Below are 60,393 nucleotides of genomic sequence, written 5' to 3'. Positions count from 1 at the left end.
TGATGAGGTGTCGAGCCATCGAGGCCTGGCCTGTGCACAGTCGAACGCTGGGCGGCATGCAGTTACTGAATCCGTCAGTGACAACCTCAGCCGGCCACTCTTCTAGCTCGCTCCCACAACCACGCAGCATCTCGTGTAACCATCTTATCTTTGGATTCCGGGCTTTCCGGCTGAGCGTGGCCAGAGATGTATCGCTAGACTAAGGCTCCTTTTGGTTCAGCGTTGGTAGGTAATCTTTGCGTTGAAAACGCTGAAGCTGAACTAAAGGAGGCCCAGCCGACACCTGCTTTTTCAAAAGCAGCTGTGTTTCCGTGTGCAATTTCCACCGCAGGTCGAACCTGCTTTCACAGCAGTGGAGGCGATGGAAAGTCACCGAAATTACCCGCAAGTGCCATCCGTTAAGTGATACCGATTCGCTCATGTTCTTTTCTCCACCCCTCCCGACTCTCCCCATCAGAACGCACAGAACGCAGGACACCACCGCAGCAGCCGGAGCTTGCTCCTTGACTTGCAGGCCGTCGGATCTCGCCCATCCCCTTGATTCGTATTTGAGAATGGCTAATTGAGATTTGGGAATTAATATAATTGAGAGATGGAATAGTTAATTAAGATTTGAGAACTAATGTAATTGAGAGCTGGAATGGCTAATTGATATTTGGGAATTAATGGAATAGTTAGTTAACAGCTCTCAGCTTTTTCACAGCAGTTTCAACCAAACAGCGTTCAGCTTTTCCACAGCTGTCATCTTACAACAGCTTTTTCACAGCTCACAGTTGAACCAGACACACCTTAAAACATCACGAGCTGCCCTGCAGGTTGCAGCAAGCCGGCAATGGCCGGCCCTCATGATCGGAGGAAAAAGACCATATTCCATCAGAGAACACACCTGCACCTTCCTTTGCCCGCGTCGCTTATATTCGAATCATTTCGTTTTAAAAAAAATATACTCCTATACTCGAATCATCATTTGACCTATGGATAGATCATTCGTCTTTCGAGAAAAAAAACTATGGATAGATCATTCGACAGCGCCAGCGGAGCATACGCACTACGCACGCACTGCACAATCTCCATACAACACACATGTCAAGATCTGAAAAATGCACCTCTGAATAATGCTTCATCTTGGACCACAGCTCCACCATCGGCGAGGACGCGTGTTATGCAGTTGCAGCCCATTGCCAGGAAGCTGGTGTGTACGGATCGTGAAGATTCATACACATTTCCAAGAACATGCATGCACGCAGCAAGAGCATCGAATGTTTTAATAATAATTAGAAAGATTAAATATAAAAACTAACTGGTTTATTCACGAGATGAATCTATTAAACCTAATTAATCCATAATTAGCACATGTTACTGTAGCATCACGTGGGCTAATCACGGACTAATTAGGTCTAATAGATTCATCTTGCGAACAAGCCTAGGGTTATAAAATTTATTTTTATCATTAATCTATATTTAATATTTCTAATTAGCATCACACATCTGATGTGACGGGACTTAAAATAAGCTCAGGGAATCAAACACCCCCTAAATCCACGGCTACACTAGATTGCACATGCCGACATGTGGTTCTTTCCTCCTTTATTTCCGTTCGAAAATTTGACCATTTTCAAACACAACGTATAACTTTAATTTGCTTTGTTTGATTAGGCTCTGTTAAGACTTTAAAATAATATCCTATCTTTTTTCTTGGAAGGTGCGCACGCAACCAAAGATTAAAACTTTTGTATCTTTGAGCAACAATTGTTAACCTAAAAATTTGTAGATTATACCATACAACCTTAGTGAGATTGGATTCATATATGAATGTACTATAGCATATTATTCACGGTCTTGAATAACATGGTATGTGAGATTATGAGATTTTGACACTCAAAGGTGTATTCTTAGAGACCGCACTAGGTCAAAAGATGCCTATTTAATTTTGAAAAAAATCCCATAGGAGTGTCATCAGCTTGTAGACTATGTAAGTAGGACTCATCTTATTAAATCTAGCTACCTCTCATTCTCCGCTCTAGTTGGCCAACTATCTACATGTATGCGATGGTTAACCCCGGCAAATTACCACGAGGACATCGCAACTTAATAGTAAATATGGGTTTGCAGGTTAATTCAACTCTCAACTAATATGCCTGAATTTTTGTTAAATTGCAACTCATTGTGGGGCAGAAAACTAATGCTCTTGTTTACCACAGAAAAAAAAACGAACAATGTGTTTTAAAGAAAAATAGACAATGATGTATATGACATCCATCACTAATGATTACTTTTATCCTTTCTTTTTAAATATTTCTAATGAACACTCGTCTCCTTTTTCTTGGAAGGTGTGCACGCAACCAAAGATTAAAACTTTTGAATCTTTGAGCAACAATTGTTAACCTAAAATTTTGTAGATTATACCATACATCTTTAGCGAGATTGGATTCATGTCTGAATGTACTATCATATAACTGACGGCTTGAATTTTATATATATGGTATATATGTGAGATTATGAGATTTTAACACTCAACGTCTATTATTAGAGACCGCATCAGGTCAAATGACACCTTGCATTATGACAAGGGGGGCTACTCTCTCCAACCTAAAAAGAGTGTCATTACACCTTGTAGACTATCTAAGTAAGACCCATCTCGTTAGATCTAGCCATCTCCTTGTTCGTTCTAGTTGGCCAACTACCTGCATCTATGCGGTGGTTAATCCCGGGCAATTACCACAAGGACATGGCTCTTGGAAATAGAAATCGCAACTGATAATAATAAATAAGTGTTTGAAAGGTCAATTGAACTCTCAGCTAATATGTCTGATTTTTGTTAGATTGTAACTCATTGTGGGGCAGAAAACTATTGCTCTTGTTTACCACAGAAAAAAAAACAAATAGTGTTTTTTAAAGAAAAATAGACAATGTTGGATATGACATCCATCACTAATGCCTACTTTTATATTTTCTTTTAAAATATTGCTAATGAAAATTTCATTTGTAGGAAATGGTGACTACAAATGTAAGCATGAAAGTGACCACCAGTGCAATTAGTCAACAACTACAAGCATTACCAACTTCATAAAACTAAGTGCTGACACCTGCGCAGTTGCCGCGTTTTGGTATATCTTAAACTTCACATGATGTTAGCACGATGACACCCATTATTTTCCCTACGCGTTCCTGAAATATAACAATTTGATTATAAACTATACTGAAGCACCATCCTTTCAAAAAAAAAAGCAGCGTCCTGAATTTTCCTGGCATTAAGTTGGAGGAGCGACTGAAATGCTTCCAGAGACGGGTCAAGGACAAATTTGATGCTGACAAAACTGACGGACGACGTGTATAGACCTGTGGACTGGAGAGTTCCCAGCAAGAAAAGCTCTGCATGGACGGAGAAAATTAAACATGCACACTGTGAAAACGAAATAACGATGGATCAAATCACTGCCTTGACTCTGCCGTGACTCCAAAAGTGGAACGTTCAACCAAACGATGGAACCACGTTGTTGTTAACCAAGGTAAAAGGTTCATTGCATATTCTTTGCTTTCAACTGCCGTGACACATAGACAAGTCTCTTTCTTTTCTTTGTGACAATTGTATCTATATGTTCATTGCATCCGAAACGTCAAAACCTGGCTCGTTTCTGCTAGAGGTTGCTAGACAACGATAGATGCTAGCTATATTTTTAAGTCATTACACCGAGTTGATACAAGTCATACAACGTCTTGAAAAATGCTCTAAGCTTAGAGGCTCTAGTGACATACTGATATTTAATCCATAGACTAGCCACACATCCATCAATATACCACTATGCGTATATCCGCATACCCATTTATCACTTTGAGTATGTTCATATACTAATTCTAAGATACTTCAAAAGGATATATAGAAAAATCTCTATTTTTTAAATATATTATAATTATACCTTAGTACTGGTATATAAATATCCACATACTGTATATATGATCATATACCCAATGTATATATCATCATAGATGTTCTAGTATGATCATATACTTCACATACATGCTCTTCGTTGGGTCAGATACGTCCTACGTTATGAGATACACATGTGGGAGCAGTTACAAGTGCATGTAGAATGGATTCTCTCTCTCTATATCTATCTATCTATCTATCTATCTATATATATAGTTTTATCTACACTCGCGTGTAGCTACTTCCATCATCAGTATACCACCATGCGTATGTTCGCATACTTATTTATTATTTTGAGTATGTTCATATACTAATTCTAAGATACTTTAAAGGATATATATGAAAATTTTCAAAAGCATCCCTATTTTTAAAATATATTATGATTATATCTTAGTATTAGTATATAAAAATAAGTATGCCTATATACTCTATGTATGGTCACATACCCAATATACATATACATACTTTTCGTTCGGTCAGATATGTCCTACATCATAAGATACACATGTGGGAGTATCTACAAGCGAGTGTAGAAAGGATTTTGAGTTTTATCTACACTCGCGTATAGCTATTCACACCATCAGTATACCACCGTGCATATGTCCACATACTCATTTATCACTCTGAGTATGTTCATATACTAATTCTAAGATACTTCAAAAGGATATATATAAAAAAATTTCAAAAGCACCTCTATTTTTTAAATATATTATAATTATACCTTAGTACTAGTATATAAAAATTAGTATGTCCACATACTGTATGTATGGTCACATACCCAACGTATATACCATCATAGATGTTCTAGTATAATCATATACTTCACGTACATGCTCTTCGTTGGGTCACATACGTACTACGTCATGAGATACACACGTGGGAGTAGCTACAAGTGCATGTAGAATGGATTTTATATACGGTAAAAAACCCCTTATGCCAAATGTTGAAATGCCAGTGTGTAACAAAATAAATGTGAAGCTAATGCATCTTCTAACAAATTATATCACCGTGTCAAGCATATTTCTACCGGTGGAGTTGAATTATTTGATACGTATATGTGCAATCAAAGACCAGGGGCGGACCGTAGTGGAGGCAAAACTAAGCATCGGACCCTTGCTTCCTCCACTCACTACGCCACTGCGACTGCAAGTCTACGTCTTTGCTTATTCGGCTGATATCCACAAACAGAAATCCACACGAATTAGCTCAACTGGCCCTTTTTCGTTTGGCTCCACGTTCCGCCACTGTAAGACTAACTACGAGAAATATAAACATGAGTGGAACAAGTACTCCAATGCCGTTGAGGTAGCATCTATAAATATAATATAGCGAAAATAATATGTAAAAATCTGCTGATGCTAATCAAACAATAGTGCAATTGTTCAAGTTCTAATGTGTATGCATGAAAGAGTACTTATATGTGTGTGTGGACGCATGAGGGACCAAACCACTCTTTGTTAGCTGACCATGAATGCATGTCGACTTGTCGAGTGAGCTGCATGTGCAGACTATCACTAACCAGCTGTACGTAGTACTGAGTAGGGAGATGCTAATCTTCAGTTTCCTGACTTTAACCTCGCCGCCCTGCCGGCCGTCCACATCATCCTTCATCGGCCAACCTGCCTCCCAAGATCTTCGAAGAAGCTCGGCATCCATGGGCATATGGATGACTCCTAAAAACTCAAAACCCTAAATTGTAGCAGTAGTGCAGCATGCGTCTACCGTATTAAGAAGAGGAAAATTCAGACACATAACATAGGAGGTTATAACATAGGAGGTGTCTATAATTAATAATTATTATTTTTAACGCTTTGATTGTGGTTAGTGATTTTTTTTATTTTATTGAAAATAGCCTTTATGTATATATGTGCAATGCTACGTACATGCTCTCACATATCATTTTTCTGATGCCTATTCTTTGAATTGGCCAGTTGGGGATCTTAGATGTATCGGAGGACAGATTTTACTACTTCTTCCACAAATCGAGAAAAGATTTACTGAAAATGATAAAACGCAGAGATATATGGCACCTCACAAAAAGCACACATGCAAATCTGAAGGAAAATAATTTGTACAAGGACAAGGAGATTTATCAACCACTACTTCTAACGTTGACCCTGAGGAGGAACTGAAACATGCGACTTGACTTAATTACCTAGATATTCAGAAGGTCTTGCCTGAAAACAATAAGGAGAATTAGGAGTCAACTCAGTTGGCTTATTTGCAACTTATTTTAGAGATATTCTTGTTTTTAAGGTTAGGTCATGACTCATGACCTAGCAACAGATATAAGATTAGCAATTGTCGTTCCGTTGAATTTCCAGTGAACAAGGTGTTTCGAAAAAGAATTTTCAGTGTACAAGAGGGCAAAATTGACCTTCCTGCTCTCTAGAAAGAATAGACATGGAGCTAGTCGAGGACCAGCAGTACGGACTTGATAGACACATGCATATGTTTACCCTAGGTGCGTCGACTCATGCAGTAACTATATATGTTTACAATGGTTAATAAAGTAACTTCCATTTTAGATAGGAAGGGAAAGAACAGAGGTTTACATAATTTCTTCTAGGGGTCTAGAGGCTTTTCAACGTATCTCGTTTTGAACGGCTACGACTCAAGTGATTGGAAAACTTGGTAATGGTCAGGGTCTGAGGTCGGCATAGAAAATTCTTCGTGGAACTGCACGAGGAAATGTTTAGCAAAAGCATGCAAAATCAATCAAGCACATAATCATCAGGCCATGAGGGAATACCAGTGAAAATCCCAGTTCGAACACTTTCTGAAAATTCTCTGGAAAGTTGCACATGTGCATGTCCCTTCAGTTTCGTTAGTTCGGCCGTGCATGTAGCCATGTAGGCTATATATGCAGATACAGAAGTCACAAAACCATCTCCATATAGTCAGTTCTTCACCTGACCAGGCCATGTTGTGGTTCTGGAAATATTCCTGGTCAATTAGAAGATTTCAACCTGTAAATTCTCATCAAATTCACGGTTTGGTGACGATGGAACGCATGCATGGAATGCCGGTGGGCTGTCTGTACAGGTGGCATGCCGGTGAGCATTGCCGGTGTGGACATAGCTTGCCCAAGGGGACAAACTATGCGTAGCCAAGGACCGCCTAAACTGCTAGAGAATCATGGAAAACATTTTCAAGATGGACCATCCGCCTCCGGGCAGCAGTCTACTGAAAGGCGCAGGCTACTTTTCAACGCGAGCCTTTTCGAGCCAGCTTAGCTAGCTGCCTATAGCTGATAGTCAGGCTCTCTGAACTCTATAAATCCAGCATTGCTCACATACTGCTCTTGCCACCTTTGGTTGCGCTCCGACACTGCAAACACGTCCATCAGGAGCTCATCCTTTTGCATCCAACTGCTATTGGCCTAGCAACGACATCAAATTCTAGCTCCCAAGTTTCTGGCTAGTATAGGCCAACAAGCTAGCTCCAACCATGCCGGCAAATATGATATCCAAGTACTGCGCACAGCAATTCATTTAACCTTTTCAGCTTATTTGCTTGTAGTGTGTGGATGATACACGTAATTAGGGAATTAAATCATCTAATTGTCTCTTCCGTGTTCATCCTCCATGCAGGATCCTTGAGAAGGCTGTCCTTCCACTGGAGGTTATTGCACCCCATGTGAAAACTGAAGGTACTGCGTGCTTACACCAAGACCACACGGCATGGCTGTTTCTGTGTTCCTCGTTGTTGCATTCTTGATAGTTCTTCATGTCTAACAACTTCCTCCATGCTGCTACTACTACTCCTCTTCAGCTGCTCGGACCAGCGTTCTTCGCAATCCGAACATGGAAAAGCTTCAGAAGGGCTACTTGTTCCCGGAGGTACCAACTTGACCCTTTGACAAGCGTAGTAATCTACCATGTTATTTCACTAAAACTAACGTGTGAAGTTGATCCTCCCTCAGATTAGCATGAAGCATGAGGCTCACCTGAAGAAGTACCCTGACGCTAAGGTCATAAGCTTGGGTATCGGTGACACAACTGAACCCATTCCAAGGGTCATAACGTCAGCTATGGCTGAGGTATTCTTTGTTCTTTATTTGAAGCTTGAACTGTTCTTCTCTCTTTTTCTCTGAACATGCAAGGCATGGGAAAGTTTTAAACAATATAAAGCTACATGAGGTGTTTTAATATAATAAAAATATTGTCTGTCTAATTATGTTCTTGGGGTGCAAATACCCAATTATTGTAGTGACACTTCTGGTGTTTCATCAGATATATATAAGAAGAAAAGTGGTTAGCAATTTTTTTAGGAAAAAAGTAGTTAGCAACTTAGCATTCAAGACACGCACGTTCTTGAAAAAAAAAATCAGTACCATAAGATCATAATTCATATCATAACGTCAAAGAGATCTAATCTCAAAGGTGAATGCTAAAGGTATTGAGCAAGACTGGCGGCTGCAGGTCTAGCCATGATGATTCGTTTGCAACATTGGACAGAAGCTGGCAACGACCGCAACCAGTCCTACTATACCGATCAAACTGCCTGGATATAAATAACGAATATGTTGAGTCAGACTGAACTTGCTAAGTTTGCCAAGAAACATATTTTCAGAAAATTAAGTTGGGCACGTGAAGATAAACATGGCAGTTAATGTAGTCTTACCCGCCATTATCCTCTTGAACAGAAGAAGTGAACTATTACATTTTTTGGGCTACATACTTATCTTTCTGAACCTGTTCTCTAATCCTCAACCAAAATAGTGGAGATGACCATTTTCCTAGCACCGAATTATTCCTTCCATTCCAAAAATATAAGCATGTCAAATTTATAGGTCAAACCATCTTCAGTTTAACTAAGCTTATAGATAAAAGAACAACACTTAGGACATCAATTAGTATTATTTATCTATATAAACATAATGAAATTTAATATAGTTTAATTTGAGATTTTGATTTGGAACAAAACTAGAAATACTCATACTTTAGGACAGAGGGCATTTGCTTGTGCTGTTCGCACTGCATGAGTGCTCTCTGCAAACAATTCCAAATCAGTTCTGCAACATGTTAACGTCATGTACATGTTCGTGTATCAACAGATTCTCACACGTTTTGCGTTGGTCCTGTTTGGATCCGAGGACTAACTTTCGATCCTTAAATTTAGCACGAATTAATTAGGACTAAATATGAACTAATTGATAATCTAATTGCATTGACTATGACTAATTGGTAGTTAGAATTTATTAGCCTTGATTAATTTAGAATTAGTTCATGTTTAGCCTATTATCAAACATCGGACTAAATTTAGTCCTCTTATTTTAGTCCATCCAAACGGGGTCTTCCATAAAAGAATTTTCGCCTAAACGTACAAGAAGAGTAGTAAGTGCCGAGATCCTTCTGCTCGACCAGTTGGAAAATTAGCTGAATGTACTGTATCTTTGTTTCACATGCTGCAATTTTTCTACCGAGAAAACTTGGAAGGTCGGTCCTTTGTCAAGGTTTTCCTCTTGTTCGAGACCCTGATGGCCAGGCGTACGTCACTGCAGGCACGTCATGGCCTCCCCTGTTCTCGCTATTTTCCACACGTACTGCCGTAGCATCTGTAAACTGACGTACGGCCATAAAAAACCATTTCAAATTTCCAAACCCGAGAGAGCATTTCCAATTTCCAAATCATTTGGTCAATGGATGTCTTCGGCACCTTTTAGATCATGGTACAACTAAGTATTTTGATAGCAGGGGACCACAAGGAGCATGAGATTCGATGACTGCGACCCTTGAACAGATTTAAGATTGTTTGCTTGACTTTGGTGCGGGTTCATGCACGTCTGGAACCACGCACAGCCCAGTTATTTTGTTTAGTCAAGATTAAGTTAGAACAATTGTTGCGTGGATTTGTTTAAATAGCTTACCAATTTGCATCTTGGAATCAAAACTTCTTTCTCCTTTTTTTTTTGCAGTATGCACTGGCGTTATCCACCCCAGAAGGTTATCAGGGTTACGGACCGGAGCAAGGTCAAATGGTAATGCAGAGAACCCTCGACACTGAACTCTGAAGTGTAGTTAATCCTGCTAAAGTCACCTACAGCAAGTCCATGTTTCAGTTCACTGGACCAAGATCTGATTTGCTTCGCGAAAATGTGCAGAACCTGCGCAAGGTCATAGCTGAGAAAGTGTACCCAAACATGGGGATAAAGGAGTCTGAGGTGTTCATCTCGGACGGAGCGCAGTGTGACATTGCACGCCTGCAGGTATATTCTAGAGCGATTTTGTTTACTGATGAACTGTTTGCGATCTCCACTGCTGCTCAAGATCTCACCTTCTTCTTCTTCCTCCCGGCGCCACGCACGCAGATGCTGTTCGGGCCCAACGTGACCATCGCCGTCCAAGATCCCACCTTCCCGGTACGCAGTGACACGACCCATCTCACCGGCATCCAGTTGATGCTGGATTCACGCGCGCGGCGGCCGTGACCGTGATCTCCATCCTTGTGCAGGGCTACGTGGACAACGGCGTGATCGTGGGGCAGACCGGCGAGGCGGACGAGGCCGGCAAGTACGCCGGCATCTCCTACATGCGGTGCGCGCCGGAGAACCACTTCTTCCCGGACCTCTCCCGCGTGCCGCGCACCGACGTCATCTTCTTCTGCTCGCCCAACAACCCGACGGGCCACGCCGCGTCGGCCGCGCAGCTGCGGGAGCTCGTGGACTTCGCGCGGCGGAACGGGTCCATCATCGTGTTCGACGCGGCGTACGCGTGGTACGTGTCCGACGAGGAGGAGGCCGGCGGCGGCGACAACAAGAAGCCGCGGTCCATCTACGAGGTGCCCGGCGCCCGGGAGGTGGCCATCGAGATCTGCTCCTTCTCCAAGTTCGCCGGGTTCACGGGCGTCCGGCTCGGCTGGGCGGTGGTGCCCGGCGAGCTCCGGTACGCGGACGGCTCCCCCGTGGCGCGCGACTTCGACCGCATCGTGTGCACCTGCTTCAACGGCGCCTCCAGCGTCGCGCAGGCGGGGGGGCTCGCCTGCCTCGCCACGGAGGAAGGCCGGGCCGCCGTGCGCCGCGTGGTGGGCGTGTACAAGGAGAACGCGCGGGTGCTGGTGGACACGTTCGCGTCGCTCGGCAAGGAGGTGTACGGCGGCGCCGACTCGCCCTACGTGTGGGTGCGCTTCCCGGGGCGCCGGTCCTGGGACGTCTTCGCGGAGATCCTCGAGAAGACGCACGTCATCACCGTGCCGGGCAGCGGGTTCGGCCCCGGCGGCGAGGGGTTCGTCAGGGTCAGCGCCTTCAACAGTAGGGACAGGGTGCTGGAGGCCGCCGCCAGGCTCAGGAAATACCTCGCCTGAGTACCGACTTGCACGGGGCATATACACATCGCACTTAGTATATATATAAGTACGTGATCAATAACATTGTTAGGCGCTGATGATGCGCTGAAAACTATACTAGTTATATTGGTACTCATCAATCCACAAAAATGCACGAGCTACACATGTATCTTCATTTCTTTATTCGAAACTATAATAATAATTCCAATTTTCAAACGTACACCTGTCCCTTGTCTAAAGAACTCAACCTGTGCTTCAAAAGCTCCGAAAAAGGAGGAAAATAGCATACTGCCCTGCAAGTCGGGTGCCAATGATCTTAATTTACAGGGCACAAAATTTTGCACGCTACAATTCTTAGTTATGAACTGCCCTTCTGTTTCCATAGCTTGTTTTACACAGGAATGCACCACAGCTGTTCCATAGCTTCTGTTTCCAACCATGAATGAATCCATGATTCAGACGTAAAGAAGTTTATTTAGATCACATACTGAAACATACTACCATGTGTTGTTTCACAGCAGGCGCTTGCACGTAACTTTTTCTCAATTATTTTTCAACTGTTGCCAAGACCCCACCGTTTTAACCCTTCCTTTTACTTTCACTTTCTTCCTCGCTTTCCTCGTCTTGGTTGAGGTTCAAGCGGTTTACATTCTCCTCGAGAGGTGGCAAATCATCGTCAGAATCACCCTCAGATCCTTCCTCGCTTTCCTCATCTTGGTCGAGGTTCAAGTGGTTCAGATTCTCCTCGAGAGGCGGCAAATCATCGTAAGAATCACCATCAGATCCTTCCTCTTTGCTTCGGCGTGTTGTTTCTGCCTCTGTGGCACAAAATCAATGATCCCAGAATTAGTTTAGTAATTTGCAGACGGAAGGATTGTGGAAAAGCGAGTTACTCGCTGAGATTATTACCATTTGCAGGTGGTTTTGGAACACTCGAGTTACTTGATAACCAGGAGTTCTGCACATTGATTATCTCAGATCCATTTTCACATTTGGAGTATGCTTTCAGGAGGTCTCTGCACATAGTTACAACAGAAGAATGTGAAACCTGAACTAAATGCATCTTGTAAAAAAGAGCATGACTAGTATGAAGAATTCAGGCTTCACAATCTAACTGCTAAAGGTTTGACATGAGTAAATAACATTAGATGGTTGCAACGATTCAAATATTATATTCAACAATAGACCTCTATCCTTAACATGACTCTTTGCAGGCAGCCTTCTGAAATTTGCTGAATAATAGTGAAATGCCGTATGCCCGAATGATAACAATGTGGTAACAATGTCTTCTAAAAATTGCTGGAATATGGTAGCAATGTGGTATTAGTGTATATAGGACAGTGTAGATTGTCTTTGGCAACATCCTTGGTCCTTGGTTTGGTACCCATTCAGCTTATGGAACAAAAGAAGAACTTCACCTATCTAGTTTTGTTTGCAGATTTCAGTTTGCCCAAAATGGTTCACGCATTCATTATGCATCATAATTCATAAATAGGCAAATTAATGTATGAACAATAATTTCAATACAACCTATATATGATACTTTAATTATTCCATTGGACTAACCTGTTTAGAGACAAGAATGAATGACCCCACTTGAATTTCCCAAGCAGTAAATGTCCTGTGTCTTCCTCCCCACTGAAAATATCTAAATAGCATAAGCTGACACCTCACGATAATTAACCTCTGTACTGGACTACAAGTTCATGCCAGAAACATGTTCCAAAAATAGTACCAGGAAAACAAAGAAATTTTTACCATATTATGAGGGCTGCTGATAAAGCTTCCACACAAGACAATTCACATGGGCGCCCATAGTTCACAGGGTTTGCTGCTACCAACCATGGCACTGCAAATGTCAAAATAAACCATAAGTTCCACTTAACAAATACAAGTCTGATTCATAATATATATAGCCCACATGATAGGACCGACTTAGTTGCATAGGCTCTCTTGTTTTTGTAGGTGGGACCATATTTGGATAAAGGAAATCAACTTTATTAGAAAACAAGCAAAAGTCACAATCCAAAAGGGAATTGTACAGGCTCAAAATTTGAAGGTTTGAATCACAGTTAATTTGACAAAATGATCAGATTTAGAAATAATGACTGGTTTAATATTATACCCAATCATTTTTCAGAATTAGATCATTCGCTGCTGTTAGCCTGTTACTAGGACTCAAGCAGAACAGAAAAAATAGTAGTACCAAGGGGCCACATACATAATCGTAATGACAATTAATGAACATAAAAGGTGCAGTTTCTTATTGAAGTTATTTAGATATAATTATCTTACAGAGGCGAGGAGCGCCACAGCGGAGTTTCACAAAAGGGACATCACTTAAACGTGCCCAGGAACAATCAACCACAGCCAATCCTTTTCTCTGCACGGTAGGATGATCTGCCTTGGATACACATTGTGTCCCAACAGGGCTGAAAGAAAACAGGATGAAAACAAGTAAGCAGCAAAACTAACTGCGTATCTCAAAGACAATTTTGCTGGAGTAATCTTTAGTTTGTTTTTCAATCGTACAACATAGAAAATGTTTAAACGCGTATAGCTAATAAAAATACCTGAGAACAACACCACCAAAACCATTGGTCACCCGTAACTCCTGGAAGACAAAGAACAACGTTCTCAAGAACAAATTCAACACTATTTTCCATGAGCTTGAATAATACTGGAATTTCAGATTATCATATCCCATATTGGAATTTCAGATAATCATACCCCTATATCCATGCATGTGAACTTGTACCTTTTCATGTATTTTGTAAGTTTTAGCATGTACGTTGGTTCTGATTATATGAGAATTGAGAAGGGTTTGGATATTGGTGAACCAAGTAGTGTGTTACCTTTAGAAGCCCAAATCTTGAAAGCTTACGACCAGTACACCTTTTAACATCACATTGCCCAAAGTCCTATACAACAACAAACGCAAGTGCATCATCACAAATGTCAAATGACCACCATATAATTACATATGAAATATTGCACCTACCCACATGGCAAGCTGAATTCTCGAACCTTTAAATTCCTCTTCGGTATCTTCTGTATAAAAAAGCAAAATGATATTCACAACAATAAGCTTTAAGTTTTGACTTCTGAGAGATGATGTGAACTGTAAAGTGATTTCATGAAGCCATGAAGCTGGTGAATCCTTAAGGTGGTTTTGACGATTTATAGTTGAAACTTGAAAGATATGACGTAGCATATGAAATAACTCATTTCATGTTTGCTGTTATGTTTCAAATTGAAATAACTGATAGCTCAGACATTTTCTTTTCATGTAAAGGTATCTCAACATCCTACAGTAAATTATCAGTTCTACACATGCCCAATCCACACAATATATCCAAAAATACAAGAAAAACGTGTACCTTCCTGCCTTGGAAGTGACGTCCCAGGACCATCATCCCTGAAATTGAAGATTAAAAGTGTCGCTTTACTCCATTTCAAAAAAAAAGAGAGAAGAGACTAATATATATAATACAACCGTGCATATTAGATAAACTATAGAAGTGCACAATATCCACCAAATAACTCGAAAAAATGCATCTAACACAGCGGAAATTAAACACTTGGCGACTAAGTATTTCTAAACAAAGAATCATAATCAAAACCTTAAATTTTAATGGATTCGTCCCAGTAATACTAACTACAGACCGACCGACCGCTTCCTAAAAAAAACTACAGACCGGTAAAATCTAGTGTAGGCAGAGATCAATAAGTAGCGTAGATATTACCAGGAGGCTTCTTGCTTGTTGCGGCGTGAAGACGACGACGAGGAGGAGGATCCGCGGCCGCGCCTGTTGCGATTGTACCCCATCTTGAACGGCTTCCCGGCGGGGGAGCGGCGGCGGTTTTGCTCGGCTCAAGACAGGGGTTTAAGATTTGTGGGGGTGCAGCAGGTGGGGCGGGCTGCTTACCGCCGCGCTGGGAGGTTGGTGGGCTGGTGGCTCTCCTGTTCTGCAGGCTGCGCGATCGCCCACGAGTAGGTTTCGGCGGCGGCCGCCGGAGGAGGGAACTCACTCAGGTAGTCAGGTCTCAGCTGCAGCGACGCATTCACGCGGTCACGTGCACCGTGCGTGCACGAGCAAGCGTCTGGATGCACCGCTGGGCCTTCCCTAACGCATAATGGGCCTACCAGGCCGGTTCATTCACTCTTTCTGGCGGCCCCTCGTTCGGCCATAAATGTGGCCTTTTGCGGTGGGCTTGGGCTGTGGGGTGATTTGGGTCGGAGACGCGCAGGGCGTTGTGGTGGTAAAGACTTTGCAGTTCGGACACATCCTCTCTGCCACATCCTCTATTCAGTTGGTAGGTACTCACTAGCTTTGGAATAATAAATTGGTTATAAAAAATAAAGTAGCTAATTCTATAGCAGAGTTCTTAATCGATCCAAAGCGCACATGCTGTGGCAGAGATGTTCATCATGCTGAATAATTCATGGGACTTTGGGGCATTTTAAATCCAGAGCAAAGACCATTGTGCAGTCAATATACACCAATACAACCCACCCCAAATCAGCAAATTAGACAAGGCAGGGTGTATCTATATTCTATATAATAATCTATGAGATCAGAGTTCCTCAGCCTGCATCTGACCCCCATCCTATTCAGGCCCAGCTCCATCTCCCTAAACCTAACCACTCACACCTTGCCCAGGCAGGCTTCCACCGCGTCCGCAACGGTGAGGAAGATCCAGTCGCCTCCGGCGCTTCCCGCGACGAGCTGCCCCAGTCTCATCTTGTGGATCACCCGCCACCCAGGGCTGGCTAGGGCCATCTGCACAGATCAGCTGAGCTCTTTCAGCACGAAAACAATACCATTATTTCACCCCAAGAACACATGGAATGCTTGTGTTGTAATTGTATTGCATCGCCTTTCAGAAAGCCCGATCGAGCATGACAAGGCCAGATCGCGCACCTGTACGCCACGAGAAGCCAGGTCCCTGCGCATCCCTTCCAGGGCCGCCAGCCCTGCGGTGTCGATGTCCACAACATCTGCACGCCAGCAGGAAAAACAACGGGCACATACCGGAAACAGCAATCATGTAATAAGACTTAGCACAACTTTTCATGCCAAAAGGTTAAAGACGTGGGGACGAGTGCACTACTTGACACGTCAAGAACGACGGAGCGAACTTCCTCGCGCTTTTCAGCTACCCTCCCTGTAATCCTGAAAGCAAGAAACGAGGTGTCCTGTCCTGTGTTATTCCACTGTTGCTTAAGTTACTAAAAAATTGCTGTGCAAGTCTGAATCCATGCATGCATGTCTATACCTTTCTCTGATGGAATTGGCGTTGACGAAGCAGAGAAACGAGGTGCCGATGCGTGCCGTCAGAACAGTCGGTGTTTCGCCGACCATTGGGTACTGCTTCGTGTTGCAGAACGTGTCCGTGTCATGAAACCTCCCCAGGATCTCGACCTGAGGACGAACTGAATGCACGATAATCTTCGCAAAGGAGACAGCAATCTGCAATGAAAAGGCACACTCGTGCGTCAAAATCAGAATAGTTAATAAGATCACCATGCTGAAGCAACAGATGCATGCGATCCTTTCATCCTTACCGCAACGGCGAGGCCTGCCTCCACAGACCAAAACAGCACGCCAACGAATGCTCCGAGGCATGTCATGAAGTCCAGCTTGTCGACTTTCCATAAGCTGTGAGCTTCTTTCACATCGATCAGTCCGGGAAGAGCTGACAGGATGATGGAGGCGAGCACGGCCATGGGGGTGTAGTAGAGCAACTTTGCCAACAGCTCCAAAGCGATGAAAACCGTGACGGCCATGACGATGTTGGAGACCGTGGACGTGGCGCCTGCGCTGAAGTTGACAGCTGTGCGAGAGAATGAACCTGCAAGACGTGATTAGATAGGGCATTAGATCCTATGACTATTATTGTCAGATGACGGTCTAGCCAAAATCTAATTTTCAGGGTTGCATTATTGCCATGAAAAGAAACAGATAATTTTTCAGGGGCAAGTTGAACAGGAGAGTGTAATCTTGAATATACCTGTTGCCATATAGCAAGAGGACAGTGATCCGACGACATTTGAAAATCCAATCGCGACCATTTCTTTGTTTCCATCTACCCTATACCCTCTCATCGAGGCGAAAGACCGCCCGACAGCTATGGCTTCCTGAAACAGACCGGCAATGCAATTTCAGTTCTTTTCTTTCAGTGCCTCTGCATCTCACCGTCTTAGTTTGATACGAACTGTTTATGTCGCTTACCGCTAGTGCAATAACAGCGCAGATGAAGCCAATCTTCAGACAGTCTGCAGTGTACGGTCCCCTCAAGTGCAGCAGTTTAGCAGAGCTTGGGTTCAAACCTGCATGAACATGCCGTATGATCTTCACGTTATGCTTGTCAGCCCTCGTCGCGTAGACGGCAGCGGTGGAAAAGATGACGGAGAGCAGAGGCGAAATAGAGGACATCCAGGAGAGCTTCCTGTACTTCCTCCCCTATCAATACATTGGACGATTGAGGCTCAGGATACTGGCATATTGTTCCAATGATGATCAGCAAAGAGAGTAGATGTTGCATTGATTTTCTTACCACGAACCGGGCGCTTAGGATGAACACGAGGAACGAGAAACCGATAAAGAAATTGCCTGGGTGCCACTGCATAGGATAGGAATAGGAATAGGAATAGGATAGGCCATTAGTGAAACTAGTACAGCAAGAGGCATGAGCTGGATGCTTTAGTCTGACTAGAAGACGAATAGACGATGCTCCTGTTTGACGCACTCACCGGGTCGTCGTGCAGGTCGGAGTAAACGGCTTTAACAACAGAAACAACGTCAGTGTTGTTGGTGAAGTGCGTCAAGCCAAGCAGAGCTTTTAGCTGCTGCATCCCAATCACAATCGCTGCCCCTGCCATGAATCCGACGATTGCAGCGTGCGACAGGAACTCGACCAGGAATCCCAGCCTGCGAACAGAAAATCGACCAGATTCTGAACGAATGAACGTAAACTGCGCCAAGATATCAGTAAGCAGCAGGTGCATCTTACGTACCTGAAAAGGCCGAACGAGATCTGGAAGACCCCGGCGAGGAAGGTGACAGTGAAGACAACGCCCCTGTAGGACCCCGGGTCGGCTGCCGGGTCGACGATCTTCTCGATCATCGACGACAGCAGCAGCGAGATCACAGCGACGGGGCCGAATGCTATCTCCCTCGACGTTCCCATTACGGCATACACGAGAGGTGGCACAACGCTCGTGTCTTTTACAGTTTTACCACGCACAGCAGCAAGAAGACTCAGAGAAGGGGAAATCAAAAGGAATAACAGAAAGAAAAACACGGCCTGTAGTATAGTAAAATATGAAACGAAAAGGAGTGACCGAACGAAAGAATTTTTGTACTTACAAAGGCCGTACTGAGGGTCCAGTTTGGCTAGACTGGCGTATCCAATGCTCTACAACATCAGATCCAGATGAATTTCATGTCAGATAAGGATGAGACAACTCTATAGTACATCACTACATCTGAAAATGTCAAGGCAAAATCCGCCATCCTTGAAGTATAAAATGATGGCTACTGACAAAAGTATGATCATTCAAGTACATGCGACTGAGTGCTGACCAGTGATGTTTATACCATGCATATAAGCTGTCAGGTGGCATATAATCTTGCAGACGACAGCATGTAATGCATTCATAACGTACCTGTGGTATCCCAAGGCTGGCAAGAGTAAGGCCGGCCATGATGTCGCTCCTGAAGGACTTGAGGCTGTAGCTCCTCCCCCATTTCAGCACCGGGAACAAAAACTGCAGTGCCGTCCAGACCCATGTCCACCACGGAGGCTGGCCAGCGCCGCCGTTGGCTAGAGGCAAGAACACGTCGCCGACCATGTTGACAAGCTTCTCACGCAGACTCGGCGGCCTGGGGCAGTTCACCACAAGGTTGGTCGTGTCCGACCGCCTGGATACATCAGATGAAGGCACGGTAGCAGACAGTTGCACTGATCCCGACTTCTCCATGGCCGCAAGTTGATTTCTCTAGGTGAAGACCTCAAGTGTTGGTGGAGCTCTAAGCTAGCTCCCTGGTATAAAAAATTGGCAAAGAAAGGATTCCAACTTATAACTTGATTTCAAGTAATCAAGTTGATACATATCTCAGATTTAAAATGTCATAGTTTATTTGCTCCACGTGGTCCTGAACAAAATTGAGTTATTACACAAAAGGTTCCTGACTCCCTAATTTAAATTTTCGTTTTAATGGGAAATATCAAGACATTCATCGGATTCTTCAAAAAGTTAAAAACGAACATTTCCAAAGCTTAAATTAGATCAAGAAAACGATGAATATCCAGTCCATAGAAAAATTTCAGATCCGCGTGTATTTGTGCGTCAATATCTATGCAAGAACACAATCATTGATGTGCTAATAATAATATCAATTGATCAAACTAATAAAGATGTGTTTTTCTACAACTTTGTAAGCCGTGTGCAAGCTGAAGCTAGCAATATAACTAACCGAAAACCCAAGCCTTCTTATGGAAAGAGTGGAGGCAGGAACCCAACAAAGTTGGCACCAGAGAGAGGACCTGCCAATCACTCCATCAGGAATCAGGGTGACCTAGACATGGGATACAGTAGGATTAGTCAAGAAAGGAAGCAGAAGAGATGTGGCCTGTGAGGAAATGCTTTCGCTTGCCCCCCTCGCTTTTATAGGCTAGGCGATGGGAACTGTGCTCGGATGTTCGAGGGCTGACTGCTGCATGCGCCAGTGTGGCAAAATGTGTCTCTTTATTTCCTTTTCCTTTTCGTATAGTAATTGGCAAAGCTAGATGGGCACCTTGGATGATTTAGCATGTCATAGATGCAAAGTACTCCAATTATTATTAGGTGTTTTCAGAAGAATCTTATTTGAGAACACCGATGAGCCGATGACTTTCTCATATAGCTGCCTGAGCTTATGCCAACAGAGAGCGCGCGTGAGACGCCTAGGGCATTCGATTCTAGCAGAATAAGAATAAGGATATACATCAGACTAGATTGACGAGAGTAGAAGATGCGGTGAAGATGATTTAGCATGTTTTCTCATATCCAAACTAATTACTAGGTGGTCTACAAAGAATATCTGCAGTGACCTATTCAAGGGCACCGATAAGATATGATGACTTTGCTATGGCTGCATGTTATATATTATAATAGTATAAAGGCGCATGAGACGCCCTAGGGCCTCTGATTTCAGGCAAATTAATATACATAGTTGTTTGTATATATATTATGTAGGCATTGAGACAAGTAGTTGGGAACAATGGAGACAATGTATTCAAAGAAATTATTGGCAACATATCTGCAGTGAGCTGTTGCAGACGAATTAAGGGTATGATGATTTTTGTTGTGGCTGCATGAGATTATATTAATGGTGAGGCGTGCAAGCACTCTAGGGTCTCAGATTCTAGGCATATTATTGATACACATACATGCTGCCTCACCTTTTTTGTTTTCTTTTCATAAAGAAAAAAAACATTTCTTTCATGTGCAAGCTATGGTGATATTGATACCAATGTGACAATGTATGTGCATGAGTGTTGCTACACCCATTTACTTTTCTTTTTAAGAAAACAAATCGTTTTTCCTTGTTCAAGCTCACAGTGATAAATGTATACGCATGAGTTTTGGTTGTTTAGGCTTCTTCTTAAAGATTGTTTTGGATACCTTTGTTAGGGATATGCATGTTGTTCTCACACACGAGAGATATATTGTTGGTGATCTAATTAAGCATGTCCCAACTAGTTAGCACAAGACTTACCGTTGCATAATTGCACATAGTGATATTATTATGCAAGGTACCTTTACTCCCTTTTCTTCATAGTCTTATACTATTATGGTTTACGAATGCTAATATACAGTTAGTGAATATTATATTTTGTGTCAAAGTAAATATCATAGAAATATGCATTTGGTCCCATGCATAAACTCTTGATGCAATTCAAAAACAAAGAAATACGCTATAAATACCTTGAGATTCTGAAACAAGCTCCAAAAATATAGAATAAATCCCAGGAGTATAACTGAGATGCACACATGTAAGTTTGAAATAGATGTTTTGGATGATAAAACTTTTATTTTTGAATTTTAGTTTGGATGGAGATAGATTGTATTTGCCCCAATCAATATTTTTATTTCTCACAAGAATATATAGCCTACCCTAATAAGAATGGGGAGACATGAATCTACTGGGTCTGAGTTATACAATTGAATTTTTAAAAATAGTACAATAATTTAAAACCTTGGACTATTTGCTGAACTGTAAATTATATTAGAAACCTTCAACTCTATCAAATCCATTTCACGAGAAGTAAAATTCTGTTGTCATATCACCATATACATTTCTCAGATTCACACTCATAGTAGCAAGTATTGTTGGAAATTGCGGGGGAAGTTCAACTTTAAGAAAGGAAACTTAGATAGTGCAGAGACCTGAAATATCTGACCTCAATATGATGGCCTGCAAGTCATATACTCATATAGATTACAGGAGGTGATTAGACAGTATGATTTCAAAATATTTGCATAAATTAAGTGATCGTGTAAATAATGAATGTCGCAAAGACAATATAGCCAGATATGCTTTATCCATCAAGAGTCAAGGATGTACATAAAGAGTCAAAGAATCATCCTTTATATTCATCAAGAGTCAAGACTTTTAAGAGCCACTGCTCCCTTAACCAAATAATGCGGCGGAAACACAATTACTGTCCCTTGTGGAGTCACAATTATTCCTTAGTTGATCAAAGTCAAACAAGTAAAAGAGTCACCGTTTGCCGATCATGGATAGAAAGGCCAAAGAAAGTATGTTTCCAGGTCATAACAGTGTAGCAGGCCATCACTCACGAAGAAGAAACCACAACGTGTAAAGACGGGCCAGGGATAAATTAAACTGAATCATTGTGGGGAGTGAAGAAATAAGATCATTAAGATGTGTGATGGGAGGAGATGGTAGGCAGGCAGCACTCACGATGCAAATTAAGGGTGACACCAGCTTTATAGACGGCCAGACGGACGGTGTTCAGCAGCGGTTGCCTGTGGCGATGGCCGATGGGCTCCGCTGGATGGCTTTGAACAAATCGGTGATTAGTCATAACTCCACCTTAGGTCTAAGACAATGTCCTTTTCTTGTCTATACAATTAGGCCCCAGTAAGTCTAGTTGTTGAGCACGCATGCTGACTTTCTCAAGACTTACCATGAGGTACTACCATTTCGTGATATACTAGCTGGATGAATGAGGCAAAAACATCTGTTTCCCTTTCTTTGGCACATTTGAAGTGCGACTTATTTTGTTTTCTTTTTGAAAGGAAATGGCAGGACCATTAGGGAAACTGTCGTAAAATTTTCGTCTATTGCGCTCCTTTTTGAAGTTCCACATGAAGTAAATCAACATTTCATCAAAGCTTTGTGTTGCTCTTTTGGGATTTTCTTAGAGGCTGCCTACCACCATTCACTAATGGATTGGAAATCTCTAGCCTGGGCAATCTGATCCACGTTGAAATGCTCCCAGGTTCCAAACAGCCTGTGCGAAGGGGCAAGTTAGTCTGTAGTGGACCATTGGTAGAATAATGACCAAAGTTTCAGAGAACCCAAAACTAGGCCACATCGAGCAAAGGCGCCTCTTTTGCACCAGGAGGATTAGACTATCCTACACATTATGTGCTCGTGCATCTTCACTAGGGAATTCTGGCTCAAAATTCTTAGCGAGCCAGCCTGCAACACCCAATGCTAGCCAGTTCGCTGAAGCGCCACAATTTGTTTGGCTACAGATAGGGGTTAGCACTTACCACTCAGCAGTAAACACAAGCTTTTATTGGCACAATTCCAATCCAATCATAAGAAATACAATCACAAGCATCAAGGGTCGGGAGTGACCCTTGGGACACGTCACTTCACACATAGTCCTTATTCCATGCAGACGCCACCCTTCCGTGTGTTCAAAGAGCTCCTCTGACAGAAGCGTGTCGCACAACCCGTGGAATACTTCAAGAGCTGCATCAGCTTACACAATAGCGAAATCCACTGCCCTGGGCTGAGTAGATAGAAATATAGGATACCACACCCATATGTGATAGTTTATTCAGCAACGGCAACAATGATGGCGAATTCAGCATTCCAGATCGCCGCCCTTCTTATTGGCTAGGCACGCTTCTACTGCTTCGCCAACCGTAAGGAAGATCCAGTTTTCTCCGATTCCATCGACGAGCCGTGCTAGTTTCATCTTGTGGATCACCTGCCATCCAGGGCTGGCTATAGCCATCTGCACATTGTTGTTTTCAGCAAGTCAAGGGGGTTTATTTCACCAAGAAACTTCGTTTTTCTGTGAACTCAAGGCAGAGCGTGTACCTGTATGCCACGAGACACCAGCTCCTCGTGCAGTTCTTCCAGCGCTGCAAGACCTGCGGTGTCAATGTTCACCACATCTGCATGCCAGGGGTCGACATATCAAGTGTATAAGCTTGTGATAGATTGTGGTACTAAGTACTAACAAATTAACATCTAACTTCTGGAAATTCATTTACTTGACATGTCAAGAACAACGGTGCGGATTTCCTCATGCTTCAAGGTTACCCATCCTGTAATCCTGAATACAGATACGCATGTTAATATTTACAAGTGCACCCAAACAGTGCCCTGTGTTGATTCCGCTTGCTTAATTAGGAGTTAGAATTCATACTTATACCTTTCTCTGATGAAACTGGCGTTTAAAGCAGAGGAATGAGGTGTCAATGCGTGTAGTCAGAACAGCTGGTGTTTGACAAACCATTGGATACTGTTTGATGTTGCAGAATATGTCTGTCCCCTGAAGCCTACTGAGGATCTGGACCTGAGGCCGGACGGAATGTACAATAACCTTTGCAAAGGAGACACCGATCTGCAAAACGTACTCCATTGCTGGAATGCACTTTTGATGAATCAACATAAAAATAGTAAGGTGGGCTTGAACGAGTAGTCATACTGCAACTGAAAGCCCAATCTCCACTGATCCAAATAGGACACCAAGGAATGACCCCATGCACGTGATGAAGTCCATCTTGTCGACTTTCCAAAGGATGCAGACTTTCTGCACATTGATCAGCCCAGGAAGTGCAGACAGAATGATCGATGCAAGTATGGACACTGGCGTATAGAACAGGAGCTTCGTGAGCAGCTCCAAGGCAACCATGACAGTGGCAGCCATGACAACATTTGACACTGCTGTCTTACAGCCAGCAGTGAAGTTCACAGCTGTGCGGGAGAAAGACCCTGCAGATAGTGGCACTAGTAATGAAGTTGTCGAACAAGTTAACAGCTGTACATAATAGTACTGAACTTTTATTCACCTGTTGCCACATAGCATGATGATAAGGATCCTGCTACATTCATGAAGCCCATCGCAACCATTTCCTTATTGCCATCCAATTTATATCTGTTTATGACTGAAAAGGAGCGACCAACAGCGATAGCTTCCTATAAGAAAGTAAGAAACAACAGAGAAGAATTCATATGAGAATAGTTCACTCCTTTTAAAAGAAACATGCATTGTATTCACTGTTCTTTTTTCTATTACAATTGAACTCATGTCTGAGTAGTTCACTTCTTTTAAAAGAAACCTACATAGTTCCAAAGAGCTCCTACAAAATAGTTGGCGAGTCGATTTTGATCTAACTAATGGATGTTGGGACATGGGATTTTACAATTGTCAAATTATTTGTTCATATAAGAGCATTGAATCATTAATCAACTACATTACTATATCAGGAGACGTTTGTTACATTGATATATGGCGCAGCTTAATATATTCCTACAGTAGATGCGTACCGTTAGAGCAATAACAGCACAAATAAGAGCTATCTTTGCACATTCTGTAACATAGGGTCCATTGAGATTTATCTGCTTGACTGAGCTCGAATTGATTCCTGCATCCACTTTTTGTATGATTTTCACACCACGGCTATCAGCTCTTGTCAAATAAACCATGAGAGTAGATAATGCAACTGAGAGCACAGGTGCAATCGATGAGACCCAGAAAAGCTTCTTATTCTTCCGACCCTGAAATTATTGATCTCCCAACCTTTAAATCATGTATTGCAAGCAAAGAAGCAAGTGAACATATAAGCAAACGAAAGTGAGAACAGCTCGATAATCTTACTATGAATCTCATTCCAAGAATGAACAGGAAAAAGGAACATCCAATGAAGAAGTTCTCAGGGTGCCACTGTGATCACATGCCAGATGAACGTTACATTAAAAAAGAGATATCCAAAATCAAACATTATGATAAAATGCAAAAAGAAATAAGGATTTATCATATATACATTAAGACGTGCGTAAAAAATACACTAGTCACTCAAAGCCAGATTTGTGTCGTGCACTTGTGGTTGTCCAATCAAGAGTAATTGATAGAGAGAGTTTACAGTTGCCATAGTAAGATTGACTATGCATATGATAAGGTTAAGATATAAAGAATTCAATTATTTTTGTTAATGTATTATTTTTCACATCATAGTACTGAAATGTCAGCTACGTTACATTAAAAAAGAGATCCTCGCCCTTAATGAGAAGCTACCTTCACTGCACATATTGAAACTTTACTTCTAGCCCTGAAATGTCAGCTTGCCCCTATTGTTTGTTGTTCCCTATTATCAGGATTTCTTTAACTACTTGTACTTATTTTCAGGATACCCTATACAGTAGGGTTATCCACTGTTGTCCCTTTGAAAAGGAAGAAAAAGTGGAGCTAATTTGCTCCCAGTGAGTCTGGGCATACTTTCTTCTTTAGAAAAAACTCGACCATGGGAGGAGAATCCCCCCGGCTTTGTTCTAAGAAGGTTCCGTGCTTCCAACCCAGCCCGGAACGGGAGTTTCACGACTCATGGAGTTCAATGCTCTAACCAGTCCACGATGAGGAGCTTTGCTAATTTCTTCTTTATCAAAATAATAGGTAGTAAGTCACTTGGCTTGGGTATTTAGCCTTGTAGTGCAGGCTGCTTTAACCTTTTGTAATCGGCACTGCCATAATCTAGTTCTGTGTGCGGGTGTGTTTTGGAAGGGTTTGCACCCTTCCTTTTATCTTATATTTTCTTCTTCTTAATGGAATGACACGCAGCTCTCCTGCGTGTTTGAGAAGAAAAATAATAGGCAGCTCTCCTGCCTGTTCATTTCAAGAAGTAGAAGAAGAAAAAAACTAGTGGTAACTGGAGGGTACTGTAGAAAGTAGAATAAAAGAGATAGATAAGCCAACATGCATGATCATCAATATGTTTCATTGGAATCGTTCTGGTGAAAAGAAGGGCAAAATGCTTACTGGTTCATGAACAGAAACCCAAACTGCTCTGGTGACAGATACAACATCTGTGTTACTTGTGAAATGACTAAGCCCAAGTAGCCCCTTCAACTGCTGCAGTCCAATAACAATGGCAGCTCCTCCCATGAATCCAGTAATTGCAGCATGTGAAAGAAAATCCACAAGGAAACCCAACCTGAAAGGATCGATGTAAAAGGCCAATTAGTGAAAGTAAGGAAAGTAAGCTCATTGTGATCAAAAGACTGAAATAGCTCTACCTTAACAGACCAAATGCAAATTGGAAGACACCAGTGAGGAATGTCACAGTGAAAACCATTTTCCGATAGGAAGCCGGATCGATGGCTGGGTCTGCTATCTTCTGAACCATTGATGAAAGCAAGAGTGACACAACTGCAACAGGTCCGATGGCTATCTCCCTAGAGGTCCCCATAACAGCATACACAAGAGGTGGCACAGCACTTGTATCTTCCCACAAAAGAACAAGAACCGTTCAATCAGAAGAACATCAAAAGAGAATAACAACAACAAATCCTTTTAGTCCCAAGCAAGTTGGGGTAGATCGGAGAAACATCAAAAGAGAAACAAAAGAAAAATGCAATTTTACTTACAAAGACCATACTGTGGATCAAGTTTTGCCAGATTTGCATATCCAATGCTCTAGAAAAGATGAATCCAATAAAACAAGTCAAAATCTCTGTACACATATAAGTATGTGTAATCTCACTATTGCTTATCATCCAAAAAATGTCACCTGTGGAATGCTAAGGCTTGCAAGAGTAAGACCAGCCATGATGTCACTTCGGAAGGACTTCAGGCTGTAGCTTTTCGACCATTCAAGTATTGGAAACAGACTATGCAGAATTGACATTACACTCACAGAGAATGTGAAATGCTTATCTGCACATCGGTAACGAACTGCCTTTCTCAACATGCCAGTAAGCTCATACCACAGACTTGGAGGCTCTGGCACTTGCAGCACCAGGTCTGCAAAACCTGCCCTTTCAGGTACAGATGTTTTGCCTGCCATAGGCTCCATGGCTGGTTTTGAAGTGTTTGGGTGAACTCCCTGAGGGAACTGACAAGATTCCATCACATCATATTGGTCCCTAACAAGCTTTCAGGCAAGCAGCACAATCTGCATGAATCTTGGATGATCCAGGTGTATTTGACTGCTCTAAGTTGGCCTTACAATGTTATATATATAGTGCTCTTGGTTTATGCTGAGTACTATTCAAGAAAGGAACGGATACACTGTAAAGGGCCTGTGCATTATACACGGTTGGGCCACCTATTCTGAAGACGCAGCTCGTTATGCAAAGGAGGCATATTGCACTCTGACAATCCAATACACGATTCTGAACTGACTTTATCTATGTGTGTGTTCTTAAATAATACACCACATGAATTCAACTGTTCCCCAGATTTCTAATCATGACTGTGCCACTAGGCTTTGTTTTGATGGAAATACAGGTTGTCTATTTGACTATCTGTGCTAGTGTTTTCCAGTAGTCATGTAACTAGTTGTGTTTTTATAGACTTTTCATCAAAGGGCTTCAGGGGAAAAAAATCATAAAATCATGCTATAAGGTCCTGGCACTATTTTTCCTGATCTGAAAGAAGGGTCAACTTCCAGTTCTAAACGTATATTGGTGATTTGTCCTTAGCCAAAAGAGAAAGCTACACCTGCAAGGGTACGTGGTTGTGAATGAAGGAATAAAGCACATTTGCTTACAATAACTTTACAGTCCATTCCTCATGCCCCCATCTCAGAGAAACCTTGGGACTTTCACATTAGCTTTGTGAAAACTAACATGCATGAATGAGTGAACATTTTTCTAGTGTGTTATTGTTTATAATGGATTATGCTGGCCTGCTGGGGGTGCTCGTGGACACATTTTTTGGAGGTCAAAGGTTGGAACTACTGATCATGTGTATGAGAACTGTCATATCAGGCTTCAGCAAAGAAGCAGCAAGCAGCACTTAAAAAAAGGGCTTCCAATCGTTTCAAAAGAGTTTTCTAGAACCAATAGATAGCAATTACCACTTCCTGTTCAGAGGATACGAAGAAAATTACTTTTTATTTCTCCTCCAATCACTTGCTCTGTGCCAACCAAGAAATTAAAGCAATACATGGAGACTTAAGGATAACTGCAAATAAGATTGTCGACCTGCAGTAATATTTTTAAAATAAATGGTCAAAAAATAAGTAGAAAATGATAGGACTTATTGAGACTTAGCCAAATCATTTTAATGCACAGCTGACCTTCATTGACTTTGATGTTCTTCAACCAACATAATCTTTCAGAAAATAAAATATAAATGCTTTACTGAACCATAGGATGAATGATGACAGAAGTTCTGCTACAGTACTCAAGACAGGAGGCTCTTGGAGCATGCCTCTAATTTGTGGACAGTATGATACGATAAGTGCTGAAACTCAGTTATTACACACTGGTTACGCAAACCCAGATGTACCCAGCCAACATACCTACCGCATGACCTTTTTTTTTAAGCTCTTTTAATAAGATTCGAATATCAAGATTCTACACAAGATGGTGGAGCTTACAAGTGCGCTGATAGTAATCATCGAACTAATTAGTCCGACCTTTTATTTTAAAAGATAATTAATTTGACCTTTGATTCGATATGAGTTGGCCTTACCAAACAAGCTGTATGGGAGTAACAAATATGTCTAGCCAATAATGGTGAGTGGTGAATGGTGACCACATATTTTGGCTCCTGCTCCCCCAGGGTCTTTTTCCCAAATGGGCCAGAAGGAGCATTGCATACCAATACCAGACAGATATGGACCCATAGCAACCAAGTATAGAGTTTGATCATAATACACAAACTAGCTCATTGGATGTGTTGGAGGAAGTGGTCTGTCCACTTACTAATTGCCAATCTCGATATGTTCCTTTCAAAATTTCGAATAATTGGCTAGAGTCAACTATAATACTGTAGTAAATCACGCACGGACAACTACCGTCCTTCAACACGTGTAGTCGAACTTTGCTTTTCTTAGCATATTTTTTAGGGTTTTTATTCCGAGGGAACTAATGATGAGTGCTCTTCTAAGGGGGCTTTTTTTTCCGGACTTATAGAGGCGAGTATTTCTGACTTCCAGTAAAAGCCGGCAAGATAACAAATTAACAATGGCTTAAATTAGGCGAGCTCCCTTCATGTAATCACACTTCTCAGGAAAATCGAGGGCGAACCTGGAGACAAGGCCGAAGCGGGCTCTCCCGCCCGTTATCCTCCTCCATTCTCTTGCCGCCTTCTTCACCGTCCATCCATCTCCCTCTCCTCCTCCCTCTCGTACGTTGCATCAGCGCATCACTCCCTACTAGCCGCCAGATTCTCATTCTTCGGCATCGCAGCAGTGCCCGCACGGGAGGGCGGCGCGCCGGCGCACACAAACACGGCCGCGAGATCGGCGGCTCGACGCCGGGAGGAAGATGACGAAAGGGCACGCGGTGGGCCGGGAGAGTGGGCCCAAGTGGGTGGAGCGGTTGAGAGCGGCCTGCCTCAATTAATTGGTAAGCCGGGCAGGCCGGCCTAGTATCTTATTGGGCCATAGATGGCCCACTAAATAACAAAAAGAACAGCACGGGCCATATGTTCTGTCCCGCCGGGGCGAGCGGGCGGCGGGGCGCACGGGCTCGACGCGGCGACGACGTCGTCGAAAAGCGCGCCCTCCTCCTCCCCGAACCCTAGCGCCGTGTCCGCGGCCCGCCGGACGGACAGCGCGGCAACACCGACTTGCCTGTACGCCCTGCTCCTCCTCACTCGTCTTCTCTCCTCAGGTTTTTACAGAGGCGCTGTGGTTGCTTGATTGCTTCTCGTTCTTAATCTCCTGTAGTTCTTGTTAGGAGGTACAGACCTATTTCTAGGGTTGATTCATCCTTGTTTAGGAAGAAATAACATCCAGAGACATACTTGGTTGTGTAAATGACCAGAACACCAAACATGACTCTTTGCAGCACGGCAGGGTTCTGTTCCCCACCAGCCCACTACAGCCAATGCCTGCTCATCATGTGCAAACATTGCAGTAACACCTTCATAGGATGCAGCTTTGCATCACTTATGGGATTATTTCTAATGATTAACACTCGCTCAACATTCGAGAGCCGTTCCCTTATGTGCACTTAGACAGGCCTCCACTGCTTCACCAACTGTCAGGAATATCCAATCTTCCCCTACTCTGTCCACGACCCGTGACACTTTCATCTTCTGTACTGCATTCCATCCGGGACCAGCTATAGCCATCTGCAGATAGTTGTTTCAGAAATATCATGAGAACCTTTTACTGGGCCATTTGGCTTTACATGTCTTTTGTTTCCAAACTTATAAGTATGCTAATCGGTTCTGTAATTCACCTGTATGCCAAGAGACACCAACTCCTTGTGTATTTCTTCTAGTGCTGTTAGTCCTGAAGTGTCAATGTTTACCACACCTGAAAAAAAAACATGGTTATATCAGAATACCATGGAACAGTGGCGGAACTTGCCTAAGACTTGAGAGGAGGCCAATTCTTAGATAAGACAGCTACATTAGTGTATATCTAGCAATTAATTAATAAAACAATGCATTTCCTTCTATAAATCTTGCACATGGTCTTAAGCACTTACTTGACATATCAAGGACCACTGCTTGTATCCTCTCTTTGCCCTTTCCATCTGACGCCTCCACTTCTTCCCGGACCCACTGTATGATCCTGAATGAACAACATTTATTTGTAAATTTATACTCAATTTTCATAAAGCATTAAAGCCAGATTTATATTGTGAGATCGCTAGTACCTTTCTTTGATGAAACTGGCATTTATGAAACACATGAAGGATGTGTCGATGCGTATCGTCAGTACAGTCGGAGTTCGGCAAGCTACAGGGTATTGCCTGATGCTGCAGAAGATATTTGTCCCTTGTAGCCTGCCAAGAATCTCTACTTGAGGTCGGAGTGACTGTATGATGATCTTCGCGAAGGAAATGGCAATCTGCAGCAATCAGTCCCCCGCAAGTCAGAAAAAAAAAAGCTGAAATGTGATTCAAATGGAGGTATATCAGGCATCTTACTGCAACTGCAAGACCAATTTCCACCGAGCCAAATAGAACACCAACGAATGCGCCAAGGCATGTGAGGAAATCCATCTTGTCAATTTTCCATATGTTGCAAGCTTCTTTGATGTCAATCAGTCCGGGAAGAGCTGATAGAATGATGGAGGCGAGCACCGCCATGGGTGTGTAGTAGAGGAACTTCATAAACAACTCTAAGGTGATAAACACAGTGATGGACATGATGATGTTTGACATTGTTGACCTGGCGCCTGCGCTGAAGTTCACAGCTGTACGGGAGAATGAACCTGCAAAACAATTGTCAGACATTACAGCCAACATATTTTGCTTCTTTCAAAAGATTGCAGCAGAGGCACCAGTTAGAATGATCACCTGTTGCGACATAGCATGAGGACAGAGATCCAGCAACGTTGGAAAATCCCATGGCGAGCATTTCCTTGTTTCCATCAAGTTTGTACCCTCTTATCGAAGCGAAAGACCGTCCAACAGCAATAGCTTCCTGAGAAATTAAAGGCAACGCAAACTCCTCTTTCAGGGCATCTGCATTTCACACTTCACACAAGACGAACTGCTTACTATGTATGTCAATTACCGTAAGTGCGATGACTGCACAGATGATGGCAATCTTGGCACACTCTGCGGTATGAGGTCCATTCAGATGTATCTTCTTGACTGAGCTCGGGTTCACCCCTGCATGCACCTTCTGTATGATCTTCACGCCGTGCTTGTCAGCTCTTGTAGCGTAGACCGCAGTAGTGGACAGAATGACTGAGATCAAAGGCGCAATCGCAGACAGCCAGAACAACTTCTTGTACCTCCTCCCCTGTGGTTACGTTGGTACAATTCATGTTGTTGTGTGCTGGTTAGTAAGTTACCGCCCAATTTTATCAGCCAGTCAAAAAAGAGCTGTGGTTGAAGAATCGTCTTACGATGAACCGCGTGGTGAGGATGAATATGAGGAAGGAGCATCCGATGAAGAAGTTGCCCGGGTGCCACTGCATTTGGATAAAACAGACAACACGAGCCACATGAGAAGCGGACATGAGTAAAGGCCAAGCACCAGATGGGCGCGTTGACATCAAGGCGCGTGCCGTCCCTGTCCAAGCAGTGGGCTCCAACACTACACAGTGTCCAGGCAAGTGGCCATGCTCTTTATCCAAAACAGTTTTGTGGAGTATTATTCCAAGTAATGACCGTGACTAATCGGTGTCTGTTGCGGGGTGGGGAGAGGACGGAGGAGCACATGCTCCTTCACAAAAAAAAAAGCCAGTGTTTCCATGGCGCCAGGGAGAGAGACAACTCACCGGGTCATGCAGCGCCGAGCACACAGCCTTGATCACCGAGACAATGTCCGTGCTGTTGGTGAAATGGCTGAGCCCAAGGAGGCCCTTGAGCTGCTGCAGCCCGATGACGATGGCCGCGCCTGCCATGAACCCCACGATGGCAGCGTGTGACAGGAAATCGACGAGAAACCCCAGCCTGGGACATGACGAACCGACACCGGTAAAGACCACATGTGCATAGCACTTCCCCATACATGTAAAGAAGGCGGCAGAATATACTTGCACGTGAGCTGCGTAAAGGCGTTTGGTAATAACAAGCAGACCTGAACAGGCCGAAGGAGACCTGGAAGACCCCGGCGAGGAAGGTCACGGTGAAGACGAGCGACCGGTAGGTCGCCGGGTCGGCGGCCGGGTCGACGATGTTCTGGATCATCGACGACAGCAGCAGCGAGACCACGGCGACGGGGCCAATGGCGATCTCCCTCGACGTCCCCATGACGGCGTAGATCAGAGGCGGCACGACGCTCGTGTCTTTCAGAGAAAAAACACAGAAAAGGATGTGTGTGTGAGAGAGAGGGAGAAACATTCGTCGTGGCGTGTACTTTGGCGCAAGCTAAATTGTTGTGAACAGCCATGGAGAGAGAGGCTTCTGATTGATACTTACAAAGGCCGTACTGAGGATCCAGTTTGGCGAGATTGGCGTATCCAATGCTCTGCAATATCATATCCAAATTAAAGTAATCCACATGTCAGACAAGGACGAGGAAAAACTCTACACATCTGAAAATTTCAAGGCAAAACCTATGATCATTGGAGCATATGCTGGCAGGTTGCTGCCATGTGTTTTGATGAAATAAAGCTGCTGCCATGTAACTACCAATGTTTATCTCGTGGTTGCGTTTGAGGTTTAGTGCAAGAAACACTTGCCAGGTGTCACCGTAAAGGTGTTCTGAATCATCCAAGACTACTCCTTGCAGTTGTTATTTGTTGGTGAGATCTCACTACTCAGCAGGTGAAGACGTACAAAAGCATGAAGAAGAACCAGGCGAAGCTAAAGCGTGAATTGGGCGGGCGTGTGGGACATGGTAGCTTGTGAATTGATCAAGCTTGAATTGTACAATAGCTATGATCCTTGGAGCATATTGGTAGGTTGCTGCCGTGTAGCTAATGATTTTGAGGAACTCATGACTGATGTGACTGAGGTTTAGTGCAAGAAAAACACGAGCCTGTTGTCACTGCAAAGACGATGTACTGAATTCAAGAATCAAGACCCCTATTACTAGCAGTCACTAGCTTGCTCGGTTGCTATGTGTTGGTGAGATCACTATTATTCAAGTGAAGACAAACAAAGCATTCTGAAGAAGCAGCTGAAACTGAAGCCAAAATTGATGAGCAAGCGTGTACTACCATCACCGGCTACCGGGGAATGAGCCTACCTGCGGGATGCCAAGGCTGGCGAGCGTGAGGCCGGCCATGACGTCACTCTTGAAGGACTTGAGGGTGTAGCTCCTCCCCCACTGCAGCACCGGGAACACGCACTGCAGCGCCGGGAGGACCCACGCGCACCGCGGCGCCCGGCCGCCGCCGGCGCCGCCGGAGGCCCGTGGCCGGAACGCCTTGCCGACCACGGTGGCGAGCTCCTCGCGCAGGCTCGGCGGGCTGGGGCTGTTCAGCACGAGCTTGGCCGTGTCCGGGCGCTTGGATACCTCGAATGCGGACACGGTGGCTGACGACTCGACGGCTGCCGAGGCCTCCATGGGGCTAGCTAGCTAGCTGGTGAAGTGTTTGGGGGAACTCGGGAGCAGAAGCTCCCTGGTTTTAAAAGGGGACCTGGTTCTGGCGTTTGGACGGAGAATCTCGCGGTGAGGTGACAACGATCACGGGCGGGCTAGAATTTCTCTCGCGTAAACATCACCGATCATGTAAGGGCGGCGATATTATTCTCAGGGAGGGGTTATTAGAGGAAGAAGACACCCATCCATGGATGAGCCTGCCCGCCCCGTCCCCATGGAGGAAACGCTCCGCTGGAGTGGAGAGGCGGATGCCGAAGCCAAATTGACGGGTTGCTATATATGGCCGGACTGGGTGCGGTAGACTGGTAGTGGAGTGGCATGGACCAGGCATACAAAGAAGGCCACATGCATCAACGGTGACCACCGGTGGGCGGCGTCTCGGCGGAGACGACCTTTTTCGCTGCTCCGCGATGATTGAACGCGGCAGTGTGCTGCTGCCGCCTCGTGACTACTCGATCATGTTGCAGTGACGAAAATAGATGCTACTGAACGAACTGGGATTAAAAAAAACATAGAGAAGGTAAGAGCAAATTAGTAGCAGATACAAGAATGTCTTCAAAAATTGGGATAATTATGCTGTTCACGGTATTTATTTTCCAGATCATCCTTTCCTCTAAAACTGGGAAAGCAACCAATGCTAGGTTGATTCAAATATTTGTAGTAGTCTTACTTGAAAGATTAACCATGCATAGTCATAACATCTCATACAAAAATGTTTGCTTCCAATGGATAATATCTTTCAATAATTGAAAAAGAAAATACGGCTGTGTCAGATGCATAGCACTCCTCTAAAATAATAAAAAATAAATGTACTTCGTTGTGTCCGTTACTAAGGATACATGGGCATGTTTCCAGTAGAAGACACACCCAATACGAAAATACTGAGAACACACGCACAGAAACTAATCAAAAAAAAAGTTTTTGTTTCAAAAACTGAAACATTGTAAAATATTTTCCCTCCGTTTCAAATTATTAGTCATTTTAACTTTTCTAGATACATAGTTTTGGCTTTTCTAGATATTATGTCTAGATGCATAACAAAGCCTATAAATTTAGAAAAGTCAAAACGACTAATAATTTGGGACGGGGGATACGTATCCAGTCTAAAAATGTACATAGTCAGACTTCTAAAAATGTACAAAATTTGAATTCTCACGTTAAACAACTTTTTTATTGGATGGAGCAAAGAAGCTTGATTTTGTTTTCACTTTTTACAGAAGCAATGTTTGATCAAGTGTCTAAGTTATGGCTAATTATTTTTTCAGAAGGAAGTGGCATGCTCATTAATGGCGACATATCATCAATCTCAAGATCAACCAACTCAGTCTTTTCAAGACGATCACATTGTGCGAATGGAGTGCAGCTCAGCTGGTAAGGTTCCTTGTGGTGGAGCCAGCCCACCCGAGTTTGAGTCCTAGACTCGGCACGGGTGCTCGTATTTTTCTAGATTTATTTTAGGATTTAACCAGCGGGCCAGTGGTAGGTGACATGCCTGTCAACAGTGAGGCCCCTGTGTGACTTTGTCAATCTCAAGGATCTGACAGCTTAATCTCTCAGAGGTGTTCATAGGAGTAGAGTTGCGTGCGTGTATTGATAGGAGTGAGTGTACGTGCGTGTTTGTGAGCGTCTGCATCTGTATTGTGTTTCTTAAAAAAAAGCATTCGCATAGGTAAGGTGTTCGTGTGTACATTATATGGTACGTGTATATAAGTGTATATATCTGTTTTTTTAAAAAGGAGCGTTCCACTTGGTAGTTTGACCCCTTAATTTCCCAATTCCATTTCCATAGAGTATCCCAATCATGTTGCCGCCACACATGCAGCCACGTGCCCACATTCTGTTACCACATATATTGAAATGCATTATTATGCACAGTAGTACTGACATCAATTGTGCTAAAAGAGTATGAATATATGACTCATGCACATATGCACCTTTCCGATATTAATTAGTAAGCGAGAAAGAGTAAGTAGCAAAAAAAAAGTGGCAGTTTGAGAATATGAGAGAAATTTCGTTTGGTATCATCTGTCTCCTCAATAATGTCAACTTGGCTCTTGTGCGAGCACTCAATGTTGCTACTTGCTACTCCCCATGTTCCAGAATATAACTATCTTTAGAGTTTTTTTTCGAGACAAACCTTTTAAACGTTGACTATTGATAGTGAAAAATCATAAAGATTGATAACGTAAAAGTAATATTAGTTGATTCGTAATAAAACTAATTATCATATCATGTAATTTTTCTATTTAAAATTAATTATTTTTAGAGATATTATTGGTTAAAGATGAAAACAATTGATTTTAACTAAGTCTAAAAAATTGTTATATTTTAGCTAGTAGTTGCTAGGGATACATGATGGCTCAGCTAAACATCAGACCATGCATGATAAGGCCCCATGGTATCTATGATTCAGAAATTCTCTCATCCAGAGAATAAATAATAATTTACCCGTATGATTAGTTTGCACTAATAATTGTGTGGTACACTTGTTTAGGCCATTTAGAATGCGTTTGGTTCAGCTTTCAGAAAGCAGAAGCTGAACAAAGGGATTCAGCTTTTCTGCAGGTGCTTTGAAAAAACTATTTTTCTGTAGTACAAATTTGAAAGCAGGTTGTACCCTGCTTTTGCAGTTTTTCCAAATTTGTGAAAACTACGCATATACTATTGGTCACATATGTACCCTTTCAATTCATTTTTATATATAAGAAAATAAAGATTTTCATATATAGGAAAATAAAAATAAAAAAGTTAACTCCAAATATTTTCATATATATATATAAATAAAGATTTAAAGGAAAAAGAATTTGGTCATCACAAAGAAATATTGTATACTGTCAATTTGCATAAAGATAATATATAACTTTTTCACAGTCGACAACTCACAGCAATTTGAACCAAACGATTTTTAGCTTTTTCACATCAGGCATCTCACGTTAGCTTTTTCACAGCAGACATTTGACAGCAGTTTTTTCACAGCTCGCAGCTGAACCAAACACACCCTTATAATATTTATTTATGTTCAACCTGCAGGCACTGAATTTGTGTCACTGATGACGGCAGAATTTGCAGACGTCGATGATATATGAACATTGTTACAGCCACATAAAAAAACCTAGCAGCGAATTGAAGGCAAGGCAACTATGCAGAGTTGCAGACAGCAGTGTGGCGGTTAGCAAGTGCAAAGGCAACACGATTCTAGTATGGACCAATGATTAGGCAAGTGAAACACCCAGACTTGAGCCCTGGAACGCGTGATTGCAATTGGCGGACAGAGATAGTGCCCTCAGAAGTTCAGATCCCACTGGTGGTCAGACGACCGAGGAAAGTGCCAGTAAAACTTTTCCTCGCTTCCGGGTCAGTGGTGGTCAGTAGACCACATGCGGCAGGACCGACAGGTATATGCATATGCTTCTTTAATTTGCTTGTTGCCGGTAATGCGTTCTGCCGTGATTGCATACGTGCAAGCTTCAGCTTTTTCATGAGAATCTTTGGATTGTTTGGTTCAATTTCGATCTGAAAGGAAAACCTTGTGTTGTGGCCTTCAGAGAAATCACCGTTGCCCATCCTGTCCGGCCCATTGGCTTTACTTGAAAATTCAGGTGGTGAGCTCCTTGCATTGCCCCGCTGTTGCGTCGAGGGGAAAAAGAACAAATCACCATTGGCTCGTCACATGTCTGAGCTCGACCGCCACAGGAGGTATATGTGGTTATGGTCATGCTAAAACCATATTCAGGTCACTGGTTCAAATCTTAACAACTCTGCATGCGCAGCATGTATTGAAAAATCTTGCTTTAAATATTTGCTTCGGGTGGCGTATCATATTTGGGTCGGCCGCATATGTAGGTCCGGTTCTGATTTCACTGGATCTTTCATTGATTCTTCGTGTCCCTTGGAGATAAGTTGGGCCTGCTAGCTAGCTCATTGATTATTCGGGCTCAAATAAATTTGATCCCCCTTGATTTGTTCTAATTCTGATCCTCCATTATTTATGGGAGAATGGAGGAATCATGTTCCGCTGCTCCTTTCAATAGATGCAGGAAGGCATTGCATCAGAGGATTAGCCACCAGCAAAAGCTACTCCTCAAATGATTCAGATTCAGAACCAATGCAAAAGCAGAAGTTATCCGTGGGGAATGTTCACATTTAATTTTTTTTACCGTGTTCACGTACACACACGCACACTCTCGCTCATCCTTATGAACATAGCACTATTAATCATTAGCTAGAATCAGGAACTCCATTAGACTTGCTTAGCCTTATGTTCGGTGTCTAGTTTATTACAAGATGACACACCTTATCGTTCAAAGAGATTACTACCCTAATAATCATTGCCTATTGGCATCATCAGCCGATCACCATCGTCCTGGTATGACCGTCGAGCTGTCTAGCTAGTTATTTTCCTTGTGATTGATTGGATGCAAGAACGTAGAGTATATATATGTCAGAAGTACAGACGACTAAGGAGCATGTGATCGAAAATTACGTGATGCATGTATTCGGTGTGGATCGATGACGTCTACAAAATTAACAACTAGTCGTGGAACGAGAGTAAACATTTTTTTTTGCGAGATAGAAGATAAGTGCTGTGACTAGCTTATCTAGAGTCTCAGGAAAGCCACCCTCGTTTATCTAGGTATTTTTCATTCAGGTTGTGTTTAAAGTAATGCATGCATGAGTCACTCGCGCAAGCACAACAATTCTGCTTCTTTTTTCTGTTTTAGTTCATCCCGAAGTCCACTCAAACGTACCTAAAACATCACAAATATTTTGAAGTTCAAAAATTAACTGGTACAACAGAAAGCCTAAATTATTTTGGTTTTTTATTATCGGCCAATTATTGGCAATAAGCCTCTTCGAAAACTGAAGGACATCAAGATCAATCCAGTCAGGATATCAATAATGCCTATAGGATTAGTTATAGCGACTCATGGAAACTTCGTACAGCTTGATTGGAGGATTAACTGATGAGCAACGACGACCTATCATGCATGCATGCTTCCCGTCACCAAACTCTACTGGTCAACGCCTGTCTGTTTGTCACCAACGCTGAAAGCTTATCCAGTGTTGCTTGTTAATAAGGAACCACCCCAATCAGTACGTATAGTTTAGGCCAATTATTTCAGAAGAATACTAGCAAATGGCAATAGATTTGTGTGTTCCACATCATCAGATGGCCTCCTCCAAATATGGCAAAGTCCAAGGAGTTATCAATCGGAGATAAGAGTGTCTCCACGTCCGCTCTCCTGCTTGTATGTTTCTCCCTCTTCATGTAGACTCCCAACGCAAATAAGCTAAGTGGCGTATGCATGATGATTAAACATGTCCGGGGCATACATTGGACCAGGCTAAAATGACACAAACATATGAAATGTTGGTCCAACCATGCATATCGTGCTCCATTCAAATTCATAGGGTAGAAATAGATAAAAATACGAAATTCAAGAATTAATAAACGCTGTGGATATGAACACGTAGTAATTTCACGATCAAAACCCACAAATTAAAACTAGCAATAAAATGCTAATTCTTAATAGATGTAATAAAACATCAGAAAATGATTGGAACATGTCACCAAGGACACTTGGTACTTGATGACCTTCTAATTGGTGTGCTAACACTTGTAACGTCTTCTCTCTATTTTTTTCCATGGACTATCAAAGAAGTCACCGGGGTGATATGGCAGGTTAGGTTCCACGATGTAATGAAACTTATCCAAGCACACCAAGTATACATATATTTTTGAATTTATTTTAAAAACTATCAGCAATATTTTTTTTATGGTTGGCGACGTGCTAATCAACAACAAGGTACGTTAACCTCAAGTCCTCAATATCGTACAATCTTTAAAAGAAAACATGTCACCGGGTTAATCTAGAAGGTATTCTGGTTCTCTTTTTCCCTGCGAATGAATGCAGCATATAAAAAGGTCTTATGGCAAGCGACTTTGGGCCGTTTAGATCCACCGGATTAATTTTTAGTCCTATCATATCGGATGTTTTAACACCAATTAGAAATATTAGATATAGGTTAATTACAAAACTAATTGCATAAATGGAGGCTAATTCGCGAGACGAGTCCATTAAACCTAATTAGTCCATAATTTGATAATGTTGTGCTACAATAAATATGTACTAATGATGGATTAATTAGGCTTAATAGATTCGTCTCGGAGTTAGTCTTTATTTATACAATTAGTTTTATATTTAGCTCATAATTAGTCCTTCTAATTGGTATTCAAACATCCGATACATCCGGAGTAAAAATTAGTATCTGGATCCAAACAGCCCCTTTTATCTTTGTTTATTTGATAAAAAAGATGAAAAAAACACCTCACAAACCCAAAGTCGCTACCACTAGTCCTCAAGCTAGCGACTTGGCTCTCCACCAGCGGCACATTGCCGTAGCAGTGCCAAGTCAAGAGCAAACTAGAACCTGCAGGTACGGTGGAGCTCCTTGGACGGCAGATAAGCTCCGCTGAGATTGGAATCCATGCGGTCGGCATCCACTGTACTATCGAGGAGATCGCATTCCAAAAGCTGGACACTTTTAAAAACCTCCCAAACAAATCCAGCGACACAGGCACACAGCACACTCACTGATCACGATCACGATAGAACCCATGAGAGCTCGGCCTTGTTCGTGCGTCCAGCCAAACACGAGTACACGACCGGCCTTCCCCGGCCGCCGGTCGGCGGTTGCTGCCGGTACGCCCCTATCCGGGCCTAGAAGATGCTCCTTTTTCCTTCGTGACAAGTGACTGGTCAGTACTCGTGGGACGGCACGAGCACTGGCGCCGGGCCTCGCTGTCGCCGGGGAGGGAGGTCGTCGTGACCGCTGCGTGGCGGGCGCCGGGCGGCGACGGGTAAGGCATCTAGTGGGCGCCCGGGCGGCCTCGCCGAGCAAAATGCGCGTGGGATCCCTGTGCTGTCCCGACGACGGCGACCGGACGGGCGGCCGACTCCTCCAGGGCAGGCTGCGCCTGGTGGCCGCGCGGCAACACAGACGGATAAAGAAAGGGCAGCAAGTGTAAGCAATCACAGGATGCAGGCACGTTCTTCGAAGTTGGAGCGTTGACTTCTTTTCTCTCGCTATTTTGAACAATTTTGACGATTGATCTATCTAGCAGATCTTAAAATTGATGAAAACGAAATCATCGTCCATGTATCATTGTCGAAGGATATGGTGTTTACAACTAAATGAACAATTATCTGCAAATATAAGCATTCGTACTAAATTGTAGGCTCAAACACGATTGGACCTAAAGTTGGAACACTAACTTTATCCCCTCTTGAATTGTTATTTTTTTTAAAACCCAACACAGATCTCTCACACATACGTAAGCACTGTCATCCATATAAACACACGCACCTAACCATACTTTTATGAGGAGACTAAGCAAGCATATCTTAAGATTAACAAAGTCACTACAGATATTTCGATATCAACGGGTATTTTGCCTACCATTGAAAGAATAGCGTCGGTTAAATTTAAAAATAATGAAAGGAAGATGTTGTATTTTTATTTGGTTAAATTACATCACTTGTGTCATATCTATTATTCTCTATTGCAATGGTTGAAGCGGACTTGTCTTTTTCTATGATCAATGTGGTAACTTTAAGCCTCGGCAGACTCTTTAATTGAATTAATTTGGGTATTCAAATACATTTTTACTATTTTTATTTTAAAATTTAACTACTAATTAATTATATTTTACGTTGGCTCTTTATCTAAGTATTAGCTACCCAATATCAATAGAAATTGAAATGTCACCTTTATTATTTTTAAAATTTTATTGTTTGTTAATTGTGTCATGTGGGATCTTTATTTAGTTATTTTGCCTATGTTTGTATAGAATCTAGCTGTTAGTTTCCTTATTTTTTAATTCCGCATTTATCTATTTATTGATCATATTGGACATGGACTCTTTTGTTAATCAAGACCACTAGATCATCATAAAATTAATGTGCATACTATTTTGCTTTTTTTATACCATGGTAATTTCTAGACCTTGAACGTGGTGGCTTCATAATGTTAGGATAATAGATTGGACCCATGTATGGAGAACTAGGAAGCAGACACATGTATGGTCATAAAAGCTTAGCACAACCTCGTTTTCTTCTTTTTCGTCGGCATGTCCTATTAGCAAATATACATGACCTAGTGTGATGCATGTCATTACTGTATATTAAATTTTAAATTTATGTTATTAGATTGAGTCGCCTACATCCAATTTTAAATACCCCTCCCCTATGATTTCTATATTTCTCATCAATATGGGCCTTTACAAACTTTTTGCAGAAATATAAACTAATTTTGTATGATGAGCCGTACAAATCGAATGATAATCTACCTCCTATGGATTATAGCTATCTAGATTTCTCACAAATATATTCATCATGGTCCATAAAACTATTAAACAATATTATTCTCTCTTCCCCCACCCCCACCCCCACCATGCCGCGATCTAATATTATGATCAAAGATCCGATGAACTGAACAAAATACATATCGATTGCGTCAACAAAACTTATTGAAAACTTTGTTTTTCCAATATATTCATAATCCAACTACTCCTTTCGTTCCAAATTATTAGTCAGTTTGAAGACAAAACGATTAATAATTTGGAACATAGAGAATATTGCTCTCAATAATGCAATTAAACAAGACCCTCAAGAAATCCTTCTAATCCAGCATAAGCTCCTCCTCGAAACCCAGCAAAGTCAAACCTAGCCCACGTATACTTTGGTCTTGTTCCTTTGTTTACCCCGTTCGCTCCCGACCTTAATTCATTGAACCTGGACACGATTTGACCTTCTCTCTGTCCTCCGCCTTTGCATCCGTCATCTTTCCCGTTCCTCCTTTAAAAAACAGCGGAGCTTTCCCCGCCTCACCCACAATTGCGTCTACATTCCAAACAACCCTCCGCCATCCAATCTGCCAGTTAATAGTAGTACTCCATTTGTGGGGCCCGCGAACTCAAAAGAGAAAGCAAAGAGGAAAAGGTCTCAAGGTCGACCAAAGTACTTGGGAGAGGAACGTCAGAGTAAGCAAAAGAAGATCTCTGCTCTTTTACATTGCTCGCTTTTCATTTGTTTTCTACTGCGTAAAATTTGTTACTTGGAGGAGAAATATTTCGAAACCGCAGTCATAAAGCGTTCATCTCCTGCCTTGTTTTGTTTCCTCTCGCTGTTCTTTAGTTTCAGTGAACCTGCTTTATGATTTATAATACGAACTAATGTTGGGTTTATTCAGTGAACCTTTTTAGCCAGTCTTTTGTCTGCGTCAGATCGACCGTACTAGACGCAATCACCCCTAAAGATGAATTGATCGATCCTTAGAGGCACTGCCAATATAAGAAGCAATTGTCAGACTGAATATTTCAGTCTCTCTCTCTCTCTCTCTCTCTCTCTCTCTACTGCAATTTTCAGTTGCATGTATCCTTGCACTTATAGCTAGAGACTGATGGTTGTATATCGATAAAGTTATGATTCATTAATTGGTGTGTTTTCAGGGAAAAAAGTTTTTGAGTGAAATCTGATCATGACCTAGTAGTTGACTGAACATTCGAGGTTCTCCTTATGCCCTGATCTGTGCTGAATAGTACAGTAGAATGCGATGCGAGGCATGGAGAGAGGTAGACCAACATGAGCGAGCTAGGATGCTTTTCTAAGCAAGTGATGAGAGCCATCAAGAGTGCCTGGAATCTGTCAGGCAGAGAATGCGGTGCTGGTTGCTGTGCGCTTTAGAACCTTCCACCTCGTCGCCTCATCACATTTGCATGTGTAGATCTGACTGAAGAACTAGTGATGAATTTGGCCTACCTTTGTGGCGCATGACTTGAGTTCTTGGACCAGGTTGATGCGATTTACAGCCCATGATTCATGGCCAAGATTTGCAAAAAACCAATAATTTATTACAAATATATCCTTTTTTTGTGGTGACTGTCTGTCGAGCGTGGGGTGGTATTTATGATACATCGTCAGATAGTGATTTAGAATCAGAATTAACAACCGCATTATTGAGGCTTTGCTAGCTTGGTTGTACTGTGATGTGGAGTATGTCTTTTAATAGTTGATAGGAGTTTAGCTTTGTGAAATCTGTCGATAGATTGATCAGTCTGTTAAACTTCCCTTACAAAAAGGAAAGGAGCTGAACTTATCGTTTCTTTGTAGTCTGTAGTAGTTGTTAACTCGATATGGACGGAAGTTGACAATATGACTGTCTTTCATTTCTTGATTATTTTGATACATGCATGTGTACCTGTCCTCTTCTCATCCAATTGTAGATGTTGTTCGGATATACATGGGTTCTTGGGCTAAGAAAGTCTCCTTTGTTTTTCTACTTGATAAACTGCGACTGGTGGTGCAATTATGAACATCCCAGGGCAAGGTAAACACATGGCAACTAGGTGTCTAGGTCCTGTTTTGCAGATAAATTAGAGCCACCCAGAGTGCCTGGAATCTCCTAAAAAATGTCTTTTTGTTCGTCCGAAGAAAATGTATTTCCAGGATCAGTGGTGTCAGAACCCTCCACACTTAATTGACCAAGCCTCAAAGTTAAAATGGCGAAAATTCAAGGCCCCTGTTTCTGACATGGAAATTTGCCTGAATATGAACCAATTATGTACTTTGACTGCCACCCCAGGAAACTGCTACAATTTGGCTTGAATAACTGCCCAGTTTCATGACTTCTCCGCAACTTCAGAAGCTGTTTAGTACAGTCTCAAGTTGTAAAGTCTAATCTGTATGCTTCTTACACCAAATACAGACTTGACAACTTAGATTTAATTCTTCTCCCTTAGTTTCAGTTCATTCTCTTTCAACTGCTGCTGTGTCTGCAAAATCATTTAAAACTTGACATGGCGTTCAGCAACCGTCGAGCTATGCAATAACCTATTCATTGTGTAGTCGTTCCCTGCCGCTATGTTGAACATAGTGCATTTTCCGTTGCAGATTCATAGCTTGCTTCTCATCTTGACACCTATTAAAATAGAGGTTGACCTTGAGCTGTAGTAGGAGCTCCTCTGCATCTGTGTATATATAACAGGGACACCATCCCTGGCTTCTTCACAATGCAACAAAGCAGGCCTTCAACTGTGGGTTAAGTGCTTCTGCTGCTATCATCTCAGCACCACTGTGTAGGTTTTCTTTCCTAGTTCATCCTCGATGCTTATACATGATGCTGTGATCAGAAGTTTTTTGGTTCATTGGAAACAACTCATTGGTTGTGTTGGTTGTTCAGTGCTTGTTAGTAGTACATCCATGCGTGTTTGCTCAACTCTTCAAACAAACAAAAAAATTCTGATATTACTTCGTTTTGATCTTACTACCTTAGTTGCGCCACGCATGCTGCTGGTTGCATGTTATGTGATGTGAATTTTGATTCACAAAATAACTGGATCTTTTTCATCTGACGAAACTGGTAGAAGAACCGATGGATATGTCATTTGTATCTCCTGTGCTACCAGTTGATCAATGATGTTTTCTTGCACTATCATGCTGCCGGTGTGATTCCTTCGTGCTTCTCTACTTTGCTTCGCAGTTAGGCGTACACTCCTGAAACACCAGCAATGCCACGAGTCGTGTCTGATGGAGGAGAAAGCATCGACACCGACGTCGCCAGCCGGACGTCATCGCACCGTCGCGTGGACAGCGTCCAGCATGGGCACGGCTACAAGGTCGGCGTCCCGCCGAAGAAGAGCCTCTTCGCCGAGTTCTCCGACGCGGTGAAGGAGACGTTCTTCGCCGACGATCCGCTGCGGCAGTTCAAGGACCTGCCCAGATCCAAGAAGATATGGCTCGGCTTGCAGCAAGTCTTCCCCGTGCTCGACTGGGGCAGGAACTACTCCCTCGGCAAGTTCAAGGGCGACCTCATCGCCGGGCTCACCATTGCCAGCCTCTGCATACCACAGGTCAGTGAACCTGTACCTCTCTTGATGATCAGCAACAGCAAAGTCGATGCACTGAGGCAATCTGATGTATAATATGTGCCTTCAACTATGTATAGGACATCGGTTATTCCAAGCTTGCTAACCTGCCACCACAAGTCGGGCTATGTAAGTGCACCCATACACATTCCTCTCTTCGTTCTAGTTTTTGAAAGATCTCTCTTCGGTCTAGTTGAGCTGAGGTCACTTTCAGCAATTGTGCTGATCAGACAAGTGTGGTCACCATTTTTACAGACAGCAGCTTTGTCCCGCCTCTGATATATGCGGCGATGGGCAGCTCCAGGGATATAGCCATCGGCCCAGTGGCTGTGGTGTCGCTGTTGCTCGGTACTCTCCTCCAAAATGAGATTGACCCGAACACGCACCCACTGGAGTACAGACGGCTGGCGTTCACCGCGACGTTCTTCGCAGGGATTACTCAGGCTGCGCTTGGATTCTTCAGGTCAGTGTCTTCTGATGATTCTTGATTTGTCAGTTCTTGTGGTTTTTTGGCATGAAAAGTTTATGTAGCTAGTCTGTAACTGAACACTATGACAGGCTAGGGTTTATCATAGAGTTCTTGTCTCATGCTGCCATCGTTGGATTCATGGCCGGTGCTGCCATCACCATTGCTCTTCAGCAACTGAAAGGATTCCTTGGAATTGCACATTTCACCAAGAAAAGTGATATTGTATCGGTCATGGAATCAGTCTGGGGAAATGTTCACCATGGGGTAAGATATTGTACCTTGTGGATCTTTTTCTCCTGTCTGATGAAACCCCAATATTTGAGCACTTGAAACAATTTATCCTGTACTCTTGCTGCAGTGGAATTGGCAGACAATACTGATCGGCGCATCCTTCCTGGCATTCCTTCTGGTTGCCAAGTACATTGTAAGACAACATTAACATGCTCCAGAATCACATATTAGTTTTTTCACTATTTGAGGTAAGCACACTGTCTCTTTCGATAATTCAGGGGAAGAAGAATAAGAGGCTCTTTTGGGTCTCCGCGATCGCACCACTCATTTCAGTGATCATATCCACCTTTTTTGTGTACATCACTCGTGCAGACAAGCATGGCGTTTCAATTGTAAGTCATACTTGACTACTTTCAGAAAGGCAGCAGTATCTTATCAGTTGAAGTTAACAAAAAAGATCATCACTGAATAACTGCAGGTCAAGAACATAAAGAAAGGTATCAACCCACCTTCAGTTAGTCTCATATACTTCAGTGGCCCATACCTGGCGACAGGATTCAGAGTTGGGGCAGTAGCTGGAATGATAGGCCTAACGGTGAGTTTAACCCTTTCTTCTTCTTCTTTTTAAGGAAACACAGACTTCTCAATCTAAAATTCTCAAATTTATGAAGCAATGTGCTAATTAATCAAGCGATGCAAATTTATCAGGAAGCAATTGCAATTGGAAGAACATTTGCTGCACTGAAGGACTACCAGATTGATGGGAACAAAGAAATGGTGGCTCTAGGAACCATGAACATTGTTGGTTCAATGACTTCTTGCTATGTAGCCACGGGTAACAATTAATTCAGCCTAAAACATTTCATAGACCATACAGATGTACAATTTTTCTGACAGAATCTATTCCTCATAGGTTCTTTCTCACGGTCAGCAGTTAATTACATGGCTGGCTGCACAACAGCAGTGTCAAATGTTGTTATGGCAATTGTCGTAATGCTTACACTGCTGTTGATCACCCCATTGTTCAAGTACACTCCCAATGCCATCCTTTCCTCTATCATCATATCAGCAGTGCTCGGCCTAATTGACTATGAGTCGGCCTACCTTATCTGGAAAGTTGATAAATTGGACTTTCTAGCATGTCTGGGAGCATTCATCGGGGTCATATTTTCATCAGTGGAATATGGCTTGCTCATTGCGGTGTGAATCACAACCATTTCTTGTATGCTACCAACAATTGAGTTCCTGTATAGTAGATGAAGAGAATTTGACTCTTGACTTTTATGAATAGGTTGCAATATCACTTGCTAAAATTCTTCTCCAAGTAACACGGCCAAGAACAGCTTTACTCGGAAACCTTCCACGAACAACTATATACAGGAATGTTGAACAATATCCAGATGCTACCAAGGTTCCAGGCGTGCTAATTGTTAGAGTGGACTCAGCTATCTACTTCACAAACTCCAACTATGTTAAAGAGAGGTAAAATGCTTGTATTCAGAATCTGCTTCTGTCACTGGAATGACTAGAAGTATAAGGTTTCAGAGTGGCATATTTTGCTTTCTTTTTGTTATTGTCACGGATACCGCTCCTTTTGATAAAATGAGGCGACCTGAGGCATTATAAAATAATATAAAGCTAAATGTACAAGTATCATAAGTAAAGGATAGGATGCTAATGCTTGCAAGAAATATCACACAAACCCTTTTCTCTTTATATCTATGTACGATGCATAAGGATTTGGCATGACAGGCACTCTTGGCTTAGTTATTTTTTAGGCCCACCCATTAAATTATAATTTGAAATTTTTTTAATATAACTAGATGATGTGATTACCAGCAATATTTTTTTCTATTCGAACCGATTGTTTCTTAATTTGGAGGGTAACATCAATGCTAAGGCTGTTATCTGATCAGAAGCAGAAAGTCAACTTGCAAATCCTTTTAAAGAAAATGCGAGAACGTTAGAAGTGAAGCTTTTCTAGGATTGGCTACGTGTCTGATCCTAAACGCCATACAAGATGGATATTTTAATGGAATAAGGTTAATTAGGTGCCGTTCGAGAAAATATTAAATTGGGTGCATTATTGTGTCATGTTCAGTACTGTTACAGAACTGTGTTATGATTTTGAAAGCCGTTAGAGAAAAAAACGGTGCTTCATTACAATATATCTTTCAGGATCCTGAGATGGCTCAGAGACGAGGAGGAACAACAACAGGACCAAAAGTTATCAAAAATTGAGTTTCTTATTGTTGAGCTATCTCGTAAGAACGAAGCTGAATTATTTTATCTCAAATAAGTCAATATTCTTTTACTACAGGTAGTAATTCAGAAAATTGTTTTAACTCTAAACAGCTGTAATTGACATCGACACGAGCGGAATCCACGCCTTGGAGGAGTTGTTAAAAGCACTTGAAAAGCGCAAGATTCAGGTAAATCGCCAAATCTAATGATCAAACTTCACAGCTATTAGCAATCTAGCTGCCATACTGCTAGTCTGCTACCACAAAAATGTTGGTGGAACAAACCCCTCACTAAGATCAAAATCCATTTCTATCACTTACAGCTGGTTCTTGCCAATCCTGGGCCAGTGGTGATCCAGAAGCTCCGCTCAGCGAAGTTCACAGACTTGATTGGTGAGGACAAGATATTCCTGACGGTCGGCGATGCTGTGAAGAAATTTGCTCCCAAGGTGGTGGATAATGTCTGAAAGAGTTTCAGAATCATGTACAGGAGGAGCAAAGAGAAGTCTAGCTATTCTTTATTAAACTCCATGTTTGCCAGTGACCAGTGTGAATTTATAGAGTGGAAAGCAGCACAGATTACAGAACGGGAGTAAATGACATGGTTTGCAAAATGGTAAATAAAGAAGATGCGCTAGAGCTGGAGCACATCATGTTTGCAAGATGTGGTTGGATAAAAAGCAGATGGTGGCCTAGTTGCGCGTCTATGCGAGTCCGTGGTTGTGGAGTCCGTTCTCTGTTGGCAAGCACTTAGGAGATCGAAGGTTTTATTTGATGGACAAGAAGATATCGGTGCCTAATGATTAACACAACACCACCTCATCGTGAAAAAGAATAGTGACCTGTTTGCGATTTCAGTCTTTGTGTGCATACAATAGTCTATCCCGTTCCCGTGTAATTTCAAGCTTTACGGTGAGGTTTTACATTTTGCTTATGTATACTCTGTTACGTTGATGCATTCCCAAGGGTTCCCTGACACCAATTTTTTTTTTAAAAAAAAGCTCGATTGTGGAGTGTGACGAATTTGTTAAAGAGGGCGTTCTGACATTGTTTCCCTATTACATTCCTACTGGATATGCATGTGCAAGATTTTTTTTTTTTGAAGAAAATGCATGTGCAAGATGCATCAGAGATCAGACCCCGCACTTGCCTCCCTAGTTCCAAGCTAGTTAGCGATTCCTGGTTCACTAGTCACCAGCCCGACAGAGAAGCAGAGAGACACGAGGCTCACCTGGCCGTGGCCGCCCGGAATCCGCTAGCCTAGCCAAGATGCTGATCTCCGGTCGCCGTAGCCAGTCGGTGACGGCGCACCGTGCCATCCATCGCCGCGCGTGCTGGAAAGCCCACGGCGCCGGCGCGTAGGAGGGCACCGAGCCACCGAGGAAGCAGCCCCCGGTTGCTGGCCCGCCGCTGCGAGCCGTACGGCCGCGCAACCACCGCGGTCTCGCCCGCCGCCATTACTGATTTGGGCGGGCTCTGCACAGCCCATAGGCATGGTTAGCCGCGGGCCGTGGCCTTCCGGGCCATCTTTGCGGAATTGGCGTCAAGATGGGCCCCACGGCCTCGGTCCACCTGCCAAGCGCCAAATCTGACACCGTACGATGGGCGCAAAAGCTACGCGAGATTTGGGCCCATCCACTTGTTCGTCTTCCTCGTGCGGCTCCGGTGCTCCCTCCTGGTCCTGGCTGCTCCTTCCGATGAAAGCCATCGGCAATCGCGTCGCGTCCCCACATCGCCCTGCCCTCTCTTCTTCACCCGTGATGACGCCCTCCTCTCCTCCTCCTGTGGCGGCGTAGCTCCACCCCTCCAAATTGCTTCCGTAACCTCGCGCTCCCCCCACACGCGGTCACCGTGCGCCTCACACCGGATCCCTCCCCCTCTCCTCCGTCTTCTTCTCGTTCTCTTGCGATAGCCGCAGCCACAGCCACAGCCAGAGGCAGGCAGACCAGCATCAGACCCGATCGCCTCCCGGATTAAGGGAGTATGCCGGAAATTGGCGTGAGGCACCGCGGCACCTTGCTCGCCGCTCCACGCCCGCGGAGGCCGCCTCCGATCCCTTGAAGTGTGACAACCCGCCCCCGGACCGCGCCCCCGAGCTCCTTCGCTTCCTCCCATGGAAACGTTCCTCCGAACACCTGCCGCGCACGTTGGCCACGCGGCTTGCCCGGCATTCCACAGGTACGCCCTCCGGGGGACGCGCCTGAAACCCACTCGATCAATTCCTGTCGCAGCGAGGCGGCTCAGTCAAATTGGGCTTGGGATTGGTGTGCATTCGCCCTGTTCATCCATCTGATCAAGGCAAAGGGACCAGCACTGTGATGGGTATGTACGACCAGATGCTAATGACGATGTCCGGCCAAACTTCGAGTTATCTACAATGCCGTGATCAGTGAATCGTGTAGAAGGATGCCGCTGTGTGGGATGCTGAGACAATCATGAGAAAAAGGTGTTGAATCGAGGATGAGTCCAGTCCAGGGGCGTTCACCTATGCCTAAATGCTTCTGACTTGGATTTGGCATTTGAGCGATTCAGTCGGATGATGGGTTTGGAACTATCCTCATGGCTGCATTATGGGATTCCTGAGAGCTATCTGTTGATACTGAGCACAGCTGCACAGGAAACGCAAGCAAATGTCTGTGTTTCAGGGATGCTCTAGTTTGTTTTGGGGCAGCATTCTACAGGATGGCAAGACATATAGCCTGCTCCCTAATACATACATGTACAGTAATTCTAACTGGTTCTGAGAGAGATAGTTGAACCTACACTTGTTTATGACATCATGGAGATATTCATGTGGTTCGCAGAACAGCAAGGTACATAATGAGATGATCAAGGTGTTACATTGGTCATGCCAGGAAGGCACTGCTGCTTACTAGTGTAATGTGTTGAAGGAGAACATTTCAGCCAAACGTGACATATAGCAACCTCATCAAATTTTGCTGTGGCATAGCAAATACTACTATTTTTTTCTCGAATATGCAGGAGAGCTGCATATCATTGCATTAAGAAGAGTAAAGGTTAAAATAGCCGAATACACACACCACTGCCCTAGCCACTGGGTTTTTTTTACAAAATTACATTCACGCCAAAAAAAATAACAACAACTACCACCAAGATCCACTAGGCTGTCACGAGAAACTCCTAGTCAGGGAGTGCGACAGCGACCACTGCAGTGAGCCTCATTGCACCTAGTGTTGTGGATTCTAGATTCAAATTAAGTGGCTTACACTGAAGTACTGAACTGATTTGTGAACTGCAGGCAGCAGGTATGGCCAGATCGGAGAACATGATTTTTTTTGCTTCTGGAATGTTCAGTAAAATGCTGGATCATGTGTTATACCCAGCCAAATGAATGTAACTACTTCTTTTTTATATTCTTTTACTTATTTTCACATATCATCCTAGTTTTTCAATAGATTATGTTGATCATTCCTAATATTGCTTCTTAGTTATATGCTACCAGAACTTACTAATTATATGGCATTATCATCAATTGTGACTCAGCAAATAGCCAAGTACTAATGGATATTGGTTCTTTAAGATCCTATAAAGTCGATGAAGGATTATGGGTTACCTGATGGCTGATCTTACACAGAGCTGATTCTTGGTTTTTGCAAGATCGGCAAAATGGAATTTGGCCTCTAGAATGTTCAGTGAAATTTTGGATTGTGGCATATGCCCAAATGGAGGTACCTAGCTCTATTCATTTTTACTTGTCTATTAAGACACGGATACATGTCTTTAATGAACTCTGAACATTCCTATCATTGCCCTTTTAGTCATATGTTGTAAAAACTAATAAAAATATGTGAGAAATTGAGGTATTTCGTAAAACTTTCTTCTATGACATATATAATGCTGCTTTTTTGTCAGAATTTTCAAAAGTTGACTGTATTCATGCATTCTAGAGAGGGGGCAAAAAAAGGAAGAAGATAATTTGGACACGAGCTATTTTCTGAAGTATGAGATGGAAGTAGGGTTTAGGGTTTCTGGTATGCCATCACTCATTCAATTAATCAGTTTTTTAAAGGAAAAAAAAAAAGAAATTGCCTATGGCACGGACAGTGGCTATTGCCCGCAAAGGCAGACATCAAGTGGAGCTGGAAAATTTCAGTCATTCAAGCCTGCTCTAAATAATTAGTAGTCATAAGATGCATCCACTTGCTATGATCAATATAATTGTTCTTTTTTTTAGCGATGCATGTTACTAAGCAACTTAGACTAGACTTCACCGTGTGGGCCGCTCTAGGCAGTAGGCACACAGTATCAAACACTGCGGCCAGTATAACTGGCGGCTCACGTACTATCCGTGACTTTTTTTTTCCTGGTCACGTTGCATTAAACCTTTCATCTTTCTTCTTTGTTCAGCACGTATTTCTAATATGTGGGCACACCCTATTAAATAGAGTGGCCAGTGCGGAACTGGTGACTCACGTACTGTCCGTGATCTACTTCAGTTTCTGATGAAGACGCAGTACATTCTTAAAGTGACGTCACTTCTAGTAAGCCATGTGATTTTTGCCCATGGAATGAATGTAATTAACTAATCAATCATGCATGTAAGAACATATTGAGCTAAACATTTTTGCCTAATTGAGCTTTTACATTTGAAATTATGATTATATTTAACCACTGCACAATACTAATGTGTATGATTGAAAACTTGCTTGTTTTACAAGCTGAGTCTCGCTGCTATAGTCTTGTTCCTCATCTCAAAATATGCAATTGTAATAGCCTCTACGCTTTTTTGTGGTTGACTCTACGCTGCATCTTTTTTTAAGATTATTGCTTAGCCTTCAGAGTAGAATGTGGTCTTTGATGTTAATCATTTTTGCTAACTGTATTTCTTTAGTCTCACCTGTATCCTTTTCAACTTCATGTGTGTCTGATTAGTGCTAAATACCTTTCAGATGCAGGTGTATATCTAGGAAGCCTCATATATAGTAAAATACCCAAGAAGTTACAAGGCCAAAATGCAACAGAAGTACTGCAAATAAGCCCGGAACTCACAAGCCTTACAAAATAACGAAAGAACGGCAGGGCCATACGTGCTTATAGTAGATTACAGATGAAGCGAGGTATCGACATCTACATCACTCCTATAGCCTGAATTCTGCATTCCTGCCCACGAACTTGCCGGTGGCAGCGAAGTCTGGCCGCCGCTGGCGCCAAGCCCATGGTACGCCGTACTGCGGAGGGGCCTAGACGGCCGGATCAAGTCCGGATGCAAGAACCACCTCGGCTGCTCGGTGCTGTTCGCCGCTTGCAGGCCAAGGTTTAGAGCCGAGGACAGGGACCCGGCACGGTCAGCATCAGTAGTGTGCACCCTCTGCAACTCTCTTCCTTCTCTCATCTCCTTCACCTTCTGCAGGTTTCTGAACCTCTCTTGGAGGAGAGCTATGGAGGATGTGTGAACGATGGAAGGGGAGGCCTCGCTGCCGTGCCTTCTCATCGGAGAGTTTGGCAAGTGTTTGGTGCAAGAAGGTACTAGTTAGCTTCACTTGCCTGTTGGGTATAGTGGTCTGTGTGATGCGAATGGTTTGTATGTTGGTGTATCTGTTTGGAGCTAGCAAGGCAACTGCGAAGTGTGCTGATCGATCGAAGAGGGTTTGAAGGAGATGGGGTATATATAAGGGGGTGGGGCGTGGTGTCCTCTTCTCTTGCACTCACTCGCTCACACTGATTGCATGTGTTTCTGTGCCAACTCCAATGGATCCAATCCAGGCCACTTTGTTGGCGTAGCAATTCGCAGTGGAGAAGGAAAGGGAATCAGGGTGAGGCATGGAAAGTCCAAGGGGGAAAGGGCCTCGCAGGGTAGGGTGGAGGGAGTGGTGTGGTGCAGTGTAGTAGGGGGGTTTGGTGATTGGATGTGAGGGCTGTGGCGCCACTTTTTAAAGTTGGCGGAGTAAGGGCGGAGAGGTAGTACAAACCAGCGTGGAGGCTAGCGCTTGGCGCGAGATCGCGGAGGGGAATATGGCCATATAGGATTTTGCGATGGTCTTTGTCCTCTAACTCTTGCCATGGAAGCGAGTGGGGGCCTTGAGAGCTTTTCTTTTTCAAGGGTTGCTGGCTCTCCTCTCCTTGTCCGAGCCCTCCTTGTTCCTCCGTGTTTATCCTTGCCTTGTTTGATGTCATGGATTGGGACAGGAGCGCCCCAAGGCGGTGAACCGTTCCAACACCGGTTCTTTCTTTAACCCCGGGGGTTTTGGTGGGGCGTGTAGGGGTTGAGGCTCACTTTGATGTTTTCTGTTGTTTGGTTGCAGGGGGTTCTAGCGCGCGGGTGAAGTATGGGTTAGTGCTTCGACCAATCAACCCGCCAGATGAAGCGTCAAGATTGGCATAAATAATATTACCGGCTCTGATTCGGTGACTCTGTTTTTTTACTAGGAACAGTTGGACTGTGGTTGGAGCAAGTTGAAGCTTTCCGGTGGGCAGGTTTAACCTGATTATTCTATGGAGTTTTTAAAATGAGGTCAAGTATGCAAGAGTCGTATGCCCAAATCATATGTTATGCCAGAGGGGGAAAGAAACAAGCACTAGAGCCTCCGTGCATGATCTCTAGCTAGCATATGCTACCTGTAAGCTCGTCAAGCAGCCTCTCTATCGCCAAGCTAGTTTTACCAGATCAGAGCACTAATAGCCTGCTGCGTTCTCTGGCCGTGTGGGCGCGGGCGTACATGTGTGTGGTGTGCATGTGTGGATGTTTAGGGCCCTCCTTTTCGTTGTCAAATGAGGTTTGCGTCACTGTTTGTCTGAAAGGGACGGGTCATGTCATAACTCGCTGATCCATGCATCTCAATTATGTTGTCATGGCTAGCTGCTGGTGCATGGCTCCAGCATGCACCCATCATCATTTTTTTTTTTTGCTTTTTGTATAAACACGCAAGCAAATACATTTGTCAAGGTCGCAATCGATGACCGAGTTGATTATCGACTGAATCCCAGGTATGGGTCCAAATTCAATTATGTGATGTGTACATGTGGCCTGTGTATCAGTTCAGTCACCTCTGTATGTGGCGTGTACCTAGCTAGAGGGTAGCTTAAGCTTAGCTACATACTTGTAGAGAGTGAAAGTTAGATCGGATCTTGTATTATATTGCTCCAGTCAGATTAAGCTAGCCAGCGCAGGTGATTCTTTGTCTCTTTGAAGTGATTCTGTGATCGCTGTGTGTGATGTTCGTGTTGATAGCCTGGGGTGTGGGTGCCCTGCCTGCTTGTTTGGAACTTGGATACTAGTACGTGTAGGTTGCTGCGTGCGTGCGTTGCATGTGTTGCAGCACACAAACCCAAGCGATCGGGTTTAGTCCTGGCGAGATACCTACTGCCCAGGTTCTTAATTTCTTCGACATTATCATTGATCGTACCCTCGGCTGATTGATTGAAACGAAACTGCCTTATTGGCGATCACTGAAACAAAACAACAAAGACTGTACCGGAAGCGATGTTGAAATTCAGAGAGCAAATGCGCATCATCTGTGATGGCACCGTGCGTACGGAATGCCGCAAATAAAAATCTGTTTGCTGTTAGTCTTAAGATTTATTTGGATGGATTAAAACTGATTGCTAAATTTTATTATCTACTAGCATTTCTGGTTGAATAAGTTAGTACTAAATTTTAGCACTTTAGGTAGCTCTCGATCCAAACACCGTTTATCAGGATCCCATCGCTGTTTTATTTTGCTCCGGAGGACTGGAAAGTTATGCTCAGGTCCTCGGACAAACCTTATTTTAGGGTAAAATGGTTAATCCAAACAGTTAGGACGAGACGATCGGTGACGTGTAACAGTAGTACAATGCCACTGCGCATATCATGCTGCTGCCCTGTTTCCCCGGGCCCACTCACGACGCAGCCATGCACCCGATCCCTGACTGAGGCCTGAGGGCCCTCCCTCCCTTTGGAGACGCAGACGCACTGACGCAGTAGCAAGCACACTAGCACGACGCGCGCAGGGCGTCCCCACCTGTCACCTGATCACCTTGCTCCCAACTCCTCCCGGAGAGACAACCTCAAATTTCCCCGATTACTTCACCGGCCAAGAAAGAGGCCACAAGACCCCGGCGTATGAACACACAAATCACAATCCCCTTGCCCTTGTTAGTTGTTGAAGGAATCCCACGCCTCGCCTGCGTCTCCACGCAACGACACACCGTGCTGTGCCGAAGGGGAAAAAAAAGGTGACGCAGCCATCATCCGCGAGCGTTCCCGGGCGCGGCCGAGCAGAGGAGGGCACCGCCAGGCGTGTCACCTCCATTGACAATTATGCACGCAGCCGCAGCAGCGAGGAGCCGGGTGTGAGTGTCCCCTCCAACTCCAACTCCAACTCCAACCCGCGCGGCGTCCGGTAGCGCCGGCCCCGGGCGGCGTCCCGGCCGGGTTTCCTTCTCCCATCCGGGGATTGGAGAAGGGTAGAGCGAGGACTGAAGAGGACGGTGCCGGCCCGGGCTAGCTCATCATGAGGTCCGGCGATGGAACTGACGGCCCCGCCGGCCCGGGGAGGTGGGGTTGGTTGTTTGGACGGGAACGGCGCGCGGCGCGAGACGGAGAGCTCGGCCACCCGCGCGCGATCGAGGCGACGGGCACCCACCCACCCCGTCCGGCGACGGCGACCCGCGCTGCACGCCTCCGCGCCAGCTTTTGCGCGGCGTCGCCTTGCGCTTGGCGCGCAGCTGTTCCCTGCATATGCGCGCCGCGACGAGGGCCGGCGGGTCCCGGGCCGCCGGCGGGCCCCCCCGTCGACGCGTAGCGTCCGGGTTGCGTGGCAGAATCTTTGGCGTGCGTAGCAGCGTGTCCGTCGGCGTCGATCCACCCGGTCGCGTTCGAGTCGCGCTCGCCTGCTTCCCGCAGGCTTGCAGCACGGCGCGACGCGCCGTATCCGAACGCGCTCTCCGCCTGTGATGTGGGCCGTGGCATGGGGCGGCAAAAGATCCTAAATTTTAGCGTAGATGATCCAGGAGCCGGATTATAAAAGGATCAGATTCTAATTTTATTTAATTTTAAGCTAAATGTATATATAAAAATTAAATTGGATTCGAGAAAAAGACGTGGCATGGCGTGAGGTAATTTTTTTTAAGCGGCTCGTGAGAAAAAGACGAAGAGCACGCTCGCGAGAGGCGAGATCGATCTGGGCAAACAAGCGCCAGCAGCATTCGCTGCAATATAGTATATGCCGTCCTTGCTGCTTGGTCAGGATTTGGCGCACGTTGTGGCTCGCGAGCCAGCAGCATGGGCGAGCATGCCGGGGGTGCCGTAGGGGTGGCTCGTCACAGCAGGTGTCCGCTTTTCGCCTGTTCCGCACGTCATGAAGTGAGCGCGCCCAACTTGCGCCCCACGCGGCCACACCGTACACCGGTCGATCGGCTGCCTCGTCCTCTTCTCATCAACGCCACCGTATTGAGCGGCTGAGAGCCTTCTCCTCCTTGACATTTTTTTATTAATTGGAACCTTCGAACTAGAGACTGAACCTTTTTTTCTTTTGTTCAAGGCATACAACATGCCCATTTGTTGCTACGGTCAACAGAAATATGCATAAAAGACTGGCTTTTAAGCGAGGTCGGTGAGGTACTCAGGGAAGATCCGTTGGTTAGGGTTTTTTTCTCTCCCCACCTGGGTAAGTGGGCCGAGAACGGGAGCTCGTATTTTTAACTATATAAGAATTCTTGTAACGGTATAATGTGCCTGTCGACAGTGACAGCATAAAGATCTATCAATCTAATTTCTCGGATGGGTTCGTAACACGGGATATCGGCTGGACATCCGGGATTCCGGGGGAGCAAGGGAATAATCGGGCTGCTAGAGTAAGCCGGGCCCATCTCGAATGCTCACCTGGGCCTCCATCTGCAGACGTCGTGCCCGCTCTATGTGGGCCGGGCCGTCCGTCGCGCATGCCAGGCCCTGACTGAGCGGCTGAGCCTGCCCAATAAACTGCCCTGACTGAGCCTTTCCAACAGTTTGCTGCATCCGCCCGTTCTGCGCGGAACGTCGTAGAATTCCGCGGCTCGCGCCACCGTTTCCTTCTTTACACGAGCTGCCTCACAGCTGATCCCACCGTTCGCCTCCACCCATCCCGTCTCGGCATCTCAGTTATTTCGCCGTTGCCCTTCTCCCGCAACTCCAAGCCCCGGCGCCTCGTCCGCTGCCCATCTGATCGAAAACGGGCACGGCATGCTGGCGCCTGAAGATGCGGCAACGGGAACCGCCGAGAGCAAACGGCCTAGCCGCGCCGGGAAACACGCCTGCGCCTCCGCTGTGCTCAGCTCGGCTGCAGCCGTGATGGAAATGCCGGACATTGAAAGCATCCTGTTTGGCTGGTCTGCCTCCGTTCATGGCGACTGCGCAGGTACCCGTCCCCTTTTGGCCATCTTCCGACGACGACGCGCCCGGCCACCCACTTGTTCTCGCGCGTTCTTAATGGTGGCATCAACGCTAATCACCCGGCGCATACTGTCCTACTCGCTCGATGAGAAGAATGCTCAGCCCAGCTCACTCGAGCGAGCAAGCAGAGTTCGGCCGACTCATCCCTGCCATTGCATTCCTGTACGCAGTGACAGGGATGCGCATCGGCCGGCTTGGCTCGTCAAATCAGGCGTGCTCGGAACGCCGGGCGCACCACGGGCGCCTTGAAAGCCACATCTGCTTTCATTCTCTCAAAAATAAAAGGAAATGCTCGGTTGCGGCCCTGTTTCTTTCCCCATCAATGTCGTTCGGAACAGCAGTTGCGTCGTCCTGCACGCCGGATTCGTTGAGTGGCGACCGGCGGTGGGCATTCATAGCAGACGCGAATTAGGGATTGGGGTGGTCCGCGCGCGTACGCCCTCGATCACCAGTGAGTTGGGCGGCGTCAATCCTCAACCGCTGTCCTGCTGA

The 60,393-nt window shown here is 43.9% G+C and overlaps 6 protein-coding genes and 1 long non-coding RNA gene across 9 annotated transcripts; 3 read left to right on the top strand and 4 right to left on the bottom strand.

Moving 5' to 3' along the window:
- Positions 1 to 7,255: 7,255 nt before the first annotated feature.
- LOC112877183 (aminotransferase ALD1 homolog) lies at positions 7,256 to 11,261 on the top strand. The gene is made up of 8 exons (XM_025941399.1): positions 7,256 to 7,401; positions 7,522 to 7,580; positions 7,703 to 7,770; positions 7,854 to 7,970; positions 9,849 to 9,911; positions 10,035 to 10,139; positions 10,242 to 10,292; positions 10,385 to 11,261. Exons 1-8 carry the CDS (start codon positions 7,379 to 7,381, stop codon positions 11,231 to 11,233), a joined length of 1,335 nt encoding a protein of 444 aa, XP_025797184.1. The 5' UTR covers positions 7,256 to 7,378; the 3' UTR covers positions 11,234 to 11,261.
- Positions 11,262 to 11,469: 208 nt separating this feature from the next.
- Positions 11,470 to 15,292, bottom strand: LOC112877184 (ribosome biogenesis protein TSR3 homolog). Of its 2 annotated transcripts, none has more exons than XM_025941400.1 (10): positions 14,962 to 15,292; positions 14,596 to 14,633; positions 14,217 to 14,266; positions 14,071 to 14,136; positions 13,789 to 13,829; positions 13,511 to 13,647; positions 12,974 to 13,064; positions 12,782 to 12,853; positions 12,125 to 12,231; positions 11,470 to 12,033 (listed from the first exon to the last, which is right to left on the bottom strand). In XM_025941400.1, the coding sequence occupies exons 1-10, from the start codon at positions 15,042 to 15,044 to the stop codon at positions 11,795 to 11,797; spliced, it is 924 nt and encodes a 307-aa protein (XP_025797185.1). In that variant the 5' UTR covers positions 15,045 to 15,292; the 3' UTR covers positions 11,470 to 11,794. The 2 variants fall into 2 exon arrangements, with proteins under 2 accessions (XP_025797185.1, XP_025797186.1); XM_025941401.1 differs by having other exon boundaries at positions 14,217 to 14,263.
- Positions 15,293 to 15,807: 515 nt separating this feature from the next.
- LOC112876794 (low affinity sulfate transporter 3-like) lies at positions 15,808 to 19,088 on the bottom strand. Its single transcript, XM_025940972.1, has 12 exons — positions 18,888 to 19,088; positions 18,589 to 18,637; positions 18,237 to 18,444; positions 17,973 to 18,150; positions 17,777 to 17,842; positions 17,452 to 17,682; positions 17,231 to 17,357; positions 16,785 to 17,071; positions 16,496 to 16,689; positions 16,331 to 16,392; positions 16,141 to 16,217; positions 15,808 to 15,999 (listed from the first exon to the last, which is right to left on the bottom strand). Exons 1-12 carry the CDS (start codon positions 19,071 to 19,073, stop codon positions 15,865 to 15,867), a joined length of 1,800 nt encoding a protein of 599 aa, XP_025796757.1. The 5' UTR covers positions 19,074 to 19,088; the 3' UTR covers positions 15,808 to 15,864.
- A 3,926-nt stretch (positions 19,089 to 23,014) lies between these two features.
- On the bottom strand, positions 23,015 to 30,062 carry LOC112872621 (sulfate transporter 2.1-like). The gene is given in 15 exon segments (XM_025935682.1): positions 23,015 to 23,482; positions 23,569 to 23,645; positions 23,745 to 23,806; positions 23,906 to 23,929; positions 23,931 to 24,097; positions 24,182 to 24,468; positions 24,546 to 24,672; positions 25,024 to 25,254; positions 25,355 to 25,420; positions 26,510 to 26,684; positions 26,767 to 26,974; positions 27,118 to 27,166; positions 27,261 to 27,584; positions 28,584 to 28,677; positions 29,728 to 30,062. Coding segments are annotated over 13 exon segments (1,911 nt in total). The 5' UTR covers positions 27,546 to 27,584; positions 28,584 to 28,677; positions 29,728 to 30,062; the 3' UTR covers positions 23,015 to 23,329.
- Positions 30,063 to 30,418: 356 nt separating this feature from the next.
- On the bottom strand, positions 30,419 to 34,907 carry LOC112876485 (low affinity sulfate transporter 3-like). Its single transcript, XM_025940607.1, has 12 exons — positions 34,304 to 34,907; positions 33,532 to 33,580; positions 33,191 to 33,398; positions 32,889 to 33,063; positions 32,514 to 32,579; positions 32,177 to 32,407; positions 31,957 to 32,083; positions 31,585 to 31,871; positions 31,312 to 31,505; positions 31,141 to 31,226; positions 30,889 to 30,965; positions 30,419 to 30,778 (listed from the first exon to the last, which is right to left on the bottom strand). Exons 1-12 carry the CDS (start codon positions 34,622 to 34,624, stop codon positions 30,626 to 30,628), a joined length of 1,974 nt encoding a protein of 657 aa, XP_025796392.1. The 5' UTR covers positions 34,625 to 34,907; the 3' UTR covers positions 30,419 to 30,625.
- Positions 34,908 to 43,575: 8,668 nt separating this feature from the next.
- LOC112877135 (sulfate transporter 1.2-like) lies at positions 43,576 to 50,561 on the top strand. Of its 2 annotated transcripts, none has more exons than XM_025941342.1 (14): positions 43,576 to 43,703; positions 46,202 to 46,571; positions 46,667 to 46,715; positions 46,842 to 47,049; positions 47,145 to 47,319; positions 47,414 to 47,479; positions 47,565 to 47,678; positions 47,765 to 47,881; positions 47,995 to 48,121; positions 48,200 to 48,486; positions 48,578 to 48,768; positions 49,465 to 49,550; positions 49,642 to 49,718; positions 49,853 to 50,561. In XM_025941342.1, exons 2-14 carry the CDS (start codon positions 46,230 to 46,232, stop codon positions 49,994 to 49,996), a joined length of 1,983 nt encoding a protein of 660 aa, XP_025797127.1. In that variant the 5' UTR covers positions 43,576 to 43,703; positions 46,202 to 46,229; the 3' UTR covers positions 49,997 to 50,561. The 2 variants fall into 2 exon arrangements, with proteins under 2 accessions (XP_025797127.1, XP_025797128.1); XM_025941343.1 differs by lacking the exon at positions 43,576 to 43,703 and adding an exon at positions 45,651 to 45,797.
- Positions 50,562 to 55,224: 4,663 nt separating this feature from the next.
- On the top strand, positions 55,225 to 56,459 carry LOC112876288. Its single transcript, XR_003225286.1, has 2 exons — positions 55,225 to 55,820; positions 55,923 to 56,459. It is a non-coding gene; the product is annotated as an uncharacterized LOC112876288 (long non-coding RNA).
- The last annotated feature ends 3,934 nt before the right edge of the window (positions 56,460 to 60,393 follow it).

The sequence above is a fragment of the Panicum hallii genome, chromosome 9, assembly GCF_002211085.1.
Source record: "Panicum hallii strain FIL2 chromosome 9, PHallii_v3.1, whole genome shotgun sequence".
NCBI lineage: Eukaryota > Viridiplantae > Streptophyta > Magnoliopsida > Poales > Poaceae > Panicum > Panicum hallii.
This window is presented reverse-complemented; position numbering and strand designations above follow the sequence as displayed.

Bases quoted from the DNA above. Each gene is read 5' to 3' on its own strand.
- LOC112877184 (XM_025941400.1), bottom strand. From the start codon at position 15,044: ATGGGGTACAATCGCAACAGGCGCGGCCGCGGATCCTCCTCCTCGTCG. The intron at 13,830-14,070 runs GTAACACACTAC...TTTGTCTTCCAG, and splicing joins CAAGATTTGGGCTTCTAAAG to GAGTTACGGGTGACCAATGG. The intron at 12,854-12,973 runs GTAAAAATTTCT...AGATATTTTCAG, and splicing joins TCAGCAGCCCTCATAATATG to TGGGGAGGAAGACACAGGAC.
- LOC112876794 (XM_025940972.1), bottom strand. From the start codon at position 19,073: ATGGTCGGCGACGTGTTCTTGCCTCTAGCCAACGGCGGCGCTGGCCAG. The intron at 17,843-17,972 runs GTGAGTGCGTCA...TATCCTATGCAG, and splicing joins CCGACCTGCACGACGACCCG to TGGCACCCAGGCAATTTCTT. The intron at 16,218-16,330 runs GTAGTGCACTCG...GCTGGCGTGCAG, and splicing joins CGTCGTTCTTGACGTGTCAA to ATGTTGTGGACATCGACACC.
- LOC112876485 (XM_025940607.1), bottom strand. From the start codon at position 34,624: ATGGAGGCCTCGGCAGCCGTCGAGTCGTCAGCCACCGTGTCCGCATTC. The intron at 32,084-32,176 runs GTAATTGACATA...TTAATTTCTCAG, and splicing joins GTGCAGTCATCGCACTTACG to GAAGCTATTGCTGTTGGACG. The intron at 30,966-31,140 runs GTAAGTGCTTAA...TTTTTTTTTCAG, and splicing joins AGTGGTCCTTGATATGTCAA to GTGTGGTAAACATTGACACT.
- LOC112877135 (XM_025941342.1), top strand. From the start codon at position 46,230: ATGCCACGAGTCGTGTCTGATGGAGGAGAAAGCATCGACACCGACGTC. The intron at 46,716-46,841 runs GTAAGTGCACCC...CCATTTTTACAG, and splicing joins GCCACCACAAGTCGGGCTAT to ACAGCAGCTTTGTCCCGCCT. The intron at 48,487-48,577 runs GTGTGAATCACA...TTTTATGAATAG, and splicing joins AATATGGCTTGCTCATTGCG to GTTGCAATATCACTTGCTAA.
- LOC112877183 (XM_025941399.1), top strand. From the start codon at position 7,379: ATGCCGGCAAATATGATATCCAA. The intron at 7,771-7,853 runs GTACCAACTTGA...ATCCTCCCTCAG, and splicing joins AGGGCTACTTGTTCCCGGAG to ATTAGCATGAAGCATGAGGC. The intron at 9,912-10,034 runs GTAATGCAGAGA...GAAAATGTGCAG, and splicing joins GACCGGAGCAAGGTCAAATG to AACCTGCGCAAGGTCATAGC.